The sequence below is a fragment of the Oryctolagus cuniculus genome, chromosome 9 (assembly GCF_051225735.1).
Source record: "Oryctolagus cuniculus isolate XC-2025 breed Fujian yellow rabbit chromosome 9, ASM5122573v1, whole genome shotgun sequence".
NCBI lineage: Eukaryota > Metazoa > Chordata > Mammalia > Lagomorpha > Leporidae > Oryctolagus > Oryctolagus cuniculus.
The window spans coordinates 69,497,855-69,569,943 of record NC_142875.1 but is presented as its reverse complement, the minus strand read 5'-3'; the positions used below and the strand labels follow the sequence as shown (position 1 = coordinate 69,569,943).

At 43.6% G+C, this 72,089-nt stretch overlaps 1 protein-coding gene across 2 annotated transcripts; it reads left to right on the top strand.

The window, feature by feature from the left end:
- The first annotated feature begins 47,304 nt into the window (after positions 1–47,304).
- Positions 47,305–51,287, top strand: LOC149124598 (uncharacterized). 2 transcript variants are annotated; one of them, XM_089304193.1, is made up of 2 exons: positions 47,305–47,742; positions 49,128–50,862. In XM_089304193.1, exons 1-2 carry the CDS (start codon positions 47,631–47,633, stop codon positions 49,364–49,366), a joined length of 351 nt encoding a protein of 116 aa, XP_089160319.1. In that variant the 5' UTR covers positions 47,305–47,630; the 3' UTR covers positions 49,367–50,862. The 2 variants fall into 2 exon arrangements, 1 of the variants encoding a protein (XP_089160319.1); XR_016213299.1 differs by lacking the exon at positions 47,305–47,742 and adding an exon at positions 48,625–49,006 and having other exon boundaries at positions 49,128–51,287.
- Positions 51,288–72,089: the final 20,802 nt, after the last annotated feature.

Here is a 72,089-nt window from a genome sequence, read left to right as displayed (position 1 = left end):
TTCTGCATTCATTGGGTCACAAGTGTTTTAAGCTCTTGCTCTTCTTTAAATAAACTGAAGCTGAAAATCACAGGTTACTCATGATTAGTATGGTTTATGTAACAAAGATAATATGAATAATCAATAATCTCATTTTCAAAGAAAATGCCTGATCCTACATTAAATGATTGGCTAATAGAATGTACACTGGTGTAGGTTTTATATTATTTCACTTTTCAAATTTTTTTATTTATTTACTTGAGACAGAGAAACAGAGAATAATCTAATGGTTTAGTCCCCAAATGCCTACAATGGCTAAGTTTGGGCCAGGCTGAAGCCAAGAACCAGAAACTCCATCCTTGTCTCCCACGTGGGGGGCAGGGACCCAACTACTTGAGCTATTACCACTGCCTCCCAGGGAAGGCAGGAAGTAGAAATCAAGAGTGGAGCTAGGACCCAACTCAGCCGCCAACCCAACCATTAGAATATCCATCCTAAATAATCTGATTCCCTACCTTAACCAGCTTCTTTTGATTAATGAAGCAACTATCATTCTGATAAAAGATAAAATAAGAAGGCTACTGTTAATAGCAAATAAACAGAGTTATTTAAATATATTACGGGTTTTTTTTTCCTCCCTGTATTTATAAAGGTTGATTGCCATCAAAAATGACACAATAACTCTCTGGGCCAGGAAGTTCATGTCTAATGGACTGCTTCAGAGGAAACAAGTGGCCACTGATGTCCTCCACCATGGGAAAGCAATAATGCCTAAGAGAGAAATTTGGGAAAAACTAACCAAAATGCATAAGATTGCAAGACTTGGTATTTGGATTAAGAACTCATTTTGGTGGTAGCAAGACAACAGGCTTTGCATAATTTACAAATCCTCAGGTTATACAAAGAAAAATGACCCCAAGACATGCAAATTGCAAGACATGGCCTCTCTGAGAAGAAAAGGACTTCATGCAAACTTTGAGTACATGAACAGGATGTCAGGGACACTGCAAAGGCCAGAACTGATGCTGGCAAAAAGCAGTAAGAGTAAAGATTCTGCAATAACTTTATCTATGGTGATTATGCAAATTTTTCATGGGGATTAATAAACAAAAAACTTAATAAAAATAAAAATGTGGTTCAAATAGAGTGGACAAACCTGAAAAATAAAAGGAAATGCTTCCCTTTGATTTACTTTGAGAGAAGAAACTTTTTTAAATTTTTGGAAACTACTTTGACAAATGATCAGCCCCTTTCTTAATGACTGTAACTCAATGAATGATCAGTAAGCTGGGCAATCATCTGATAAATACTTTCCACAGAATCTAGAGCAATTTCTCAGAGCCATGGCACCAGGCTAACACAGGGCACAGGTGGGGGCCAGAGCAGAAGCAACAAGGACAGGCAAAACCATTAAGACAACAATCAGTGCTTTTTTTTTTTTAATTTCTGCTTTTTTTTTTTTTTTTTTTTTTTTGGACAGGCAGAATTAGACAGTGATAGAGAGAGAGACAGAGAGAAAGGTCTTTCTTTTCCGTTGGTTCACCCTCCAAATGGCCGCCATGGCCAGCACTACGCCAATCCAAAGCCAGGAGCCAGGTGCTTCCTCCTGGTCTCCCATGCGCCCAAGCACTTGAGTCATCCTCCACTGCCCTCCTGGGCCACAGCAGAGAGCTGGACTGGAAGAGGAACAACTGGGACAAGAACCCGGGGTACCGGTGCCGCAGGTGGAGGATTAGCCTAGTGAGCTGTGGCACTGGCCAACAATCAGTGCTTTAAAAACAAAGAAAAACACTTGACCAATCGATTGAAAATGCTGAACATTCTAGAAATTCTCAGGGCCCTGTATTTGAAACATAGGCAAAGTTCTTGTTAAGCAGCATTTGAATAATGCATTCCCAGGAGAGCTATGATAACAACAGGGCAAAAACAGAAGAAAAACCTCATTATCAGTGGACTCATTATTTGATCAAATGATTTTTTAAGAATTAGCTTTGGTAAGTTGGTCATTCATCAAAAAATGTGTTAAGATTTATTTATCTGAAAGAGAGAGAGAGAGAGAGAACGAGCTAGCTCTTCTATCTGCTGGTTTGCTCCCCAAATGGCTACAAGAGCCAGGACCAGGCCACGCTGAAGCCAGGAGCCAGGAACCCCATTTGGGTCTCCAATGTGAGTGGCAGGGGCCCAAATACTTGGAACATCACCTGCTACCTCCCAGGATGGTGCACTAGCAGGAACATGGAGCAGGAATAGAGCAGCCAGGACTTGAACCAGCATTCCAACTGGCAGTCCTATAAGGGAAGTTGGTGTTACATACTGAAGCTTAGCCCACTATGCCACCAAGGACCTGGCCACCACCAAATGGTTTTTGATATATTCATGTTAGGTGAAGTAGTCATCCTCCAAGGTGGGAAGGAGGGCATTCTGCCTTGAACAAAGGAATGGTTTAACTGCAAAGTCAGTTCCATGAAGTAAGAGATCATACCTATTTAGTGTACCTGCCTTATCTCCAGCAGTTAACTCATAGCCCAACATATATTAGGAACTCAAAAAATATTTGCTTCACAAATAAATGTTGTATATTAATAATAGACTATAAGAATTCTGTATATAGGTCAGAGGCCAGATAGGTGAGAGTCTTGGGTTGTTAGGCTGTGGATGCTGAGGCCAATTCTATCTGTAAGAGAGAGATAGGCAGGGTGGACAGTGAGAGAGAGAGACAGAGAGAAAGGTCTTCCTTTGCCGTTGGTTCACCCTCCAATGGCCGCCGCGGCCGGCGTGCTGCGGCCGGCGCACCACGCTGATCCGATGGCAGGAGCCAGGTGCTTCTCCTGGTCTCCCATGGGGTGCAGGGCCCAAGCACTTGGGCCATCCTCCACTGCACTCCCTGGCCACAGCAGAGAGCTGGCCTGGAAGAGGGGCAACCGGGACAGAATCCGGCGCCCCGACCGGGACTAGAAGCCGGTGTGCCGGCGCCGCAAGGCGGAGGATTAGCCTAGTGAGCCACGGCGCCGGCCAGAATCAAAGACTTCTGAGCAGCAAAGTAATATTACTGAAACGAGGTATAGGAAGATTGATCTGCTTGAAGTTATTAGGATATTTTCAAAGTAGAGGCGAGGGGCTGGTGCCATGGCTCACTTGGTTATTCCTCCTCCTGCGGCACCGGCATCCCATATGGGCACCGGGTCTAGTCCCGGTTGCTCCTCTTCCGGTCCAGCTCTCTGCTGTGGTCCTGGAGGGCAGTGGAGGATGGCCCGAGTGCTTGGGCGCCTGCACCCACGTGGGACACCAGGAAGAAGCACCTGGCTCCTGGCTTCGGATTGGCGCAGCACCGGCCATAGCGGCCATTTGGGGAGTGAACCAACAGAAGGAGGACCTCTCTCTCTCTCTGTCTCTCTCACTGTCTATAACTCTGTCAAATAAAAAATAAAAAAAAAAAAAGTAGAGGAGAAACTACAACATAAATGTCCCTCAACAGATGAATGCAAAACCAAAATGTAGTCTATGCATACAGTGGAATATCACTTAGCCGTAAAAAGGAAGGAAATTCTGATGCATGCTACAACATGGAAGAACCTTTAAGATATTACACTCAGTAAAATAAACCATACACGAACGGACATATATCCTTCCACTTATATGAGGTACCAAGAATAACCACATTAACAGAGTCAGAAAATAGAACGGTGGTTGTCAGGGGCTGGGAAAAGGGAGAATCAGGAGTTAGTGTTTAATGCGTATAGATTTTTAGTTCATGAAAATGAAAATGTTTCAGAAATGGATGAAGGGATTCTTGCTGAGCAATGTAAATGAACTTCACAATTGTCAAAATGGCAAAATTTATGTTATGTATATTTTACCACAGTTTTAAAAACCTGGAACTCAAAGAGAGCATGGCTAGATTAGGAAATTGCATTTTTCCATATGACTGGAACAAGCGGTTTGAAGTATACAAGAGCTGAATTACAGTGGTGATCAGATAGCATGCTGTGAAGGGCCACAGCAACTCTGATGAAGAGTTTGGACTTGTTACTAATATGTGAATGATTCTAACTAAAATGGTCATACTGATTAATGAGGGAACTAGTAGGGAGAGAGGAGAACCTGGTAACAGGGGGTGGATATTTCATCCTGATCTAACCCAGGCTATTTCCTGCCTGGTCTAACCCAGGGTCTTGAAAATGAGAATGGAAATGAAGAAAAAAAATTTTATTATGGGCATCACAAAGGAGGTATAGATATATTACTTTTTGATTGATGGGATGGGGAAGAGGTTAAGAAAAATAAAACATCATGATTTTTAGCCTGGGGGACTGCAAAAATGATAGTACCATGAAGAGAGAAGGTACAGCCAACTGAATGAAGTGATTTGATGACAAAAATTATGATTTCCCTTCTTGATATAAGTTGGAGATGACAATAAAAAATCAAAATATGAAGTACAGTAAGCAACAGGAGATGTATGAGAGCTATGAACAACCTGCAACCAGCTCAATCAATGGTAGAGTGAGGATATCAACCTCATTATGCAACAGCTGTAAAATTAATTACAGTGTTCAAATAGAAAGGATCAGTATGAGTGCAGTAAACTATCTTCACTGAGAGATTGATTGCTAACACAGAAACAGCTTGTTGGAAAGGTAACAAAATAAAGAACACTATATATTAACTTTCTGTCTAAATTAAGCACTAGTCTATTCAGATGAAGCATAATGCCCTTCATATCTTATGGACAATATTCTGGAATCACACAGTTTGCAGAAATAACATTTGAGACATATTTCCTTGGATGGACAACTGGAATTAACAAAGAAAACTTCAGAATCTATACTATGAACTACTGAAGCCAGTTTTCTGAACTATTCAACCTGAGGTTGCTTAGTCCAATAACAACACACATACGTTCTAACAACATAATGTAGGAAGAACTGCAGTGGTCCATTCTTACTATCCATTTAGTCACTCAACAAACACCTACTGAGAGCTCACTAAAGATCCAGATACAGAATTAGAATGCCAGGAATCAAAGAGGAATGCCATATATTCCTCAGGAATATATAAAACCTCAGGATCCGGAGTCGGGGGAGAACAGGTGGGTAAAGCATTTACTCTGATCCAGCAGACTAATGCTCTTAAACAATCTCCTGGTATACATCTTCCAGTACAAACGCCCACGTGCCATGCCCACTTGATATGTCTGTATCAGGAGTATGGGACCTTTGTTCTGCCAAGGGCCAGATGGTATTTATAACATCATTTGCAGACCATAAAATTATCAACTTAAAAATTAGCCTGCTATAGATTTATTGAATTTCAAGTCCTGCCTGCAGGAGCTTTGGCAGGACCAGACCAGATGATTTCATAGTCCTTGTATGGCCTGCAGGCCAAATGTTCCCCACCCCTTGCCCATGTCTTTTAATATTATATTAGTTGATCATATCAAATTATTACACCCAACAGGTATATCCTTGGATACATATGTAACATGCAATTATTATGATTATTACTTTTATATGTATGGAAAGAGAGATATGAGGGGAGATAGCAAGAAAGGGAAAAAATGAGCTGTCAAGTTACCAAATAATCCCGAAGCTCCTCTCCCCTTGAGTATGTAAAAATTATTCTTTAATTGACAGTACTACCCAGCCCCTCCAGTTGGAATTTCTGCAACCTCCACTGTAGATGCTCTTCTACCTGGCATGTTACAAAGACTGACTTTTCCCATGAGCTAATTATTTCATGAATGGATCCTTTCCTCCCCCATTACCATGTCAGCCCCTCAAGGATAAGAATCAGGTCTTGTTTTTCATATGTGACTCCTCTATGAGCCTGCAGTGGGTCCTAGTAAATATTTGCTTAATCTAATTAAAACAAATTTAGTACATGCCTTGGAATCCTGTGTCAGTTACACAGTATTATTGAACATTGCCAAATTAGTAATTAAACATGCTATCCTTGCTTAGCACCAAGTGATTTATTCACTTTGTTGCTTTTTAATATCCAAAGCGCGACTTCTCTTTCTAACAGCCAGTTCCTACAACTTTGGAATTTACAGTATTTTCATATTTCCATAATGACACCTGCTGGTAGGAGAAGAATGGGTGAACTGCAGGAATTTTATTCAACTAGCTACAGCTAGACATAGTCCAATCTGAAGCAAGTAATGTTCCTGAATATACAAAGAGTAAATCTCAATGACTCCAAATACTCAAATACAATTTCAATACTATTTTCCAGCCAGAATTAAAACTTATCTCTATAATCCCTATCCAAAGCAAAATTACTAGGGGTAAGGTTAGTTATTATTAAGGGCCTTAAAATTATTAATTCACTTCTTTTAAATATTTTATTCTATTTGCAAGTTGGCATTTGAAATACAGTTATCCAAGATATTATCATTCTTTTAACCTTTTTCTGTTCTTTTATATGATTAATTACTAAATCAAAGTTTAAATGTCCCAGCGGCAATAAATGGAGCATTTGTCTCCCTGGTAACCTGCACATGGTCTTGCCCTTGGGGAGCAAACAAAGAGAAGCAACAAGGCCAGCCTCTCTGGCAATGCTGTTAGAAACATACCATAGGCTGCAAGAGGCACAGGAACAAGCCTGCCTTACAGCCTCAGTGCTCAGCACTCTACCTGACTTGTAGTAGGCACCGATGGACACTTTTAAATAAGCAAGTGTGTGTGTGCGCATGTCTGTGTGTGTCTGTTCAAATAGACTTGATGCTGGGTATACTTTGTCCAGATACTAAGATGTTAACCAGATCAGGTAGACTCCCTTTGGCAACACTTGAATGATTTTCAATAGTTTCAACAGTTTAGAAAGCCGGAAAATTAACCAACCACATTTCATTCATCCAAATAAAGTGAACTGTATGCACTCAGATTTGTTGAACAGTTAATACTTGGATGTATAACTCACTATGACACATTACACACACATATCTAACCAATAATCCTTCTCAATTAGAAATCCCTAAGGTATGCTGATGACAAAGGAACAGGGTCTCAGAACAATTCTTTCCAACTATCTGCAGGTTGGGGTCCTCTCTGCTTTCCACCCACACCCACCTGTGTCAGTTTTGTCAGGTTACAAGCATGCTAACTCCTTGACTTCCCTGGACTTCTTAAATTTCTTTTCTATCACACAAAGAAGGAACTGCTTCTAGGCAAAGTGTGTGAGGTACATTCCATATCAAATATATGCCCCTTCCTCTAAAACAGCAGGGCCAAGGACATAATTAGCATGCTTATTAATCAAGAGCTGCAATTTGCTTTCAAAAAAGAAAACCCTGTGGGCACTTTCCAAGGCTTTCTTTTTACATCCTGAGTGTGGATTATGAATCAACCCAATAAATACAAAATACTATTATGTACTAGCCCTGAAGAGTACTGAATAAAGGAGTCTTGGGTCTTGCCCTCAAAGGAAAGACTTCATAGACCAATATCATAGGCATTCACCTTGTACTCTATGAGGACTAAATCACGCACTGACAGCTGGTCAGTGTTTAGCTAGCGTAGTGTTCCAGCTCCCCTCCCCACATCACAGAGGCTGACTCTGAGTGCACATGACTAAGGTGTCCCTGTTGCAGGGAGACCCAATCAATGGCAGACCCTAGTCCCCAGATTCCTGTATTTCATGGGACCTCAGTACCTAGCCCAGGGTTTTTCTGATCAGTGCTTTTAATTGAAAGATGAAGCTTGTGTAGAAAACCTGCAATGATTCAAAATAATGTAATTCTTGGGCAATATCAAATGAACATGAGGTGCCGGCGCTATGGTGCAGCGGATTAGAGCCCTGGCCTGCAGCACTGTCACCCTATATGGGCACCAGTTTGAGAACCAGCTGTTCCATTTTCCAACCAGCTCTCTACTATGGCCTGGGAAAGCAGCAGAAGATGGCCCAAGTCCTTGGGCCCCTGCACCGGCATGGGAGACCCAGAAGTTTCTGGCTCCTGGCTTTGGATCAGCTCAGCTCTGGCCATTGCAGCCATCTGGGGAGTGAACAAGTGGATGGAAGACCTCTCTCTGTAACTCTTTCAAATAAATTAATCTTTAAAAAAATGAACATGTGTGAGTGAGTGAGCAGACACACTGAATTTGAATATTTTTAGCCCTCTACTCTACAGGGCTCATGAGAGCACTTCATGCTTTGCTTTATACCAAAATACCATTGTGACTCATTATTTCTGGAGCTTATCAAAGACAAGAATGCAATGGAAACCCTACTCCCTTCCTAATACTTATATCAAAATTCATTTTGAAAACACAAAATATTTCCTCACCTGGGTCCCTGACCTCAGACAACATTATGGACTATCAGAGAGAAGTCAAGGAAAAAAAGAGAAATAGTATTTATTCACTGCTTAACACATGCCAACCACTATGCTAGCTAAGTACTCCTTTAAGTATCATAAGAATCCTATGAAGGATTCTCATCCAAACCTTACAGCTGAGGAAACTCAAGTGCAGAGAGACTAAGAAACTAGTGGAAGGCACACAGCTTCCAAGTGGCAGAACGGAGGCTTCTCCCTCCCTTACAACATGCTGCTCCCTCACTGCACATCACACTGCTGCCGAGTATGGCCATGTGAAGTGTAGGCATGGGACAGACAGGGAAGATTCGGATCTTATGGGGTCCAGACCTTATATAAATTTTGTATTCTTCCTCAAGAAAAAAAAACACACACACAAAATTAGATACAAAAAATATTTACTGAAAATGAGTATACAAATTACAGAAAAGAAATTTAAGCTAACAAATACCACAAACATTGTCTTTCAATGTACCCTTTTGGCTTTCAATAAGGATACTGAAATAGATTCTTGTCATTCCTGAATTTTGGTATGAACAATAATTCGGGGAAAAATACAAGATTAAACTGAAATTAAGGCATACAAGAGAACAATTCAAATGTTCCTACATGGCCCTGCACTATGAACTTGGATAACTGAATTATCTGAAACTACATATTGTGACTTATTGATGAGTATGTGTGAGAGTCTTGTCATGGACCACTGATTTCCCTTGCTTGGTGGCAGTTCTGCACATCCTTTCTACTGAAACCACCAGGCTTTATCAGGACAAGATGCAACAGATACACCAAGATGAGATCCAGTAGGGGATGCAGCAAACATGCATCTTGCCACACACACCTCAGGCCTATGCCCTACAAACACAGGACCTCTGATAAAAATCTGTTCCACACTATTCCCATGGAAAAAGAGAAAATACAGATAATTAGTTTATAATTAAATACTTGGCAGTATTGATCATAGTCCAAAAAGGAGAGAATATATTTAGCGAGGCATCAGTTCTACTCACAATTTTACATCTGCTAAGGTAAGAATTTTCTATAGGCAAGCACTTCAAACCTTGTTTCCAACCTCATTTTTCTCTACTATCCCAGTATTTCCAGTCTTAGGACTTGCCGATATCTTTAGGATCTCTGGCCCTCACTTTTGCTACCCATTCACGCTGCATGAGTCATCCAGTGTGTGGTAGAAGTATTCCTGGAGGCCATTCCTCACCCAGATGGTTATGCAAGGGACTGCAACCAGCATTACAATACCCCCCCCTAAATTACATGCATCCCCAAATTCAGTTACCTCTAGCTGGATTCAAAGTGTTTATTCTCCTTTCAAATACCTGCAACAACTTGGGCTGGGCTGAAGCCAGCATCTTACAATGCAATCCAGGTTCTCCCACGTGGGTGGCAGGGACCCAAGCACTTGAACCATCACCACTGCCAGATAAGGTGCCCATTAGCAGGAAGCTGGAATTGGAAGTAGAGTCAGGACTCAAACCCAGGCACTCTGAAACGGGATGAGGGCCTCCCAAGCAGCATCTTAACTGCTACATAAAACGCCCACTGCATCCAGTGCTTTTGGTAGAACCTTCATTAGATTACCAGAGATTGGCTGCTGCTGTGGAATAGATCTTATTATAAGAAAACAGAGCGGGAAGAGAAGCAATCTAAGGGCTGAGAGGACATGTAATGAGTTTAACAAGATATCTGTGTGCATCGATGCATCAGATAAGACTTGGTTTAAAGCAGATACTGTAAGGGAAAAAGAGTAAAGGCCCAGCAATCTATCATTCCCATTTCAATTATCTTAATAAACTACAGTCAACCACTTGGCTGAGAATCTCCCACAAATGCCACCTCCACAAATCTCTCTAGGAGAGCTTCAGAGACCAATACAGCACAGTTCGATAATTAAGATCAACATTTGTGGGGACCAGTGCTGTGGTGAAGTAGGCTAAGCCTCCTCCTGTGGTGCCAGCATCCCATATGGGTGCTGGTTGGTGTCCTGGTTGCTCCTCTTCCAATCTAGCTCTCTGCATATGGCGTGGGAGAGCAGTGGGAGATGGCCTAAGCGCCTGGGCCCCTGCACTCACATGGGAGACCCAAAGGAAGCTCCTGGCTTCAGATCAGCTCAGCTCCTGCCATTGCAGCCAGTTAGAGAGTGAACCATCAGATGGAAGACCTTTCTCTCTCTGTAATTCTACCTCTAAAATAAAAAAATACATAATCTTTAAAAAAAAGTCAACATTTTCCTACTTTTTTCTCCTTGGGATAGTAGGCTCATTTCTTGCATACATGCTTCTGGTGGGCCGTTTTGTAGGAAAAATAGCAACGGTATTATCCCATGCACTTTTTAACAGCCTGATACAGACTGAAAGGTTGGTGTTCTTTCCGTCCACCCACCCTCATCAGTTCATCAAAGCTGAAATGTCTAGCTTCAAGGAAGGCAAATTGGTTTTCATCAACGACTGAAAAAAAAAAATATGATCCCTCACAAAAAGACAGTGTGAGGTCCCTTTATTCTATTGGATATTGCCTGTAGAGCTGATCCTTCAAAGGGAAATATCCATTAATTTCAGCTCCAGAGGACACATAAAATTGACCCCACAGGATTTTCAGGCTTCATTTATATGCCTTATATAAACAACTGCCTCTTTCCCCTCCTGTTGCTACCTGAATTGGGTGGGATGGGCCAGGGAGCTTGGGAACGCCTTTGTTGCAGACACAGATACTTTGTAAACAAATCCTAAAATCTTGCAGCCCAAGAAAGAATCCTTCTCTTCATGCCTAAACTTAAATGAGTGATGCAGGCTTTTCTGACAGCTGTGAGGTTGAAAACCAACCAAAAAATAAAAAGTCCTCGCCAAGCATGCTTAGGACTCTAAAATCACATCACAGGTTCTCTAGGTTCAATGCTAGTTCACAAAAGAAACCGAAAAATTTAGCTCCTGGCTACCATGTACCAGGAATTTGCATTCGTTAGTTTCATTCACGCATAAAAGTAAATACTAGCATCATTTTTATAAAACAAAGAAAATAAAATGAGGATCAGAAAAATGAAAACATTTTCCCTAAGATCTTGCAGCCATGAAGGAGCAGAAGTGGTACTGAAACAGAAGATAAGGAGGCCGGCGCTGTGGCATAGAGGGTAAAGCTGCCGCCTGCAGTGCTGGCATCCCATATGAGTGCCCGTTCTAGTCCTGGCTACTTCTCTTCTGACCCAGCTCCCTGCTATGGCCTGGGAAAGCAGTAGAAGATGGCCCAAGTGTTTGGGCCCCTGTACCCACATGAGAGACCCAGAAGAATCTCCTGGCTCCTGGCTTCAGATTGCCCCAGTTCTGGCCAGCTATTGCAGCCATTTGGGGAGTGGATGGAAGACCTTTCTCTCTGTCTCTCCCTCTCTCTCTCTCTCTGTAACTCTACCTCTCAAATAAATAAATAAAATCTTTTAAAAAAATGGGGGGCTGGGACAAAGGGAAGGAAAGGCAGAATTGATATATGACTCTCTGCCACTCCCTGACTGTGTTAACATTGACAGGAACTCATCTGAAAAACTAGAAATCAAGGTGGGCCTTTAGACTATGGACAGACCAATGCGTAGCATGAATGACTTCGGTAACTATTAGAATACATATGTGCGGGGCTGGCGCAGTGGCGCAGTAGGTTAATCCTCCACCTGTGGCATCGGCATCCCATATGGGTGCCGGTTCTAGTCCCAGCTGCTCCTCTTCCAATCCAACTCTCTGCTGTGGCCTGGGAAAGCCGTAGAAGATGGCCCAAGTGCTTGGGCCCCTGCACCCGTGTGGGAGACTAGAAGAAGCTCCTGGCTCCTGGCTTTGGATTGGCGCAGCTCTAGCTATGGGGGCCATTTGTGGAGTGAACCAATGGACGGAAGACCTTTCTCTCTGTCTCTCCCTCTCACTGTCTATAACTCTATCTTTCAAATAAATAAAATCTTAAAAAAAAAAGAATACATATGTGCACTAGGCTCTCTGTGTGGGTGGATGACCAGAAAGCAAGGGCTACGGTTGGGTAATATTCCATCATCACTGCCTTCATTCACCTCCACTTCCAAAAATAATTTTTCCATCTGTCCCCAAATTTCTTGTACAGACACTGACTTTACAAGAACAACATTGTGTAAGTGAGAAAGTAAGAGATGAGTAAGTCTTCTTCTATTCTCCCTCCCACTTTTTACAGGGTTTTGGAGTCACTAGCCACTAAATGAGGAGCAGCAGACTGAAGTTACTGAAGCCTTTTAAATAACCCCACTGCTCCTTCCTTATTCTAAACTACAAAGGCATCGGAAATATATATATTACATACTGTTTTTCCCCTTTATTTAACTGGTTCAAGGGTATATACCTCTCTCTCCCTCCTTCTCTCTCTCTCTCTCTCTCTCTCTCGCTCTCTGATTTATTTATTTATTTGAAAGCAGAGTTACAGAGAGGCAAAGGCAGAGAGCGAGGTCTTCCATCTGCTGGTTCACTCTCCAAACGGCCACAACATCTGGAGCTGGGCCAATCTAAAGCCATGTGCCAGGAGCTTCCTCCAGGTCTCCTACGCCAATGCAGGGGTCCAAGGGCTTGAGCCATCTTCTACTGCTTTCCCAGGCCATAGCAGAGAGCTGGATCAGAAGTGGAGCAGCTGGGACTAAAACCAGCGCCCATATGGGATGCCCACGTGGCAGGAGGCAACTTTACCCACTACAACACAGCGCTGGCCCCAAGAGTATAAACTGCAAGCTCCTTGAGAGTAGACACCATGTACAACGGGCTGAATTTGTAGCATAGTGGGTAAAGCCACTGCCTGTGTCTGTGGCATCCCATATGGGCACTGGCTTGAGTCTCAGCTGTTCCACTTGCAATCCAGCTCCTTGCTAATGCTCCTGGGAAAAGCAGTAGAAGATGGCCCAAGTCCTTGGAAACCTGCATCATGTGAGAAACCTGGATGAAGCTCTTGGTTCCTGGCTTCAACCTGGCCCAGCCCCAGCTGTTGCAGCCATCTGGGGAATCAACCAGTGGATGGAAGATTGGTATGTGTGTGTGTGTGTGTGTCTGTGTGTGTGTCTCCCTCTCTCTCTCTGTAATTCTGCCTTTCAAATAAAGAAATAAACCTTTAAAAAAAAAAAAAAAGAAAGAAAGAAACCAGGTACAAGCTCTCCTTCTTTCATGTGTATTCCTCACGGAGCTCAGCACAATATGGGAAGAACAGCAAGCATTCAGCAAACACTCCACGCTGTACATGTGACTCAGTGCTCTTTACTGGATTGCCGATTAGTTTTTATTTTATAATTTATCTTTACTTCCCCTCCAAAAAATCCTCCCTGAAGGACATGAGAATTTATAAACTGACATTAGAGAAGAAGCTGAGAAAGAATCACAGCTAAAATATCAGCAGCAATTTCAGTAAGTGAACGCCCTCTACTTCCTCATCTGGATAGCTGGTCTACATACCAAAAAACATCCTGACACCCCATGATGTGAGGAGTACTAACAATAGTTCAACCCGTTGCCATGTAAACACTGAGGACCTAGCCCATCAATAGAAGAGCTGGAAATACTCATCCAGTTCTAAAAATATCACTTCCTTTTCTCTTCAAAAAGCAAATTTTCCAGGTTAATACAAATATTTAAGGGGTAGTACTGAAACTCATCAGGCCGCTTGAACTTGTCGATTCATTGGCTGGATGCTCCAAGCTCTTCCCGAATTTGTGAGGACTGCACTAAGGGTTACTGCCTTTGCTGTCTTACTAAATCCTCAAAAATGTAGCAGTCTTAGGCTGTGATGACCACTCCTTCTTGGACCCATGGAAGGAATCATTGAATGAGGGAATTCTTTCCCCTGAGCCTGGACTTGGCCTCAAAACTCCTTTTGACCTCCAAGCACCCCAAGCAGCTGCAATCAAGCAAAGTTAGAGTACAGAAGCCATTTTTCCATACCTGAGATAGGCCTTCTGATCCCCTAAGAGCTACTGAGAAAGCCAGCCTCCAAAACTGGCTGTGAAGCAGGCTACTTTTGTCTTCAGTGACCCCTAAACCCTCTTTGGAGTTTCCTCATTATTTCTATCATCCTCATCCTCAACAAAGTCATCCTTCTATGACATTTATGCTAAGTCAAACTGCCAAAGTTCCGTGCTGTGTGCCCACCCCTGGCCTACGTTTCTACAGGTATTATAATATTTCCAAGCCCTTTTCTCCTCCAACACTAGGACCGTCTTTTCCTAGTGCCATAAATGATTATTTGGTCAGCCAGACAAACTCACCTAAATTAATGTGCTAATGCTGCACAGGAACATATTTGCATTTTAGGAAGTCCCTTCCGGAAACAATGTCATGAATAATACTAGTGGGGGAAATTTCAGACCTCAATGTTAATTGGCTAGAAGAGACTTGGGAGCCTGAGAGACAAAAACTGCTCCTAATCATATCTCCTAGCTTTTCTCTCAAACCTCTCTCAATAACTTTTCCAATCCGTCAATGCCCTAGGTCTTTTCCAGTAAGCCAACATAATCACCATATAAGAACATAACCTGTGAAACATCTAAAAATTCACAAGAAAAGCTAGGATAATTGAAAAATGAGGCAATTGATTCCTGTGAACCTGTAGGTACAGGCTAACTGGAAAAGTTTGCTAGAATCCCCCATAATCCTGCCTCTGCAAGCTTTAACCTGGTACCTTCCAAAAGCTAAATTAATTAGCTATCCAATACCACTCAGTATAAGTGGCTTAATGTTTTCACCAGATCTGAATAGGCCCAGAAAACAAGGAGTGGGTGGATATGAACATGTATTTCATTTATTTTGTGAGTCCTATTCTCAGTGGACTGGTTGTTTCTAAAACTACACACACAAAAAAGCTTTAACTGCATGGGTAATTTTTGTTTTGTGGTTCATTATTATTCATTTTCAATAACGCAGCTAAAAATGACTTATAGGATTACAAGAGTATAGTATAAAATTTCTAATACAATTCAACGGTCTTTAAGTAAAAACATGAACATGACCGACTGCAGTTATCCTATACAATGGAAGAAAAATGTCAAGCTCAATTATGTGAAAATGCAAGAGAACTGTTTAGACAAGCTCCTTACCAAGACTTTGCATTGCTCACACAATAGATGCTTAAGATCAAAACCATAATAACATTAAATCAGTTTTCTGATTATAAAATATGCTTTTCAACTTAGTTCCACATTAGCAATCTCTGTCCTACTACACATATTAAAATATGAAGACAACAGTGACTCCTAGGAAGCAGACCACAGAAGTCACCTGACAAGCAAAACTTATACATTCCAGGTGAAGTTAGAGAAAATTCATCATGAAAACTTACTCCTGAGGAGTGGCTTGAAAAATGCAAATCATTCCAGACACACTGCCCCATGCGAGTTGATGGGTTCTGTGCTATTAAGTGCAATCCATTTCCTTCAACACTTGTTCAACAGAGGTATTGGAAAACTATTAGATTCACATTGAGCACATGATAAATGCACAAAGAAATGCTTGAAGAAAAAATGAATTCATTAATATAAGAACTGTACTAACAATCTCCAATAAATAAAAATCACATATAGAACTAAATATCAATTTCCTCAAAAATGCCATCACTATTCTGCCTATTAATCATTCTTTCCTTGAGATAATATCTCTCTTTGAAATGTTTAGAAAGGCATTTATTTACCCCAGTAATAAAGTAAGTGTTAGTTAAGTATTTACATACCTATTCTATTTAGATACACCATATGTTTTTCCTAGTTCACAATCTCCATAAAATACAAAAATCGTATAATCCTACCAGTGTACGCACCAACAAAAATTTTAAAATCATAAACTTTGCATTTTAGTTTATCTCACATTCTGCTTCACAGACCAACCACATTTCATGATGAAAATTTTCCTCAGCTGGTGCCTCCCATCCTTTATTTTTCAAATACTATTGATTTGACCAATATCACTCTGGTTTGGAAATGCTTCCCTTCCTGTCGGTTTCTGCCATGATCTCCTCTGGATATAGTTCAATTAGATGCCTTCTCACTTTTTCACGAGTAGCCTGTTTTTGTAAAAGTTTGGAAAAACTTTGAAAAAGAACTATTAAACGTTTTCACTGTCAATAGAAAAAAAAATGGATTGCTTGAGCCAGACACGGCTCCCCGTAGAGCTAACCTTTTGATCCTGGAATCCTTTCATGCACTTAAGTCTTCACTAGAGTCAATGGGAGTGCTGTGTATGCAGGGGCAGCAGGATCAAGTTCAGTCTCTTCTTTAGTACTCCACAGCCAAGTGGGGTAGCCAGCTGAATCTGGTTTAGTTGGGGAAAAAAAAAAAGCAACAACTTTCCTGATGCTTTGAAGTTTTGGGGACACTGTAATAATATCAGGATTTCTAGGAGGTTATGTTGCATAATCCTTAATAAGTTATTCTAATGGCTTCAAAAAGTGAGTGGGATAAGAGAAACAAGCTCCAGTACTCATAGGAAGTATTTCGTAAAGTTCTATGTAGAAATGACTCAAAATGCATTTCAGGACTATGTTTAACCATAAGACTGTCCAACTGTGTGTCCAGACAGGGAAGTACCTCAAACTATTCCTGATAGATGGCTGTCTACCTCATTCTTAAAGGAAAGGAATATAAAACAGTATCTCTCAAAAAAGGCTCAGAGAATGGAGTGGGGGAAGGGAAATGGGGAGTTACTCTCTAATGGGTACAAAGTTTCAGAAGTGCATGATGAAAAGAGCCCTGGAGATGGATGGTGGGGACCACTGCACAGCCATGTGAATGTACTTAATGCCTCTTAATCGCGCACTTAAAGATGGTTAAGACCGTAAAGTCTGTTACATGTATTTTATCACAATTTTTAAAATATAAAAAAAAGCATTTTTAAAAGTCTCCAAAGGTTTACACTATTGAGAATTGAAAAAATTAGAATTCTGTTAACCGGAAGATTCCTGCACTCACTTGTCAATTTTCTCCTTTAAATGAGGACAAAATGCTCAGATGAAAACAAAGGCGCTTACTGGAGGATTCCACTGTGTGTGGATTAAATATCCCTGTGACTAATCCAACTATTGGAATGGAAACAAGGCACTCTTTCCTTTAGAATCTTTATCACCCTAACCCCACAAGTTTTTGCTGATGAGGACTTTTTTCCAGTCGAGGCCAAAGGGCTGAACAAGGTGATTCTACACTGCCAAGTGGAAAAGGAGACAAGAGAAGGGAGAAGTACAATGGTGTGACACAGAAGCCACAAAATCTCTCTACTGGAACACACTTCATTTTATTATTTTGGCCTGAACATTAAAAAATTGTAAATAACACCACTGACTCTGCCTACTGTTTTTATTACTTTTTAAAAATGTGTTCTAGAGACAGAGAGAGACATAGACACAAAGACAGAGAGACAGAAAAAGCTCTAATCTGCTGACTCACTTCTCAAATGCCCTGCAAGGGCCAGGGCTGGGCTGGGCTGGGGTCAACTGGGGCTGAAGCAAGGAGCCAGGAACTCAATACTGGTCTCCCACAAATGTGGCAGGAACCAAATTGCTTCAGCCATCACTAGTACCTCCCAGGGCCTGCACTGGCAGGAAGCTGTACTCAGAAGCAGAGATGGAAATCCAACCCAGACACCTGAGTATGTTAACTGGCATCATAAATGCTAGGCCAAATGCCCATCCCAACCTACTGGTTTGTTTTGTCAAATTTGAGAGAAAGACAAAGACAGAGAAAGATCTTCCATCCATTAATTTGCTCCCTAAATGCTTGCAACAACCAGGGCTAGACCAAGATTGAAGCCAGGAGCCCAGAACTCAATCTGAAATGATACAAAACAGAGTCTTGAAACTTTAGCAGGCAAACCATTATTGCAGTAAGAGGTAAAATAGCCAAACCTTCTTTGCTACCTCTGCTAAATGAGAATCATGACTCCACATCTTTACTCATCAATTTTTATCCTTTTTTTTTCAAAGATTTATTTATTTATTTGAAAGTCAGAGTTACACAGAGAGAGGGAGAGGCAGAGAGAGAGAGAGGTCTTCCACCCACTGGTTCACTCCCCAATTGGCCGCAATGGCTGGAGCTGCACTAATCCGAAGCCAGAAGCCAGGAGCTTCTTCTGGGTCTCCCATGCTGGTGCAGGGGCCCAAACACTTGGGCCATCTTCTACTGCCTTTCCAGGCCATTCCAGAGAGCTGGATTGAAAGTGGAGCAGCCAGGACTTGAACCGGCACCCATATGGGATGCAGGCACTGCAGGTGGCAGCTTTACCTGCTACGCCACAGTGCCGGCCCCTTCACTTATCAATTTACCAATTTAAAGAAGTATTTTTAGAGCAGGCACTTAGCACAACAGCTAAAAGTGTGCTTAGGATACCTGCATCCTATATAAAGTGCTTTATTGGAGTCCCCACCCAGATTTCAATCCAGCTTCTTCTTAATGCATACCATGAGAGGTAGCAGATGACAGCTCAAGTACTTAGGTCCTGCTGCCCTTGTGGGAGACCTGAATCGAGTTTCTGACTCCTGGCTTTGGCCTGCCCCAGCTATTGTGGACATTTGGGGGAATGAATCAATGAATAAAATCTCTTCTCTCTCTGCCTTTCAAATAAAATGAAAATAAATAATTTTTAAAATAATAATAAAGAAGCACTTTGTTCCCTGTTTAGGGCATATTTGGGGAAGGAAAAATTAAATGATTTCATTAAAATAAGACAGGTTTCTGGTGTTTCAAAAGAAGACCATTGACAAAGAATAGACAATGCATTGAAGAAACACATAATGGCAGATAGCTACAAAAAGAGATACTCAGCCTTGTTTGTAACGTAAATAATGCAAGTAAAATCAGTCCAGTAATTTTTTCTGTCAGAATGGCAAATTATAAAAGATTGGCAAAAATGAGCTTTGAGAACATATAGAAACATAACTTTGTGTTTTGTTAATGTTACAGTTTCAGTATTTGTCACTCTTCCACCAAACTCATTCAGGAGTTTCATCCCCAAAGTCTTTTGTTAATGATACTAAGAGGGTAAAAAGTTAACACAAATATGGCACTTAGAAGTGGGACTAGGGGAAATGATTATATTAGATTAGGTCATTGGAGTGGAGCCCCCATGATTGAATTCTAGTAGTTTCATAAGGACAGACAGACCACATAGGGAAAGAGGGGGAGAGAGAGAGAGAGAGAGAGAGAGAGAGAGAGAGAGAAAGAAATGCTCCCACCACAGTGTGATGCATCCAAGTTGGGTAGGGTGGCATGAGTGGCATGGGTGGGGGGCCCTCACCAAAGCCTGAGCCATGCTATTCAGACTTTGAACATTTGTAACTATAAGTCAAAATAAACCTCTAGGTTTTCTAGTAGCCTGCCTCAAGGATATCATTACATTGGTGAAAAACTAATACCTGGTTAATAATGTAAATTTGTTAAATTTATGCATAAAATCAAGTTTTCACAAATTAAGTCTTTATAAGCAGATAATTACATATGTGAATCAAGATGCTAGAGAATATTCAATGATTATTATAAACCACATCCACTAATAAAAGATTGGTTAAATAAATTATTGTTCATTCATTCAACAACTATTGGTTACATGTCTATTGACTGCCAGGCAGTATTTTATATACAATATATATAGTATATTCATGAAAATAACTATATACATTATGGGCATAAAATTGTATATATGGCATACATAAAATCTGTTATATTTAAAGAAGACATTTATATGGTATGTACTGATTAAAAAAAGGAAAAAGAGGGCCAGCGCTATGGCTCACTTGGTTAATCCTCTGCCTGCGGTGCGGGCATCCCATATGGTAGCCGGGTTCTATTCCCGGTTGCCCCTCTTCCAGTCCAGCTCTCTGCTGTGGCCCGGGAGGGCAGTGGAGGATGGCCCAAGTGCTTGGGCCCCTGCACCCGCATCAGAGACCGGCAGGAAGCACCTGGCTCCTGGCTTCAGATCGGCGTGGCGCCGTCCGTAGCAGCCATTTGGGGGGTGAACCAACAGAAGGAAGACCTTTCTCTCTGTCTCTCTCTCTCACTGTCTGTAACTCTACCTATCAAATAAATAAAGAAAAGAAAAAATTTTAAAAAAAAGGAAAAAGAAAATAATGATACAGATCTATAGTAATTAGAATGGGAAAAAAGTCACAAACAATTTGGTTATTATCTAATTTAGGCAAATATGTGTATATTTACTTATATATAGATATGTATTGACAGATATCTGTAAGGATGACCCCCAAAATGCGATCATATGACCAGTACCTATTTATGGGATTTTTATTGTTGTTGTTGTTAATCTTTATACTTCCCCACACTTCTGGAATATTTTACAGTAAAGCTATATGATTCTTAAATCTAAAATAATAGCCATATATTTATTTTGAAGGAAAAACAGATAACTCCTGATATAATTTAATCACAATATGCAGAAGAAAATACCAGACGGCCACAAAATTCCAGAAATCCAGCTGCAGTTCTAAGAAGTAAGATGCAAAAGCAGATGTTTGCCCACAAGGATGAGGTAAATCGGGATGAAGCACAACGGTTCCATAGAATTCAAGTGCACAGTGCAGCTGAATCTACTCTATTAAACTAGAAATCCAGGCCAGAAAAGTCCCCAAAGACCACAAAAGCTAAAAATTAATAACAATAAACATATCATACACAGGGCTTTTATGTAACTTGGATGTCACTAGCGTTGAAATGTTGGTCCTTTAACAGTTTAAAAATGTTGCTTTTTAACTCTATATATAATTTATTTTTCCTTTAAAAATAATTTCCCATGTACCCTCTCTATCCTTGTAATCCTCCAAGACAGTTTTCAGTCTGGGCAGGTGGGGAGTGCATATCTTGGTTTAAAGGCTAAGATACAATTGACTTCACCTGATTTATGATTAGCTTAGCCAAAATATCAAGAACATATCAACAGCACTATTGTAATCCATGGATACTTCCTTATTCTGCCATTATAAGTAGCATCAACAGGATGTGCATCATAAAGACAGAGAAACTGTAAGAGAATGATATGCCAGAATTCATGTGAGAAACTTTCCCATGAACTTGGTGGATCTTAACACAAATGTGATAAATAAGACAGAAACACATATCTACAGCAGATCTTTTACCTGCTAGGAATGAACACTCACAGATTTCACATTTTAAATGCATGAAAAATTACTTAAAGGTCAGGTTTCTATTGTGAGAAGTGTACTAAGTACTCAACTTTGAACTTTTTTTTTTAGTTTTTATGCTGCTGTTTTCTCTTACTGAGTTATTTTACAAGTTTCTGCCTTGTTCTATGTATGCATAACAAAATAGCAGCTTTCAGAAAGCCATATAAAACTTCTACTCCAGGACTTTAAGATTGAATCAAATCCCAGCAGTAAGCAAACACCTTACTTTCACAGTTTTTACGATAAAAATTGAAAACGAAACTTGAAAACATTTATCGAGTCAAACAGAACAAACAAAGCAAGCACTGTAGTCTGGTGTCTTTTATTAGGCCAACTTGAGTTCTGAATACAAAAGCTCTCTGGGCCACACAGCCATCTTAGAACAAGTGTTCATATGCACATCCATCTAACAGGACCACAAGATGCATCAGAGTCTACTTTTGCTCCTTTCAAAAACTGTTTTCATGAAGCAAGATGATCTTAGAGCATATTTTTTAAAGCTGGGAAAAGTGTTCTGTAACATATTTAAGTCTTCTGACTACAGATAGGGCACACACATACTGCCAAGCAAACCAGACTTTGTGCTGCCATTGTTAGCCAACTTCAGTTAACCGTAGACTTCAGTTAACTGTGGAGTTCAGTAACTGTGTTCTCAACACCAGAAGCACTAAGCTGCCTTTGGTTTATGACTCTTAATTTCCTATTTGTTATTTTCTACAGATGAAAAACCCAACCTCCAGAAATCTGCTGGTATTCCTAAGGATAAATCAAACTGAATATCTTGCAAGAACAAAGAAAATTTAGGAAGCCTTAAGAATAACAGACTGACTAATGCATTTTTTGGGTGATCAAGTTAATACGAATAGATCTGGTTATCCCTGTTGTGGAAAGAAAAGGTAATGGTTCAGGTTTCTGGGCTTTATATCAATAGTTCAAAGTTAGACAGGGGGGTGGGAGATTGAGTACAAGTCCCTCCTTGCCTGCCAAAGCACGTCCTCACTGTAGTTCCTTCGTTAAGAATCTTTGTGAATGGAACATTAAAGGAAATGATGGAAAGAGAACGAATACACCATGTTCATTAGTCTGACCCTGCACAGGAAAAGGTTACTTTCATTTTCTTTACTGACATTTTTATAGAATGATGTCAAAAGTAAACTTTAAAACACAGTTTTATTCTCAAACCTTCTCAAAAGAGAAAAATCTCTAGGCTAAAAACTGCAGTAGTATAATCTTTCATCTTAACTGTTTAGGAACAAAGGATTTTCATTTGGCTTAGTGTGTGTGTTTATACACACATTTTTTTTTTTTTTTTGACAGGCAGAGTGGACAGTGAGAGAGAGAAACAGAGAGAAAGGTCTTCCTTTGCCGTTGGTTCACCCTCCAATGGCCGCCGCGGCCGGCGCACCGCGCTGATGCGATGGCAGGAGCCAGGAGCCAGGTGCTTTTCCTGGTCTCCCATGGGGTGCAGGGCCCAAGCACCTGGGCCATCCTTCACTGCACTCCCTGGCCACAGCAGAGAGCTGGCCTGGAAGAGGGGCAACCGGGACAGAATCCGGCGCCCCAACCGGGACTAGAACCCGGTGTGCCGGCGCCACTAGGCGGAGGATTAACCTAGTGAGCCGCGGCGCCGGCCTTATACACGCATATTTTCTATGATCAATGATTAGCCTGAATCAATCCCTTTTTGTGGTTTTATTGAAATAATCAGTTTAAGACCATCAAGAATATTTTATAAGCTGCTGTTCAAACTTCTACTACTTAAAACTGAACAAATAATTTAAAAATTCTGCACATTAAAATAGATAATTAGTGAAAAGTCAATCTATGGAATGAGAGAAAATATTTGTACCCCTGATAAGGGGTTAATATCCATAATATATAAGGAACTTGTACAATGCAATACCAGAAAAAAAAAATAAAAAGCCTTGACTAAAAGATGGACAAAGGGAGCCCAGCACTGTGGCTCAGCAAAGTAAGCCACCACCTGTGACAACGGCATTCCATATCAGAGCACTGGTTTGAGTCCTGGCTGCTTCACTTCCGATCCAGCTCCCCACTAATGTGACTGGGAAGACACCATAAGATGGTCCAACTATTTGAGTATTTGTCACCCATGTGGGATACCCCAATGGAGTTCCTGGCTTTGACCTGGCCCAGGCCCAGCTGTTGTGGCCATTTGGGGAGTATATCAGCAGATGAAAGATATCTCTCTCACTCTCTCTCTCTTTCTCTCTCTCTCTTTGTCTTTCAAATAAATTGAATGAAATATATTTTTTAAATGGTCAAAGTACTTGAATAGACATTTCCAAAAAAGATATACGATGACCAATAGGATATGAAAAGATGCTCAACATCACTAACCATAAGAGAAATACAAATGAAAACCACAATGAGATAGTGCCTCACAGCCATTAGGATGATCACTATTAAGAACAGGAAATAACAAGTGTTAGCAATGACAGGGAAAAATTAGAACCCTTGTACACTACTGATGGGAATTTAAAACAGGTGCAGCCACTATGGAAAACTACTTGAAGTTTCCTCAAAAAATTAAAAAATATAATTACTATGTGATTCAGCAATCCCACTAATAAGTATATGTACAAAGGAAATAAAAATCAGTAGGTCAAAGAGACATCTGCACTCCCACAAGGATTACAGCACTATTCACGTTATCCTGGAGGTCAAAGCAACCTAATGACTGACAGATGAATAGATAAAGAAAATGTGGTATAAACATACAACAGAACATCACTCAGCTTTATAAGAGAAAAAAATTTTGGGGGCCAGCATTGTGGCATAACAGGTTAAGCCGCAGCCTGTAATGCTGGCACCCCAGCCAATTCGGGTCCCAGCTGCTCCACTTCTGATCCAGCTGCCTGATAATGTACCTGGGGAAGCAGCAGAAGATGGCCCAAGTCCTTGTCCCCTGTACCCAGGTAGGAGACCCGGTTGAAGCTCCTGGCTATTGGCCTCTGCCTGGCCCAGCCCTAGCCATTGTGGCCATTTGGGGAGTGAACAAGCAGATGGAAGATCTCTCTATTTCTCCCCCTCTCTCTCTGTAACTCTGCCTTTCAAATAAATAAAATAAGTCTTAGAAAAGAAAAAGAAAAAAATCCTGTCACATGCAACCACATGGATGAACCCTAAGGGCATTTTACTTAGTAAATGAGTCACTCACCAAAAGGGTATATACAGTAGGCAAAATCATAGAAACAGAGAGGAGAAAAGCAGTTGCCAAGGACTGAGAGGAGGGTGAAAAGAAAATTAGTGTTTAATGAAAACAGTTTCAGTTTTGCATAATGAAAAACTCCCAAAAATCTGTTGCATGATAACCTGGATACACTTAACACTACTGAACTATAAACTTAAAAATGGTTAATGTGGTAAATTTAATATTGTGTTTTCATAATAAAAACGTCTATACTCAAAAAAACTGAGAAAATACTGTCAAAATCTCTTAAGTTAGGTTGAAATGACAAAGTGGGCTTTAGAAAGCAAACAAAAGTTTAAATCAGTAAAACGTATTGTCCTAACATATTATTTAACAAAAATAACACACTGAGTTATTTTTGCTAACATAATGACACTTAAATTCTTGTGGTAGTATTTACAAAAATATATTTATTACTATTGTAGCAACACAATTTTGGGATTATTAAGACTGGAAAACTTTATCCATTATGTTAAATGAAATGACCTTTCCAAGATTGCATCCCACAATCTAGACAAAAATCTAAAATCCCACAAATCTGATTAGTTAACTAATAAGAACTAAATGGAACGCTTCTTTCATTTTTCAGAGACCTACACACACTTCTAAATCTAAAAAGCTTAAAAGAAGGAGCAGTTTTCATGGCAACATAGAAGGTATTCTACTGAGGAAAAAGGTTTGAGGCCTTAATATAAAGGGAAAAAAATTACAAGGGCCCTTCGCACTTCAAACACCTCACCCTTATTCACTTAGAGTTCTTTGGAGGAGGACATCTTGGTCTGCTTTGTGTATCCAAAACAAAATACCAGAGACTGGGTAAATTATAAAGAAAACAACCCTAGTTCCCATAGTCTTAGAGGCTAGAAGTCCAAGGACATGGGACTAGCACTTGGTGAGGGCCTTCATGCTGTGTCATCCTGTGGCAGAAGGTAGTAAGACGGGAGAGAGAGGGATAGACAGAGAGAGAGAGAGAGAGAGCTGAATTTGCTTTTATAAAAATCCACTCTTGTTATATTACTCCAGTGGTGACTTAGTCACCTCTTATTGAACCCTGCCTGCCAAAACTGTTGCATATGGGATTAAGTTTCCAATACCCAAATTTGAAAGGACACATTCCAACCACAACAGAGGGTCTCTCTGTATGTTTGAGTCTGTGACAAAGTTGAGTTTTTTGGTGTTTTTTTTTTTTCTTTCAAACTTTTATTTAATGAATAAAATTTCCAAAGTACAGCTTATGGATTACAATGGCTTCCCCCCCATAACGTCCCTCCCACCCGCAACCCTCCCCTTTCCCACTCCCTCTCCCCTTCCATTCACATCAAGATTCATTTTCAATTCTCTTTATATACAGAAGATCAGTTTAGCATACATTAAGTAAAGATTTCAACAGTTTGCTCCCACACAGAAACATAAAGTGAAAAATACTGTTTGAGTACTAGTTATAGCATTAAATCTCAATGTACAGCACACTAAGGACAAAGATCCTACATGAGGAGTAAGTGCACAGTGACTCCTGTTGTTGCCTTAACAAATTGACACTCTTGTTTATGGCATCAGTAATCACCCTAGGCTCTTGTCATGAGCTGCCAAGGCTATGGAAGCCCCCTGAGTTCACTGACTCTGATCATATTTAGACAAGGCCATGGTCAAAGTGGAAGTTCTCTCCTCCCTTCAGAGAAAGGTACCTCCTTCTTTGATGGCCTGTTCTTTCCACTGGGATCTCACTCACAGAGATCTTTCATTTAGGTTTTTTTTTTTTTTTTCCCCCAGAGTGTCTTGGCTTTCCATGCCTGAAATACTCTCATGGGCTTTTCAGCCAGATCTGCATGCCTTAAGGGCTGATTCTGAGGCCAGAGTGCTGTTTAGGACATCTGCCATTCTATGAGTCTGCTGTGTATCTCACTTCCCATGTTGGATCATTCTCTCCCTTTTTTATTCTATCAGCTAGTATTTGCAGACACTATTTTTGTTTATGTGATCCCTTTGGTTCTTAGTCCTATCAGTATGATCAATTGTGAACAGAAATTGATCACTGGGACTAGTGAGATGGCATTGGTACACGCCACCTTGATGGGATTGAATTGGAATCCCCTGGTATGTTTCTAACTCTACCGTTTGAGGTAAGTCAGCTTGAGCATGTCCCGAATTGCACATCTCTTCCCTCTCTTATTCCCACTCTTACATTTAACAGCGATCACTTTTCAGTTAAGTTTCAACACTTAAGAACAACTGTGTATTGATTACAGTATTCAACCAAAAGTATTAAGTAGAACAAACAAAAAAAATACTAAGAGGGATAACATATCAAGTGTCGACAGTCAGGGTGAGGGCTGATCAAGTCACTGTTTCTCATAGTGTTCATTTCACTTTAACAGGTTTCCTTTTTGGTGCTCAGTTAGTTGTCACCTATCAAGGAGAACAAGTGGTATTTGTCCCTTTGGGATTGGCTTATTACACTCAGCATAATGTTTTCCAAATTCCTAACAGGGATCACTTTTCAGTTAAAATTTAAACACCTAAGAATAATTGTGTGTTACTTACAGAGTTCAACCAATGGTACTAGAACAAAAAAAATACTAAAATGGATAAAGTATTACATTGTACATCAACCGTCAGGACAAGAGCTGATCAAGTCACTGTTTCTCATAGTGTCCATTTCATTTCAACAGGCAGAGTGGACAGTGAGAGAGAGACAGAGAGAAAGGTATTCCTTTTTTTCCGTTGGTTCATCCCCCAATGGCTGCTCCAGAGGCGCGCTGCAGCCGGCGCACCGCGTTGATCCGAAGCCAGGAGCCAGGTGCTTCTCCTGGTCTCCCATGGGGTGCAGGGCCCAAGCACTTGGGCCATCCTCCACTGCCCTCCCAGGCCACAGCAGAGAGCTGGACTGGAAGAAGAGTGACCGGGACAGAATCCGGCACCCCAACCGGAACTAGAACCCCGGGGGGCCGGCGCCACAGACAGAGGATTAGCCTATTAGGCCACAGCACCACAAAGTTGAGTTGTATACTTGCTTCCTTCCATCACTACTTTCCAAGAAAAGAAATATCAAGAAAATTAAGCCTCAAATTGTTGAACTCTTTACTTAGTATAGTCTTGGTCTTCTGTGTATAAAGTTATTTGAAAATAGATCTTAATGGGAAATGGGACCAGGAATGGGAGAGGGAGGAGGAGGAGAGGGGGTAGGGTGGGTATGGTGGGAAGAATCACTATATTCCTAAAGCTGTACTTATGAAATGCATGAAGTTTGTATTTTTTTAAATAAAAAGTTTATTTGGGAAAAGGGGGGGGGAAGGAAGGAAGGAAGGAAGGAAGGAAGGAAGGAAGGAAGGAGAAAGAAAGGAAGGAAGGAAGGAAGGAAGGAAGGAAGGAAGGAAGGAAGGAAGGAAAGAGAGAGAGAGAGAAAGAAAGAAAGAAAGAAAGAAAGAAAGAAAGAAAGAAAGAAAGAAAGAAAGAAAGAAAGAAAGAAAGAAAGAAAGGTAGGTCACAAACATAGAAAAATAAAAAAAAAAGAAAATCAAGTTTATAGAGAAGTGAGCACTGGCTCAGCCTCTGATGAAACAGTCAAGGGCATGAACTAGCCTGGCACTTCTCTATACTTTGTAGGCTGAGGTCCAGTTGGCTTCATCTAGTCTCAGAGGACCAGTAAAGGGCTTCCACAGGTCACCTAGTTGACTCTCCAATGCCTTCAACAACACTCCGTCTATCTAAACCATGTCTCCCACACCAGTTTTTGTCTTATTTCCAAGTATCTCCAGAAAAAGAGATTCCACAGTAATCCCTTCTAATGTTTAATAAACCCCACAATTGAAAAATTCTTCTCTATGTCCAAACTAGCTCCCCCCTGCTGAAGTTAAAAAATCATTTCCTTTTGTTCTCTTCCCAGCAAGGAGAACAGCTGGTCACCAGTCTCCATTCCATAAGCCCTCATAGACTTGAAAACTTTCATTAAGCCACACACTATTTCTCTTTTCCAAGCTAGATAATCCTAGCACCTTTAACTTTTCTTCCTAAATCCTATTTTTCCAACCTTCTGATCAATTTTGTTCTTCCCTGTGTATTCTTTCCTTGTTCTAATTTGTGTAATGGCCCTAAACTACTGAAAGTGAAATCTGAGCTGTTAAGGCATTAATCGAGACTGGAGAAGGAATCTGAGGACGGTTGGGCAGGGTTTAGGGGTGGCAAAATGGGATTAGAGAGAAAAAACTCGAGAAAGATACCTTGAAACTTAATTTGTCTTGGGAATGGAAATCTTAATAGTCACCCTGAATCTTCCCCAATTTCTTGCACAGTCATCTTATTTTCAAGAATGTCATGGGATAATCTTGCACTCAGCTGCAAGTTTTGTGAACCTTAGTCTTGCATAACATTTGGAAAACATGCATCCAAGGCACCCTTCAATACAAGTTTGGACTGCAGTAAAAGTGCAGTAATCCTGGCTGACTCAGAAGAATGCAAATCTCCAGTAACTTGTCAGCTAATAAATGCTGAATACAAACATGAAAGTCAAACACCAAGACACATGGTTTGACCCTATCCCAATCTTCCATCAAAACACAGAGTATGGTAGGCGCCGCTGCTCACTAGGCTAATCCTCCACCTGTGATGCCGGCACCCCGGGTTCTAGTCCCGGTTGGGGTGCTGGATTCTGTCCTGGTTGCTCCTCTTCCAGTCCAGCTCTCTGCTGTGGCCCGGGAGGGCAATGGAGGATGGCCCAAGTGCTTGGGCCCTGCACCCGCATGGGAGACCAGGAGGAAGCACCTGGCTCCTGGCTTCGGATCAGCGCAGCACGCGAGCCGTAACAGCCATTTGGGGGGTGAACCAACGGAAGGAAGACCTTTCTGTCTCTCTCTCTCTCACTGTCTAACTCTGCCTGTCAAAAAGAAAAAAAAAAAGAGCATAATGATGCCTGTCATGAACCTCTCTTGTCCTGAGAGAAGTTGACACACATTGCAGTTTTGACCTAAATCCTAGACAACATAAAGTTCTAAAAAGTCAAGATGTTTAAAAGCACTTTATATGCCTATGTCTCAAAGAAATGTGCCACAACATAATGCACTAAGGGTTATCTTTACAAATGTTTTTTCCCAAATTGTATTACATAATAATTCAAAAGTAAACGCATAAAGATGTACATAGTTAAACTTTGTACTTTATTATGCCAGGAGATAGAAAAAAAGGGAGGGAAGAAGGAAGGAAGGAAGGAAGGAAGAAAGGAAGGAAGGAAGGAAGGAAGGAAGGAAGGAAGGAAGGAAGGAAGGAAGGAAGGAAGGAAGGAAGGAAGGAAGGAAGGAAGGAAAGGAGGGAGGGAGGGAGGGAGGGAGGGAGAGACGAGACGGAGGGAGGTAGACAGAAGGAAGCGCAGGTGGGAGGGATGATTTGCACAAAATTGAAGGTGAAACCTCCCCTACTTTGTGGTCTCAGTACGTTTAAACAAACACTGATTAGATACATCTTGGCAAGATACCATTTGTACTATGCTCACTTGTGTTTTACAAGTCCCCGTTTCTCAAATACAACAATTCTATCTGAGGTATAAATATTTTCCCAAATATATGTGGTTCAGTTTGTATTTCTCAAATGTAGGCTAAATTCTATTCTCAAGGACCAAGACAGGTACCTTTAACAGTTGTATGTGTGTTGTCCCTGCATGCATTTGTGAGTTGCATGTGTATCTGGAATGTGTTTTCCACACAATTTACCATCTAACTGTGGACAAGTTAGTCTTAGCCACTGATTGAAAAGTTATTGAACCACTTATCAAAAGCAAATTGCTGCCATCTGTAATAAATGGCTGAAAGAATCAGTAGCATAATAAAATTCAGGAATCAAGATCAGTTAAGAGAGTGATGCTTTTATTACCCAAATTGTTTCCAACATCCATGTACTCAAAGAAAGTAGAGGCAACAATGATTGCACAGATGGGTCCCTACCTTCCAAAGCAGAGGCAAAGGTGAAGGTCTTCACGGAGCCATTGCATTGTTACATATGATCTAGGGATGCCAGATGCAGGGCCAGGGGTGGCGGCGGGGGTAGGGGTGCTCCTTTCACCTGTCTTCTAGCCTGATTCCTCTGACTCCTACCTCTGTTAACTTAAGTGGCTAACAAAGGACTTACTTGACACTTAGTCATGTTCAATAAATATTTGCTGAATAAATGAAGACAAAAGATCACAGATTCTGAATCATATTACATTAGGAACAATGTTTTTATACAATTGAAGAAATTCAAAGAGAAATAAAAGCTTGTCTGTACAGCATAAACTGAACACAGTGGCCAGATGTTCTTTTTATCCAGTTGAATTGTGATCACCAAAATAATGAAGATATAGAGTGCCAGACCCCTACACTGAACTGCTCAGATACACTGCTGTTTATTAAGTGCATATACTGTCATAACCTGCCCAGAGTAATTCAGGATATTAATTAGCACAGGGCCAGGGGTCAAAAACAAGCATCCTAGCTTAGGGTTGTATCTGCTACCCATTGTACCTTGTTCTCAATTCCTTCGTGATTGGATATTGCTGCATTCCATTGTCAGAAACTGAACCCCTACAGCGAAGTGTTACATTAAAATGGTGTTGGCTGTATTTCAAAATATTTCCTATTTGTGAGCTTTCTCTCGTAGGGGAAAAAAAAAACCATAACAATAACTGCAATATCTCAAGAGTCAGTAAATCTAAAAATCAGGAAAACCTCCAGCTGAATGTAACATATGACTTTTCTTCCCTAATGGAATGAATGATTCACACTAATGGTGGTTTACTACTAATGGTCACAATTCATTAACATCAAAGTACTAGAGTTTGCTGTTTAATGCAGATAAAATGTGGTTGCCTTTACTGTTAAATGCTTAATAAAAGGCCTTGAATCTTGGTCATTTTAATTTTTTTAATTAATTTATTTATTTGAAAGGCAGAGTTCAGAGTCACAAGCAGCAGGAAAGAGAGATCTTCCATCCACTGGTTCACTTCCCAAACGGCCTCAATGCCAGGGCTGGACCAGACAGAAGCCAGGAGCAAGGAGTTTCATGTGGGTCTCCCACATGGGTGCAGGGGCCTAAGTCCTCGGGCCATCTACCACTGCTTTCCCAAGCACATTATCAGGGAGCTGGATCGGAAGTAGAGCAGTCGGGTCTCAAACCAGTGCCCACATTGGATGTGGGCACTGCAAGCAGCAGCTTTACCCACTAAGCCAGAGTCAGCCCCACCTTGGTCATTTTAAACAACACTATTTCAATTGTCCTTGACATTGAATATCCATTCAGCAATGAAGCAATGACCCTTCCCCTGGCATAAAGTGTCCTGATCTTGAATGCTCTTTTCCCTCTCACCATGAAGGATTTTCAGAAGCTCAATCAAACCAGATTCCATTTATTAGAATGTAAACAACAATACACTTTAACAGGTTATCATTTACACCGGAAAGCAAAACTAAGTCAGCCAGTTTCCAAATTTAAAAAGATTACCTATATTATTAATTTATGTATGAGTCACACTAAATAAAAGTAGAAATATAATATAGTGGTGCTTATAATTCCCTAGGGTTCTTTATAAAGTATTACCAAAGGAATCAATGATCAAAGCATCAGAGAATGTGAATTACTTTTTCCCCTATGCTATGAAAAGAATGCCTTGGATTAAAGTTGAGGTTAAAATTGGTGCCACAATGATTTTTAAAAACTGCCTTAAATTTTGAGAAGTTCAGAGTTGGAAAAAGGTAGGAAGTTTCTCTCATAGACAGCTTGTAGTAATATCAACTAGAATGATCTTTCTCCTTTTTTAAGTTTTATTTTGTTTATTTGAGAAGGAGAGAGAGAGAGAGAGAGAGAAAATCTTATGCTGGTTCACTCCCCAAATTTCCCTAACGGCTGGGGCTGGACAGGCCAAAACAAGAACCCAGGAATACCATTCAGGTCTCCCACACAGGTGGTAGAAACCTAATTACTTAAGCCATTACCAACGTCTACCAGAGTCTGGATTGGCAGGAAGTTGGAGTCAGAAGCCAGAGACAGGTATTCAACCCAAGTACTCCTGAAACCAAACCTCCATAATATAAAAGCTGGACCCACCCTGTTGTCTGCCTCCCTTAGCTGAAGGTGTCCTTAACTTTCCTTTATCAAAAGTAATTAACTGGCCAGCGCCGCGGCTCAATAGGCTAATCCTCCACCTGTGCTCTGGCACCCCGGGTTCTAGTCCCAATCGGGGCCCCCGGATTCTGTCCCGGTTGCCCCTCTTCCAGTCCAGCTCTCTGCTATGGCCCGGGAAGGCAGTGGAGGATGGCCCAAGTCCTTGGGCCCTGCACCCGCATGGGAGACCAGGAGAAGCACCTGGCTCCTGGTTTTGGATCAGCGCGGTGCGCTGGCCGCAGCAGCCATTTGGGGGTGAACCAACGGCAAAGGAAGACCTTTCTCTCTGTCGCTCTCTCTCTCTCACTGTCCACTCTGCCTGTCAAAAAATAAAATAGGGCCGGCGCCGCGGTTCACTAGGCTAATCCTCCGCCTAGTGGCGCCGGCACACTGGGTTCTAGTCCCAGTCGGGGCGCCGGATTCTGTCCCGGTTGCCCCTCTTCCAGGCCAGCTCTCTGCTGTGGCCAGGGAGTACAGTGGAGGATGGCCCAGGTGCTTGGGCCCTGCACTCCATGGGAGACCAGGAAAAGCACCTGGCTCCTGGCTCCTGCCATCGGATCAGCGCGGTGCGCCGGCCACAGCGCGCCGGCCGCGGCGGCCATTGGAGGGTGAACCAACGGCAAAGGAAGACCTTTCTCTCTGTCTCTCTCTCTCACTGTCCACTCTGCCTGTCAAAAAATAAAAAAATAAATAAAATAAAATAAAACCAAATAAAAACTAAAGTAATTAACTGATTTAAGGGGGTGATCCAGCTGGCCTTAGATCAGTCTAATCACCAGATTCAAGGGGTCACTTGCATTAATTCAAAATAGATCTTAATTAAAAACAAGACTGGGAATAGGAGAAGGAGGAGGAACAAGGGTGGGAGTGTGGGTGGGAGGGTGATAGGGTGGGAAGAATCACTATGTTTCTTAAGTTGTATTTATGAAATGCATGAAGTTTATATTCCTTAAATAAAAGGTTTCTTTGTGGGGTCCAAGGAGTCATTTGCTTCTCCAATAGATAAGAACCTTGATGGCCAGTGTTATCCTGGGGTGATTTGTGTAGGGAAATCCCAGGTCTGGTCAGAATGTAATTGCCACCTTCATGTAGCCCCCAGACCAACTGGAGCCCACCTGGCCATTATAAATTCCCTAAGGTGAATGGCATCACCCACCAATCAAAGGAAGATCACAAGTTCCACTGACCAACCAGGAACTTGGAAACGAGCAAAACACACACCTCTCACCCCCAATTTCAATGTATATGAACCTTCACCCCTAACTTCTCAGGGAGCCCAGGAATTAAGCAATAGCTGCCCAGCTGTTTGCTCTGTGCTTTGCAATAAATACCTACTTTCTTCCACTCCGATCTCAGTAATTGGCTTTCTGCAGTTCAGACAAGCAAACCCAGTTTGGGGATTCTACCACAATGCCTCCAACCATTTTGGAGATGTGGACATCTTAAGTGGCATCTTAACTGCTAGGCTAAATGCCTGCCCCAGGATGGCCTGTCTGTAAGGAAAAGTAATATGTACCAAAAGCCATATGCATGTAACATTTGATTCAAGACTTTATTTCCTAGAGAAATAATCAGAGATTCACCCGAAGATTTGGATACAAGATAATTATGCCACACATTTAAAAGCAAAGTAAAATATTTTTAATCACCCACAACATCCAGCAATTGGAGATGGGTAAAATAAAAACAGGGATCGACAAACAGAACCACGTGCCGTCATCCCATCACCTCCATTACAGCAAAGCAGCTGTAGCTGCATATACTGACCGGAACCTTTCCCCTCGTGATGCTGCATGAAAAATCAGAGTATGGAATGGAATGACCTTGTGTGAGTCAAACATTCTCACATATGGATTCACACACACATTTATATACTTAAATACATTGTTTTAAGGACTGTGAGAACATAACCAAAGCTATACATGGGGTGACCTACAGGGAATGTGACTAAAAAAGGGTGAGTTGGCAGGGTGTGGTGTGAAAGAGAAAATTCAATCTTCTGCTCTATAAAACTAGTTATTGTTTCAATCTCTACATCCAGCAAATATTTGTTTTCTGATTCAGAAAAGTAAAAAGGCTTTATAAAAACATGTTTCAGAATAAGGACATAGGAAGCAACTCACAATGTTTTTTCAAGTGAAAAGAAAAGTACAAAATATTGCAAAAATATAAGCCCAATTTTGTAAAAATAAATCAAATACGGCACAGACTATAAGAGAAATATAGAGAACCGAAAGGAATTGGAAATATATCAAAATATTACTGATTAGGTTCCAAGTGGTGAAATTAAAGACAATTTTTTCTGTTTTCCTAATTTTATAAATTTTCTGAAGCGAACAGATTACTAGGATAACACATAAAATATTAAATCGTGTTAGTAGACTTCTTTTTTTAACATGGAGCGAACAGAGACAGAGTTCCCATCCATTGCTTCACTTCCCAAATGTCCACAACAGCCAGAGCTGGGCCAAGGCTAGACCAAGACCCAGGACCCAGAAACACATTCGAGGTCTTCTTTGTGGATGTCAAGCACCCAATTACTGCCTACTGCCTCCATGGATCTCCACTGGTGGGAAGCTGGAGTCCAGAGCTGGAGCCAGGATTCAACCACAGGCACACTATGGAACACAGGCATCTTAACTGCTAGGTTAAACGCCTGCCCCATAAATTTTTTAAAATTTTAGGTTCAATGAGTTAGTGGTATTTGCTTTTCTAATGTTGCTAGGACTTAAACTTTCCACAACTGACATTCATTTTTTTTTAAGATTTATTTACTTACTTTAAAGAGTTACAGAGAGACAGAAGGAAAGAGGGAGAGAGAAAGAGAAATCTTCCTCTACTGGCTCACTCCTCAAACCTTCCACAACTCACATTCACTTAAAAAAAAAATTATTTATTTGTTTGTTTGTTTGAAAGAGAAAGAAGGAGAGGTCTTCCATCAGCAGGTTCACTCCCTAAATGGATGCAATAGCCCCAGGGCTGGGCCAAGCTAAAGCCAGGATCCAGGAGTTTCTACCAGGACTCTCACATGGATGCAGGGGACCAAGGACTAGGGCCAGCCTCTGCTGCTTTCCCAGGCACGCTAGCAGGGAGGTGAATTGGAAGTGGAGCAGCCAGAACTCCAACCAACAGCACCTGATGCTGACGCTGCAGGCCTTGGCTTTAACCTGCTGTGCCACAGCGCTGGTCCCCACTTTTAAATGCTACTGAAGCTCTCTATAGATGAGTAATGCAATTATCTCACTATGATGTGCATGTTCTGATAAATATTTAAAATGTTCAATGAAGGGAGAGGCCTTATGTAGCAGGCTGACACAGCTGACAACTGAGGTTCAAAAAGTTAACATGATTTTCCAGAAGCACATTTTTTTTTTCATTTAATGGAAGAGCTGAGAATTGATTCTAACTCCCAGTCCAGTGTTTTTCCATGACATGATGCTGCTATGTTTTGGATGAGAATCACTGAAACCACAACCATGGCTCACTAGGCTAATCCTCCGCCTGCGGCGCCGGCACCCCAGATTGTAGTCCCGGTCGGGGCGCCAGATTCTGTCCCGGTTGCTCCTCTTCCAGGCCAACTCTCTGCTGTGGCCCGGGAGTGCAGTGGAGGATGGCCCAAGTGTTTGGGCCTTGCACCCACATGGGAGACCAGGATCCGGAAGCACCCGGCTCCTGGCTTTAGATCGGCACAGTGCACCGGCCATAGCAGCCATTTGGGGGGTGAACCAACGGAAGGAAGACCTTTCTCTCTGTTTCTCTCTCTCTCACTGTCTAACTCTGCCTGTCAAAAAAAAAAAAAAAAGATATATACAGCAAAATGACAAACGGATAGAAGTTGGTACACAGCTTCATGGAGAACTATTAAATCCAGCAAAGTACCAGAATCTACTCAGAAAATGCCATTGGCTTTTTTGAGGATCTTATCTACAAAAATGGACCAAGAAGGATAGTTCAAGAAATTTTATTTTTAATAGTAACGCAATTCACAGCTTAAATGAAAACATCTGTTTTAATTTTCCTTACTGATTAGGATAGCTAGAGATTCTGAGACATCTAGCATAACTGTAATTTATTTGATATGCAAATAAAGTTCTTGGCATGAGTGTAAATCTTATATTTTCAATTGTGCTCCTTGCAGCTAATTATTTTTTATTTCCCCTCCTGGGTCCAAAAAAAAAAGCTGGAGGTATAGTTGTTCATTAAAATGCATCCTTCCCACAAAATGCCCACAGGCACAATTCCCCAAAAAACGCAGAAAAAAAACTAGGCCTTAATTAATTAGCACTCAGATCACTGGGATAACTGCCAGATATGCTTTTTTTTCCACCTTTCCCCAAAGATTCAAATCTAAACCCAAAGAAGAAAGGCCAAATGGTAGGGGGGAGGGGACCTCCATGGCTTAGCAGCAAGAGAAATCAATTTCTACTGCAGCTATGAAGCAGACCCATGTATTAAGCACCTGGTACTATGCTAAATTATATTCAAAGACTTCCAGAATCAGAGGAGAAATTTGGGGTTGTTCTCAATGGAATCAGACCCCAAAAACCATTCACACTTTGTGGTTCTCACCAAACATCTCATACACACACACACACACACACAAACACACACGTGGCAAAACCAAAACATCCATAGCTCTCGTCCTTCTCATTAATCAGGTAAATTTGATATAACAGGTTATTAGACACATTCCCCCTTGCTAATGAAAAGCTTGCCTTGGCTCCGTGTATCAAAATGAACTGGTGGGACTGGCTGCACTATTGAAAGGGGCCTGGTGTCACCTTCCTTTCACAGGGTACCCTGTCTTAGTCAGGTACCATGCACACAATCACTGACTGACGCAGGCTCCCAGAGTGTGGCTGTGTGTTCATTCATACCAGGCAACACGGCATTTCAGAAAATGAGGGCCTGACAGGCTCCTCCCCATCAGTTTTTCTTTCATCAGACCTAGATATAGTCATTAATCCTGTCTGAACTACAGAGAGACACCAGAGAGAACACAAGTAATGAAGCACACATATATGCCTTTTCACCTTCAAGTATCATAGTCTTGCCTCACAATACTCCTAAATTTGAGAAGCAGACATAATCCAGACTACACTTCCATTTATTTAAACAAGCAGATATCATGTCAATGCATAAAAAGAAACAACCTACAAATCAAATCACCTATTCTTTAACTTTTAAAATGAATAAATAAATAAGCTCACCAGCTCATGTTGCCAGATTTGTTTAGTATTTTCTGCAGCCTACCTTTATGATATGAGTGCAAATGAATAGCATTCAGAATGATAACATGATTATATCCAAATAGACAACTGTCAGGTTCTACTACTAAATTTTTATTATGCTCAGTCCCTATGTAATAAGTCATTGAGGTTCATGGTAGTAACTGATATTCTAAAATGCCTACTAAATACATCAAGTAGATTAAATTACATCTAATATAGTAATAACAATGTATCTCATTTTTTTCAGATTTTACAAAGTATAGAAATCAAGCTGGTTCTTCTTATCCTGGCTTCTGGAATGTTCTGACCATTGCCTTAGCACCACCTTCTTCCACTACATGTAGATATTTCTACCAATTGACACATTGAAGGGTGAGTGAGAAAAAGGAGAAAGGGAAGTCTTATGACTTCTGAAGTTGAAAAGAGAAATTAAGTGCCGAAAAGGAGAAAGAGGATGACAGTTTTGCTTAACTCAAGTATTGAGTAAATATTGTTGCTTAATTATTTTTTTAAAGAAACATCAATGGCTATTTTTAGCCATTTATTTCTCAATTTATAAGAGTGAGATTATAATGTAATCAAATTTGTTCCACATACAAAAATCACTTCGTCCCCCACACCTCACAAAATCCGGGCCCCTATATCATAGTTTTCATGATATGGCCTTATCCTGTGACCTTAAATAACAAAGCACCTAAATGAGAGGTTGAGCTAGGAAAAACACAAAGCTGGAAATTCATCATCCTTGGAAAAAATAAGTAAAATATATATTAAGGAAATGGGTAATTCGGGGAACCAGAGTTATAAAATAAATTCCCAGATGTTTGTGCTGCTGCCTAATGTTTTAAAAAAGAAACAGCTTTTCATTACTTCATGAATCCTCCCTCATTGTGAAGACAATTTCAAAGCCTCCAGCACTCAAGAGAAAGCAGGTTCTCAGAGTTGTCAGGGTCTCGTTGCATCTCGGGTACCATGAATGTTCCAGCAATGCACGAAAAGAGCTCAGACCTGTAAGCATGTCTGGTTTTGACCTCCCCAGCCCGGAGTCTATGTTAATGTATTTTGGATTAAGATGGATATATGAAGCTCAGATATTATGTCATTTCACATTTCTCTACTCAATATTTCAAAACAATGAAAACAGTCATGTTAACATTAACAACACAGAGAGGACAGCCACAAATCCCCATGCCTTCCCCCTGGCCACTACATACCTTCAACAGGAAGCTTTAACTACTTCTGGCAGTGCCAATGAATGTGGTTAAAAATCAAGCAGAAAATGGCTGAATGTGCACGCTCAGCTACACTGTCTAAAACTGAAAGAAAAAAAAAAGCTCAAACAATTTTCACCCAATTTGGCTTGCTTTTCTTGCCTGCAAACTGCAATACTGCCAAGCTACAAGTTAAAGATTCTGACAATTTTGTGAGTGAAGGAAAAAAAGAAAGTCAGCATACTTCCCTTAAATGGGTATTGTGTATGTGTGTATAAGTGTGTGTATTTACACTTGATTAATTCAACAACATATGGGATACTTGTTAAAAATTTCCAGACACATACACACACACTCACACTTTGTGTTAGATCATGAAAAGAAAATGTCAAACCCAAGTTGAACTCAGTAGAACTATAGCTATAAATGCTAATATCCATAGTCATTCATACAACACTTCTCATTATCGTGCAATTTAGGCAGAAACTACATACCACCCTTCTAGATCTTGATTCTAACATGACTCATGTCACAAATGTGGTCAAGTGACTAGTTTCAGCCTCCATAAAACTAAATCTAACTTGTAGAAAAGGTCCCCAGAGCTAATTAACAAAGACAGCCTCCATTTGGAAGTGGTGTAGGTCATGGTGTTAGAGGTTCAGGATAATGTCTCATTTAGGCCGCAGGATAAGGCTCTGAACCCAAGAAGGAAATATTACAACAGCAGTCACCAAGCCTTACTCAGACTTTGCTTTTAAAGAAAAGCAAATTACTGAGATAAATTTTTAAATATATATTCTGGAAAACAGCTACCCGAGGCCTTTAATAGTCTCTTTGTTCCCAAAGCTAAAAAAGTGGTGTGCTTAGTGTCAAATAACTAATACTGATCATAAATAGCCAGAATGCATTGCTGATAAAAAGGGAAGCTTTGGAGTGAGGAACAAGGTTGTAAACCCATTGCCTATTGGTATCCACCTTGATAGATCATTTCAGAGAGTAATATGGCCATATGTGCCAAAAGCCTTAAAAAGTACACATGCCATAAGTACTGATCAGACACACACTCAAAGACTAATGGATACCTAATGTAGCACTATGCATAAGAAAAAAAAAGGAATCAATGTATTCAATAATAAGCAATTTATTAGACAAAATATGGTATAATCTTCCAGAGCTTAAAATACAGAAATTTAAAAAATCACCTTACAGAACAAATGCAACAACATAGGAAATATTCATGTATGTATCATTTGTGCTAAAAGTAAGTTAAAATACATTGGTATGCTATATACATTTATACCACATTATTAAGATATTAAGATATGAATGGGGGGCCACTGCCTGCAATGCCAGCATCCAATATGGGTGCCAGTTCAAGTTCTAGCTGTTCCACAACTGATCCAACTCCCTGCTAATGAGCCTGGGAAAGCAGCAGAAGATGGCAAGTTATTAGGCCCCTGCCACACCTGGGAGACCTGGATGGAGTTCCAGATTCCTGGCTTCCACCTGGACCAGCCCGGACCATGTGGCCATTTGGGGAGTGAACCAGCAAATGGAAGATATATATCTCTCCCCCACACACACACACACACTCTCCTCCTCTTTCTCTGTAACTCTTGCAAATAAATAATTTTTTAAAAATGATAGGAATGGAATGATAGACACCAATAACAGCATTATCTCTGGGTAATGACAGGAAAAGTAAATTTTATCCCTTCTTTGTGCCTTCCTGTATTTATCAAATTTTCTACAATGAAAACATACTACTCTTATAATCAGGTATACAATGCATTTTATTTTTAAAATTAGCCCTGTGTGAATCTCACAAGAAAATGGTTTCCTTTCTTCCTTTTTGTTCTATTCTATCACTTGTAACCCAAAATACAGGCTGAATTGCACCAGCTTTCCTGACTTCACCTGAGTTCTTTTCCTAATTAAGTAAATGGAAGCAGTGCTACAGGAAATTTTGTTGTAAGAGCCAAATGCCTTATAAATTCATATTCAAGAAAGACAAGTAAGACCATGAGTGGGAGTGGCCAGAAGAATTTACTGATGAGCATGAACCATTAAGTGAATTTTTGACCTTGGTCTTCACTGGCAAAAAGTGTTATCAAGCTTTCTATTCCTCATTTTGAAGCAGAAATTATGGCATTTCACTCAATCAAATATTTACTGTATACCCTCTTACATGGCTACAAGGAAGGCAAGTCTGGTCCTTGGCATCACACCCCCACAGTCGGTGGCTGTCTTGCTGTTGTTTAGGACACTTACTTCTTCAACCATCCTCTTCTTCAGCCGCAGCAGTTCTCTTTCATCCATGGACTGTTAAAATTTCATTGGAGGGGTCGATGTTGTGGTGCAGAGTGCTGCTTTGAGTCTCAACCACTTGGCTTCCAACCTTGCTCCCCGCTAATGGACCTGGGAAGGCAGAAAAGGATGGCCCAAGTACTAGTGCCTCTGCTGCCCATGTGGGAGAGCAGGATGGAGTTCTTCGTATAGTCACATCCTTGCCAACCCGGTCAGGGCTGCTGGGGTTATTTTCCTTTCGGCCACCTGACTAATAAACTAGTCTGGCTCTTTTTGCCACATGCCGCCTCACTTGAACAACTGGGGAACTTCTTCAAAATGCAAAGTCCAGGCCCCACCTTCAGAAAATTCTACTTCTTAAGGAGTGAAGTGGGTTTGGTCTTTTTAACAAGCTACCTGGTGTCTTCCAAGCTTGAGACAAAGGAGACAAAGCTTTAGGAGACAAAGTTTCTACCCTGATCTGCAGTGGCTCATAATGTTATTAGATCTGCAGGAAACTCAGGTATCTGTTACAGTGCATTTTTGTACTCCACCCTCTATTTCTCTTTTACCCACTAAACCTGGAGCCCCTTTTTGGATAAGTAACTTGCCCTAATCTCTATATTCACTGGCTTAGGGTAATTCTACTCTGTCCAATAAATGCTAGTGCTAAACTTATTAATAAAATACAGGGCAATAATAACAATTCATCAAAATCTGATTCCACTGGATTAGATTTCTTTTCTCATCAATAGACTGCTGTAATAAACCCATTATTAGGGTTCCCATGCTTTCCCTCCTGTACGATTAAATTAAGCTAAACAAAAGCAGCTATTTTTATAGTGCTTTTGGGTTTTAAGTGTGCTCCAGGAGGTGAACAAAGTATGAATAGCTATCTAAACTGTTTTAGTTTATAAAACAGGCCAAGGAAGGATAAACTGACAAACAAGTAATCATAATTTTTACTGTTTTCATGGTCAACGATGCAGTAAGCACAGTGAAAAGAACAGTCTTATCACTGGGTTGGAGTTGCAGCTCTGCCACTTAGTAGCTATGTGATCTAGAACAAGCTAGTTAATGTTCCTGAACCTCACTTCTGTAACTGTATGCAGGCATAGACTGCAGGCTTGTCTGACGGATGAAATGAGTCTAGGTGAGGGTTTGGCACTCGGCAGGAGTTGAGCAAGCCTTGTTTCCCTTCCTTCCTGACATACTTTCCCTTGCAGCAAGGGCTCCGTTTGTCTTGATCAATGTGATATCCTCAGCACTCAGCAGAGTCCCTGACAGGCAGTACAGGCTTAACAGATTTTTACTGAACTGATTGATAACTAATGCAATCCTAGGATTTAAAAAAAAAAAAAAAAACTTTTCCTTTTACCTATGAAATTTTATCCATTTATAAAAGTATATTACCATAATCTCTCACTCAATCATAAACCTTAGATGGTCTATGTGCTAATTAGTCACAACCCAGGGAAAATGACTTGGAAACTACAAGTTAGAAAATCGGGGGGGGGGGGGGGGGCGACGCCTCAGCTAAATAGGCTAATCCTCCGCCTGTGGCTCCAGCACACCAGGTTCTAGTCCCGGTCGGAGCGCCAGATTCTGTCCCGGTCGCTCCTCTTCCAGTCCAGCTCTCTGCTGTGGCCCAGGAGTGCAGTGGAGGATGGCCCAAGTCCTTGGGCCCTGCACCCGCATGGGAGACCAGGAGAAGCTCCTGGCTTCGGATCAGCGCGGTGCAGCGCAGGCCGCAACGGCCGCTGGGGGGTGAACCAACAGAAAAGGAAGACCTTTCTCTCTCTCTCTCTCTCTCTCTCTCTCTCTCACTGTCCACTCTGCCTGTCAAATAAATAAATAAATAAATAAATAAAATTAAGGGGGAATTTCCTTTTCTGTGTGAAAGTAGGCACACATGTTTCTCTGTACAATATAGCAAAACTAAAGAGATAATAAGCTATCTCTTTTTTCTGAATTTTTTCTGGCAAACAATGGTAAATACAAATCAATTGTCTAGTGTAAACTCAATTTTTATAAAACATTCCTGGTGAGGCCACATGTACATGTGGCATAGCAGGTAAAACCACCATCTGCAGCGCCAGCATCCCATGAGGGCACTGGCTAGAGTTCCAGCTGCTCCCTGGCCCAGCCGCGACCATTGTGGCCATCTGGGGAGTGAACCAGCAGATGGACGATCTCTCTCTGTCTTCCCCTCTCTGTAGTTCTACTTTTCTAATACATAAATAAATCTTTTTTTAAAATTCCTGGTGATCTTAATTTTTATATTGATAATCCTAACATATAATGGTTGGGGTACTATGAATTCATTCAATTCTATTTTTCCCAGAGTATAAATTTTTCAAATGTGAGTTCTTTGAATGAGATTTTCCTTTTAAAGATCATCATCCTGTGGTTTGGGAAGGGACTCCGTGAGGAAAGTGGGGTGGGGGGAATAGCACTGAAGTCAGCCAGCTCTGCTACTTAGCCCCAAGTACCCATGTTCTCCCAGACTGCCCTATTCTCTAATCTAGGAATAGAAACAAAAGCACCTCCTTCTTGGAGTAATGGTGAGGTTTAAGAGACAATGGATATGAAGTGCCTAGGAAACAGCACGCACTCAGTGAACCGTTGCTTCCTCTTGTCCCTAACAATAATGCTACAAAGGGATTCAGGAGCTCCAGTTAAAGGTACTATATCTAAATAGTTTCATAATCAATCACTATGATATCAAACTAACTCTCTTTCAGTCTAGTGAGTTATAAGACCTTTCTTTCATCTCTCCAGCAGGGAATTTCCAGTTTAAGCAGTCCTGAGCCCCCCAAAATTATGAAGGCTTCAACTTTTCCAGACAGGATCCTGAATATTATATGGATAAGGGCTGTGTCAATCCATGGAAGACAATCCTTTCCCATGGATGTTCTCCCAGACTGCCCTGTAGGACCTCCCTCCAAGCTACTCTGAACTAAACACCCCACTTCCACAACCTGGCTTTCCGGGACCTCTGTCAGAGGTCTTTTTGCTGTCCCCTGTCTTCTGCATTCCAGGAATGGTGGGTGCCTAGTATTTATTTCTCTGTATCTTCTGCTAAACTCGGAGAGGACAGGAAGGTGTCTTGCTCACTACCTAAGATTTAATCTCAAATACAAATTCTCTAACTACAATATTTTCACATTTTCTGCTAGCCAGTCTCTTGAAATCAGGTTTTAGCTGAGTGTGTGTTGTAAGTCAGAAGTATTGTTTGTATAGAAAGTACAAGGGAGCTGACACTGCTGGCATCCTATATGGGCATGGGTTCGAGTCCCAGCTGCTCCACTTGCCATCCAGCTCTCTGCTATGGCCTGGGAAAGCAGTGGAGGATGGCCCAAGTGCCTGGGCTCCTGATCTAACCAGGAAGACCTGGAAGAAGCTCCTGGTTTCTGGCTTTGGATTGGCCCAGCTCCAGTTGTAGGCTATTTGGGGAGTGAACCAGTGGTTGGAAAGCCTTGCTTTCTCTCTCCCTTTTTCTCTGCCTCCCTCTCTCTTTCTCTATAACTCTGCCTTTCAAATAAAATAATAAATAAACAAATAAAAATTGAAAGTACAAGGATAGATGTGGGTCCTGACAAGGAAACACCAGCTTCCTTCATAAGATAAAAGTGACTCTGTCAATCTTCACACACCAGAAGGGAAACCTAGAGGCCAAGAGATCCAGCGCAGCACCACAGCCCGCTGAGCTTCTGTCATGGTCCTCACTGGGAAGGCCAGGGTGCGCTGCTCACCCTCGACACCTGTCTTGGGCCCTGGCCTTTCTCCTCAGCGACCCTCCGCCCTCCATGTTCCACGGAAATGGAAATGTTTGTTTTTCCCCCTCCCTGCAGAAATACACTGGAGTATAAGTTGTTCGAGGAGAAGCACCGTTTTTGTTCACTGTCCCATTCCTATGCGTGATATACAATAGCCTCTCAATAAGTGTCTGTCAGCTGAATGACTTCCTTTTGGCAAGACTATCAAAAACACTTCACTACAGAGTAAACAGAAAGCAAATGGAAAAGAAGCTCAAAATACAAGTTCAGCCAGGAAAACACAGATTTCCGATCCTTGCTTGATCTCAGGGAGTTCTGGCTTTGTGCCATCTTACCTTAAGACAGCCAGAGCCATCCTGCCTTCTCAGCCCAGGCAACACAACTCCCCAGCCTTTTCCACCGGGAGGGAGCCATCCTGAATCCCTCCAGCCCACCCCATCACACACTTAGGCCGAGGGCCTATCTCCTATTCCTGTTCGTGCCTCTCTGCAGGCCCAGATAGGCCTCTGTAGCCCAGAGAGGCCTCTCCTCTGACACTCTGCCTGCCTCCAAGACCATGTCCCCAGTACAGCACCTCTCCTGGCAGGCACGGAGTGTAGGGGATACACAACGCCCCAAGAATGAAGCACATCCATGAGCAGGGAGGTGAACATCCTTGGATGGGATGAATCCTTCACAGGCCTCTAATCACCTCCTGTCTGGTTGTGGCCCACTCACTTCATGGAGAGAAGACAGACCAAATTCACTTCTGATAAAAGTACTTACAGGAGCCTAAGAAGGCCCGGGGCCTTGAGTTAGCTGATGGCAGATTTGGGAAACCTGGTAATTCTTCTGGGTCAAAGAACCCTGAGTCGGAACTAACTCCTGCCCAGGGGCTCCGGGGGCCTGAAAATACCCGCTGGGAGCTCTGCACACGGAGGTCGGTGCCTGAGGCTTCCCTGCCCTGTTTTGCCGCCCTCCCGGAGGAGGCTCTCTCAGAGGGGTAGGCCGCCCGACTGGGGACCTGGGTGTCCTGCACCCGGAGGGCCGAAATCCCTCCACGACCTTGGCTGGGAGCGAGCCACACGGCTTCTGAGACCCACACCCCGAGTGCTAGCGACGACTGGGTGAGACCTGCCAGATCTCTGCAAGAACAGAGGTCCCTCCCGTAGCCGACCCCTTCGCAGACTTGCCTGCGCTACGAAGCTCCAGAAGCGGTTTCCCCTGCGCGCCCCCTCGCTCCTGGCCGAGCTGCCCAAACACCTCCGGCTTTGTGCTGCGCAGGAGCGCTTGTGGGCTCCGCTGGGCCGTCACTCCTCCGTGCCCCTGGATCGGCCGCGATATCGTCCCCGCTGCCGGATGCCGCCGGGTTCCAGGCCCGGCGGGCACTCCAAGTGGTCCTAAGCACCGCGACCTGCCGGACCCCTCGAGATCCAGATGTGAGCGCGCTTGGAGTTACTCCCGGGCTGCAGGAGTGGGGGAGAGGCAGGCGGCTCCCTTCAAGTCTCAGTTTGCAAAGATAACATGCCCTGGTCGCACCCATAGCAGGACCCCATGGAAAGCGAGCGACGGTTCCACAGGCCCTCAGGCGTGGCGTCCAGTTTGCGCAAAGCACAGGAACCCACCATTTCTGCGCTCGGAGGGGAACTTGGCGGGGCGCAGCCTTGGACCGGACTTGGCATTTTGTTTTTTCCAGTTCTGACCGGGATGAGCGGCTCTGAACTCACTGTGACCTCGGCGCCGCGCTCTCACCTCCGCGAGAGCCGGAACCCGGCGCGCGCCTCAGGAGCATTCACACTTGCACCCGGGGCTTGCAGACCTCCGAGGTGCAGGGCGGGGAGATACTTGTAGACGTCCGGTGCATTTTTCTAGAACGAGCTAAATGGATGGGAAAAGAGGAAAAGTCCCGGTCCCCAGGCCACGACTGCTCCCCTCGGGCTGCCCACAGATTTCCTCAGGGTGCTTGTGTGAGGAGATAGCGTTGCCCCGAGGCGTCGTCCCGCAAGGCGTGTGGAGCTGAGGGTGCAGCGTGCGCCAGGGGCGCGCTGTGCCCGCCCGCTGGCCGCGGCGGAACCTAGGACTAATCAGGTGCGGCTGTTCTCCCGCACACCAGGCTGTGCGGCGGAGCCCCTGTCTGAGACCTGTCGCGCACGCCGAGGTCACCTAAAAGGCCAGCCTCGTCATTTGGTAGGAGAAAGAGAGAAAACGCTGCGTGAAACCCTTTCTTAAAAAATTATTATTTAACCGTGTGAGGCGGGAAAGCCTGTACGTGGCGGGAAATTCTCTTCTATTTAAAGAGCTGTGCAAAGTTGCCAGGAAACTCACTACGTGTCTGTTTACTCCCCGCGAATGGGCCCCAAGGAAAATAAGCCAGGACCAGGTGACCGCGCGGGCTCTGCGAAGCCGCAGAAGGCGACGCGACTCTCCAGCGACCTTGCCCTCAGGGCGGGGGAACAGGCAGGTGGGTGTTGTGCATGCGTGGGTACCACACACTTTCTCCATTTTCTCATTTCATTTTTTAAAAGACCACAAATGCGCACAAGTGTCTCTCAAAAATGGATAGCTGAACAACTTCAAGAGAAAATTTGCGCAATGAAAGATTGGAGGTCGCGATAGATCCGTCTGTGGGCGAAGGCGGCTCTAACAGAAACGCTTGAACTGAGCAGGAGCCCACAAATTTCGTTTTTACTGTAGAAATCGGTAAACGAAATCAAATGGTAATAGTTAGCTATTACAGCCACTGAAAAATTCGAATTAATTTAATGTGTTTCGGATTTAGATGCATGTAAGCACCATACGTTTTATTTTGTCTAGCTATTTCCATTAAGTTTTAATAAGCTATTAAAGTTCTCTGGATAAATTTTGTGAGGATTTTTTTGTAAGTGAGTGGAGATTACATGAACCAGAAGCGAAGTTTGAACATAATTTCCTCAGCCACTGGGAAGGCTGCCTCTCCTGCCAAAACTCTGAAGATTGCAGAAAAGAAAAAGGAGAAAGGAAGACTAAACAACTCATGGAGCACCTACTATGTGCGGACCTTCTGGCAGAACTAGCCTTCCTCATTTTATTTCACATTAATAATTGTCCATCAATAAGAGCACTTTAAAAAAAAGAGTGAAACCCCTTCTTCTGCATCCAGAACTCAGATGTGCAGCTTCCATAATTTTATTTTACTCACAAGAATTTCTTTTTTAGTATTTCCTTCTTTAAAGTGACGCAGTTGGCAGCTAGTGGGGAGATTCACGCTTGATGACATTAAAACCTGGTTTGTTTAACTGATCACGCCGGTTAGTGTCATAACCTTTGTGTGTGGGGGGGGGGGTGAGCAAAGATGAGTCGGCACACGCTGAATTTCTCCGAACTCTTCAAGTCCCTGTAAAACCAAATCCCTCGCACTGTTTGCGAGGAGAGGGAACTTGTAACTGAGAGGAAAGCACCGTCACTTAAGTCGACGTGCAAAAAAGAGAACTTGCAAAGTAAAATTTTTCCGTCGCTGTGAATCAAAGGAACCGAAAGCAGGACCCGTTTTGTGAGGGCTATGCAAACACTGCGGTTTATATTGACCGTTGATAAAGACTGAGCTGGACGAGAGGGCTATATATGTTACAATGGATGCGCTGGAGTGGAATTCTCAAGAGGGGAGAAACAGAGGGAGAGAGAGATGACAACCAGAGGAAGTGGGGAAAGGAGAAGAGGAGAGTACAGCCAGGAACTGCAGCAGGCAGGTAAATCATCAGATATTCGGTTCCTGCAACTGATGAAAAAAACAATCTCCCTATAGTCCAGGGGAAATGGTTTTCTGACGTAAGCCTGGTGGTGATTCTATTTGTCCTGTTCATTTTCCAGACTATCAAAAAAGTTATTTCGAGCTTCAGCCAAATGTTTTGACTGGGATTCCGAAAACCGGACGAAGTGTTTCCTGCTGTAACGCCCGGTTGGCGGCGGGGCCCAGCGCCGAGCGCGCCCGGAGTCGCGCGCCGCTCGCCCGGGGCTGCTCGGACCCGAGGGTGCTCCCGGCGGCCCTGGAAGAGGCGAGCGCCGGAGGTCGGCCGGCGGGGACTGCTAGGGTTCCACGTGGGGCCTGACTTCGCCTTCCTCAGGAAGAACACGCCTTCGGTTTTGTTCTGGAATGGGAAATGGGCGCAGCTCTGTGCGTGGCTCTCAAGATTCGCGGGCGCTTGACAAACTTGGAAGCTCTGGAGGCTCTAAACTGAGATTCCTTGTTCCCCGCGTCCCTTTCTATCTACTTCGCCAGTGCAAAAGGGCCGCTGGCCAAGGGGTGCTGTGTTAGATGATTCTTTTTTCCACGTCGACCGGAGAAGGGCCGCCGCCCGTTCCGAAGGCGACTCGCCGACCTCAGCACCCCGGCTCCGCTCCGCGCGGCGCACCGCCCGCCCCTGCACGCCCGCCCAGCCGCGCTCGGCGCGAGAGCCTGAGGGGGAGTATCTGCTCCTCCCGCCGGAGCGCGGTGCCAGGGCGCTCTCCTGACATAACCCTGTCCAGGGGGGGCCCGAGACGTGCAATCGCCAGTGCTGGGCTTCCCGGCGTCCGGCCCCGTCGTCCTTGCCGCCAGCGTCTTCCTTGGAAACAGCCCCCAACAGCAGAAACTCTCAATTCACACCTCGCCGCGCTCCTCGCTTTTCCGGCCCTTTCTGGGACCCCACCCCCCAACCCTGCTCCTCTGGCCCGTCGGGGCCCGGAACACTGGCACCACTCCCCACACCCACACTGCTGCGCCATTTTAACTCTTTAAAGGCTGCCGCCGCCGCCGCCGCCGCGGGGTCAGAAAACAGAGACGGTCCATCTTCCCCACCATGCCCCCGCCTGGGGCAGCGTGCGGGGGAATTGTGAAATACCTCGGGGGTGGGCGAGGGTGTGGAGGACACGGAACCTCCGGACTCTGTCAACTCTGGCAAAGTCTCGGGAACACTTGTGCTCCCCCCCCCCCCCCCGGGACAGTTCCCTTCGCCTCGCAGCGAGCGCTGGGTGTCCCGAGTTTCTTGGCACCGACCGCAAAGAGCCTCTCCCTTTCCCTAGCCCCTTTAAGGACATCTGATCTGTAGCCTCTAACTTTCTCCTCCGGTCGGAAAGCTTTGTCAGCCGCGGCGAGCGACCCCAGGCGAGGCCGGGAAGGGAGCGCACTGGTGTGTTAACCCAAAGCCTGGCGCCCAGAGGTCGCCTGAGGCCCTATGGGTCGAGGCCCCGAGCGCTGTTTGCAGGAGGGAACCCCAACGGACCCGCGCGGGGCGTGTAGCCGCGGCTGAAACAGGCGTTCCCCTTTACAGATCATATTCCTCATAAAATCTAAAGCCAGATGCATCGCTTGGGCTTGTGCCCATTTCACCGCGAAAGGCACAGATTTGTTTCCAAACTGGACTCCAAACCGAGAGTTCTGGTGCGGGTTCCAGCGGTGTGCGCAAGGCTGGGGCTTTCGATGGCTCTGGGGAGTTCCCCGGTGGATACAGCTTTCACACACTCGAGTCTGAAGTTAACCCAGGCAAAGCATCATTTGTGAACGGGTAGAATTTTTTTAAAGAGCAGAATAAAGACAACTACTTCGAAAGCCGCGTATGCACTTTTTAAGGGGGGAGGTGTGTGTGTGTGGACCTCCTAAATATATATGCAAGATAATCCAATGGAACTTGTTTCAGAAAAATATGTTACAGGGGAAAAAAAAAACTTGCCAGACAGTGAGAAAAGTGACCACAAATGAAACCAAAGGGTGAGCACGGGGAAAGCGGGTATTTTTGCAGTGAGGTTTGATGAGTATTGAAAGAAAGAAAGAAACAAAGAAAGAAAGAAGAGAGAGAGAGAGAGAGAGAGAGAGAGAGAGAGAAGCCTCTGAAAGGAAGCGCTCAAGTGTCTGTGTCACCTGCAGCTTGCCGCTCATCGGTGAACAAAGAAATGTAGGTGCGATGGGATGCCTTTTTCACAGTTCGGACTTTCTGGTATTTGCGGTTGTGGTACAGCGGGGATCAATAAAAACCAACAAAGCTGGTCGGGGATTGACTCCTGCTGGTTACCGGCAAAACATTAGCAAGAAGCCAACACTGCCTTCCCTAGGTTTGCCGAAGCGAACTCCATTCTGCACATTTTTAAAATAACAGCCTTTTAAAAAGTCCTGTTGATGAACTGAACAATAGGGGATGCAGGGACTCAGCCGTGCAAACAAGCACACAATTCCAAATCTTAGAATAGCGAGCGGGCGCAGGGCAAAGCGCCCCTGAGCGAGGTGCCCCAGCTGCGCGCCGCGCCCTGGTCAGGTGCCGGCGACGTGCACAGAGCCCACAGCTCCCAGAAAAAAAAAAGCCGAGATCAACAGATTTTTTTTAATGTGTTAAATCCCACAAATATTATTACAATAGTGGTGTTGTTATATAGAATGGAGTGTTTATCAAGGTAAGATGGAGCTTTTCGGGCGTTGGGCCACAGAAATGTGGCTGAGTGAGAGAGCGCAAGGTTCGCAGGCCAATCTGCCAGTGTTGGTTCGCAGGGAGAAGGGAGAACGAGGACACAGTTTAGCTGACCATGCTAGGAGCGGCTGCCATCTCCAAGGAGCGGTTGGGCTGTGTGAGGGAGGTACCTTCACCTTGTAACTTAAGATATCTGAGGCCAGCAAGGCTGCCCACGCGGGCCGCGCCTCCTGCAACTCCGTGCACGGCTACCTTTGTCCCCACGGTGGCTCCCGTGAGGGAAGAGGGCGCGCGCGGAGAAAGTCACCAAAGTTCCCTTAAAGTCTTTAGACCGCGTAGAGCTATGGATTTTGCGGGATAGCTGGGTGCTTATGCAACTACAGAGGAGCAACAGTTCTGTGGGCCTCGAGTCCCGGGAGGCCTCTGAGCGCCCTCGTCTCGCCGCCGCTCGCTCAGGCCTCTCCTGGGGAACCACCGCCAGGGGCCAACTCTCACCCCCGCGCCACACTTCCGTGCCTTCCGCACTGTTCCAATCAGTCTCGAATTTCAACTCCTGGCCCGGGCCAAACTCTTGCTGCGGGACTGGTATATTGTCATTCGCGTTTGCTTTTCCCAGGGGAAGGAGGAGCCACGGGGCTCCTGGCAGCTCCTGGGCGCCCTCCGGGGACGGCCCAATCCAGTGTCTGCGCAGCTCCGGCCCCCACCCTTGCCTCCTTGCGACCCCATACCTTGGCCTCCCACGGCCGCCGCGCTCTGGAAAGCCGCTACGACTGATGAGCCCCGGGTGCTTTCGTTTTGGTTTCGCTCCCTCCTCGCCGCAGCTGGGAAGGCTGCGCAGGAACCAAGTTGGGGGCGAAAAGCGCGTGTTCTGACAGAGCAGCGGCGACAGCGTGACTTGGCCTGAAGCTAGGGCAGGGGAACGGAGGCCGAGGCCGAGGCCTGGGCATCTCTCCCCCTTGAAAAGGGCCCGGAGGCCCTGCCTTACTTTCCTCAAGCAAAGAAAAGTGGTTTGTAGGCACACTGATTCCACAGAAGTGGCGCGGAAACGAATTCGCCTTCTTAGGAGGAGTGCGTCTTTCAAACACAGACGGCAGGGCGAAGCAGATGGGCTTACGGAGGGGTGGCTGGGGCCTTTCGCTAAATTGGAAGGAAAGTGGGGGAGAAAGAGGCTGCTCCAACACCAGGCTCTGAGCACCGTCAGGTGTGGGGGACCGAAGCGCCGTGCGGTTTGTTGCGGGTCGACCCAGCTCCGGGCTTTGGAAATCCGGCAGCCGCTGCCCAGGTCCGTTCGACTTCATCTCTCACCACACATTGCTTGCTTGATGAACTCCTCACCATAGGTCTCTCCCTTAAAAAGGGTAGGGATGGGGGGCCGGGGGCGGGGTGGGGGGCGACAAACCTGGAAAGGTTTCACCAAATACCAGAGGTAAACTGCCGCCCTGTCCAGTCCGTGCGAAAACGCCCTCAGGTTTGGACGAGCCCAGTGCTCGGCCCGGGGAGCCCGGTCCGGGGTGCGCGGGCCCTCGCAGAGTCCCCCGGCCTGCACTTGGCCCGACTGTGGGTGAGTGCGCGGAAAGTTTCCCTAAACCACTTGAAAGAATAACAGAACACTTCCAGACTGTTTACCAGTGTCCAGCTGCCCAGAAAGGTCCGACGCGTTTCCTGCCCTCGTTCCAGTTCTGCCCCGCGTTTTCTCCACCAGTGATCTGGTGGGCTACGTTATTTTATTGCAACTCCACAAAGTCAAAATGCGATCTGGAACAGTTAGGGAAAGGACCGGAAGCTGCGAAGGTTAATTACACACAGACTGGCTAACTTGCACTTGGTATGGGAAGGCCTTCCTCTCGTGTTTACCGCCCTCCTTGTTTACATCGAGCTCAGGAATCGGGCTTTAGGCCGGCAGGGAGCTCAGTTTCATTTTGGGGTATGGCGGGCCCTATCGCTTCGTCACCAGGTTTTGAAGGAAAGTTCGAACGTTTTTGTCACAGATTTAACTTTCAGTAACACCTCACGCACTATATTCCTCCCCCACACTCCGCCCCACCGCGGCTGGGGTCTGCAAATTCTTTGGTCCCCGGCCCTTGGAGGAATTCGCGCAACGCCTTGCTGCACCTGCGGAGGAAGCAGAGCGTCTCCAGCGCTTGGGACGCCCGCACCGCGCTTCCCGCGCGCCGCCCGCCGGCTAGGGACCCGCTGCGAGCCACCCCCGAAGCCCCCATGTCTGCGCCCTCCGCCAGCCTTGCGGGCGGGAGCGGGCTAGCACCTTAACGCCTGCGCGAGCTGCCTCGCGAAGGGCATAGGGATTTGTCAGGTCCCAGGCTCCCGAGGCGAGGCCCGGACGCGCGCGCACATCGCGAGCAGGGCGGTGGCGCTCCTGGGGCTGAAGGGGAGAAGGGAGATGGAAACTCGGGACGCTCGGGAGCGCTCCCAACCGGAGATCCCCGCCGGGTGGCGAGGGAGTAGGTGCCCACGCTGTGCGTGACGCCTGGGCCGCGGCCCGAGCCCACGAGCTGGGCGCGCAGCTGGGCGAGGCCTCCGCTCGGAGCTTGGCGGGCGGCGCGGAGCCCCGGGGAGCTGGTTTTCCCGGGCGGGCACGTGACGGGGTTGGCAGCGCTCGGGCCCAAGCTAGGAGGAGGGGGAAGCGGCGAGCAGGAGGCCGGGGGCGGGCGGCTGGCGCGCTGTGTACTTAGGTCGTGTGCTGGGGCTTTTCTCTCCCAGGAGCCGGTGGGGGGAGGAGGAGGGGCCGCCGCTCCGCCTTCTCCTTTTCGCAATGTTGACGCAATCTATAAATAGTGGAACAAAAGGACCAACTTCCTCGGAGCTTTGCTGAAACTGCACAAAAAATCGAGCTGGGGGGTTCCCTAGTCCCCAGCGATGGGGCGGGGAGCGCGGCGCCGGGGGAGGGGGCGGGCGCGGCGGCGGAGCGGGCCCTGCCGAGCGGGGACACCTGGCTGAGGCGCAGCTGCCGCCGCGTCGCTCCGCGCGAGCCCAGGGCTCCGGTCCCTGCGCGGGCTCGAGAGCTCGCGCCGACCGGGGGTCTTCCTCCTGCGCCGTTGACAGGTCAGTCTGTGCCGCCCCTTTCCACACTGGGTTTGTTTTTTTTTTCCCTCCCCCCAAGCCTCCACTTTTAGAAGCGAACTGAGGGATAAAATAGAATGAGGCGCAGTAGCGACAGCCACCAAACTGCAGCCCCCAGGAGCCCGCGGCGGGGGTGGCCGAGGGGGCTTTAGGAGGCGGTCCGCCCCTAGCCCCTCGTCGGGACGCCGCTGCCCGCGCCGCGGCCGAAGGCGAGGCCAGGCAGGACTGGCGCGCGCCGCCCAGGCGGCAGGGAGCGCGGCGGCGCGAGCTGCCGGGCGGGGCTCGGAGGGGGGCCCCCCGGCGGCCTCTCCCGCCGGGACCGACCCCCGGCGGCGACGTGTCAGGGCCGGGAGGCCGCCGTGCACGCCTCGCTCACTCCCGAGCTCGGACCTGACCTCTTCGCCTCGTCCTCCGCGGCCGTGGGAGGACTGAGCAGAGACGCGCGGTTGCTGCACGACACCGCGCCCCCCGGCTCCGGAGCCCACGCAACCCCGCACGCCGGGGCTGGGGGCAGGGTGGGACCCGGGGCACGCCGGGCTCCCGGAGCCCAGGACCCGAGCGCGAGCGCCCGCCGCGCAGCCGTGGCGGTTACACTGGGCGCGGGGGAGGGGGCGGAGCTGGCGCTGTTGACAGCGGCGCTGAAGCCGGGAGGGCGAAAGTTGGGGAGAGGGGGCGGGGGAGAGGTGGGAGTCGCGCCTGGGGGAGGGAGCGCGCGCGCGGGATTCGGCGGGGCGTGGGGGCCTGGTCACGTGACGGGCAGACGCCCCCGCTACAGGCTGGCTGCAGGGGTGACGTCACCACCCTTGGCTGCAGGGGGTGGCACTTCCGCTCCCTCCCCCATTGCCGCTGCCCTCGCCCCCTAGTACTGGTGGCGGCCACTGCTTGGCGGTGTGGGAGAAGGGAGAGGGGCTTCTCCCTTGCTGCTCCGGCCCCCGACCGCTTATGCAGCTTCCCTGAGTCCCGGGCCAGTGCCCTAAGCGAGAGCTGCGGCCGCCCTTTCACGGCGCTCCCCATTGTGTCAGCGGGCGGCGCTGGGCGGAGGCTGGTGCGGCCCCCCGCGGCTCCCCGCTCGGAAGGGGGCGGGGCGGGCCCGGGCGGCCGAGGCCAAGTGCGGCCGCCGGCCTGGCCGCGCGTCCCGAGAGCGCCGTCGGCGCGCGCGAGCTCCGACGTTGCGGACTTGCGGCGGGGCGCGGCGGCCTCGCCCGCGAGCCTGGGCGCCGCGGGGCTGGGGAGCCGCGCCGCGGCGCCGGCTCCGGCCTGGCGGGTGTGTGGTCGGAGTCGCTCGCCGCTCCTAGGGACGCGATTCCAGCAGTCGTTAGGAGCTATTTGGAGAAACTAGGGGTTTTGGTGACTCAGCGCGGTGAGCGCTATTTATAGGTAGATGCGTTAAGAGTGGGGAGAGACTTCGCCCGGCTCCGTGCGCCCCGGGGATGGCACAGAGCTCTGTTAGGAGGCAACAATTAAAGACTTAATTTTGGAAAGGAAAAAAGATGCGACTGTTAGAACCTAAAACCTGTGCTGTAAGGTGTAGCAGGTCTCAACGAGCAGACTGGTTAAATACAGCTTATCTTAAAAAGTTGGGACGTTTTCCGGAGTAGATGGAGAATTTTGGGACACATAGTGACCAGAGACTTTTTTTTTTTTTTTGGATGGTGGTGTGTAAACCAGAAGTAGTAATTCAGGTAAAATATTCGGCAGTCTTAATAGACTGCAGACTCTCAGACCTGTGTTGTTTATTAGTTACAAGATTTGTTAAGTATATGACACCATGGCTAGGTCCGAAATAAAGGAAAGCTGGATGATGTTGGAAGTTCCTACACAAATGTTCTGTTACAAGACGGTGTGTGTGGCATTTATCTCTCATCAGAAATCTGGGGATTATAAATTACGTGTTTACCACCCAGTTTCTCCCTCCCAAGAAATCATTACATTACTGCCCTGCGGGTCTTCAACGGTGTTTAAGTGCTTGACAAACACTGATTAGCCGTTGCTTGTTTTGGCTTTATGGCTTTCATTCTTTTCTCCTCTCCCCCTCCCCCTCCCTCCTATCCCCGGTGTGGAAATCCTGGAGCGGTTGTGTGGTTGGCTGCACAGAGGCAAGAGTTCACACTCATCTGGCTCAGCCTGTGCAGCTTTCCGTAGGTAGGGTCACCTGAGATGTTTCCTTTTGAAAGAAAGAAGGTGGTTCCTGGATGGTGGCGGTGAGGCCAGTTATGAAGAAGGGAAAGGGCATCAAAGCTGAGCAAACGAAGTGTATGCCGGTCTGCAGTCAACAACAGCGGCCAGTTCAGTTCGGGTGCCCCGTGCGGTGCTGGACAGATGGCCGGATCATGCATATCATGCTGAGGAATTTGGATTTTCGCCTGAGACCTACACTTTTTTTTTAGACTTTTGGGGGACACATAGCCCTTTGAGGGGGAGAAAAGTAATGGGCTCTCTTTCCATAAAAAATGTGCTTACAGATATATATTAACGCATACTATTTCAGGGAGAGTTACTCTGCTTTCAGAATAAATTCCTAGGAAAGGATTTTTTAGTGAAAATGATGTGGTCAGGTGTGCAGCTTGCAAAGAGTCCATTCATTGGTCGGAGTCCTGGGAGACTTGAAGATGGGATGTAAGACAGCCTGTGACCTAAGTGAAAATCAGCTTGCACCAGTGCTGAATACCCCCTGGGGGCAGTAGGGTTAGGGAGAAAAGTAATGAGAGAATCAGTGGAATGGGGAAGCTGGCCTGGGAGAGCCAGGACAAGGGGCATACAGGCTTCTGGTGTAGAGTGAGGACTAGAGGAGGAGTGATCCTCAGGTCCAGGAGGAGGAACTCTGTTTTGTTCCTGCAGAATCTGAGGTATCAGACAGCTATCCCAGGAGGGTTACAAGTCCAGTAGTAGCCAGTCAAGGAAGTGTCTGAGACAGACCAGGCAGAAAGTAAAGAGATCTGAGACGGGAACCCCGGGGACACCCACGGTTAGGGAAAGAGGAGGCACAGGAGGATTCTTAAATGATAGTGATGTAAAGACAGGGAAATGTCTTTAGCAAATACTTCTGCTGAGTCGATTCTGCTCCCCCGATAGTGAGTGGAGACCTGTTGCTACTCTGGTCCCTTGATGAGACTGCAAAAACTGTGCTGTTACAGTGAAAAGGAAAGCATAACTACCCTTCCAAAGATTTGAATTCCGAAGGGCAATGAGGGCAGGAGAGGATTCAGCATTGTTGCCCCTTATGAAACTACTGAAAACAGGGAAGAAGAAAAGGAGAAAAGGAAGAAAGCAACTTTATTTTTCCCCTACTGAAGCCCCTAAGCCTTCAAGGAAAACAGAGGATAGAGTGGGTCCCTGAGAGATGTTTTTTGCTCCTATGGCACTTCAAAACCACACTTAACCTCCAACAGTGAGTCCTGGGAGGTGCAAAAGTGGCAGTCTGGCTCAGGAAATGAGGAATAGTGAAGGGAAAGGGTGATCTCTGGCTTCCTCCAGCTCCTTCCTACCAGTTAAAGGCAACCCAGAGAGAGAGAGAGATTTGTCCAAAGCAGGGACTCAAATACATAACAACACCCCAAAATTTATTAGTGTAAAACAACCACATTACTTTGCTCATGAATATGCAATGTGGACAGGGCTCAGTAGGGAGCCCTGCTCCTTTCTAATCCACTTGGCGTCAGCTGGAGCAGCTCAAAGGCTGGGGGCTGGCATCATCTGAAGGCTTGTCCACTTGGCTTGTCTAGCGATTAATACTGACTGATGGCTGGGACCTTAGCTGAGGCTATCAGCCAGAACAACCCGCCTTTCTGTGAGGCCTGGGATTCCTCAAGGGTCCCAAGACTGACAGCCAGGTGGAAGCCTTATCACTTTTGAAGACCTAGGCTTAGAAGTCACGCAGCATCATATCACATTCTATTTATTAAAACCAAATTACTAAGGCAATATATATATTCTAGGGAAGGGAATCAGAATCAAGCTTTTAATATGAGAAGCATCAAAGAATCTGCAATATGTTTATAATCACCACATACAGTTTAATAGATTTATAAATAATACAGTGTACATTAAAAGCGTTTAAATGTATGAAGCTAAGTAAATATCCTCTTTTGATATTAGAAATTAACATAGGGGCTGGCCTTGACTTAAAGGGTTAAGCCACCGCCTGCAGCACTGGCATCCCATGTGGGAAACTGTTAGTGTCCCAGCTGCTCCACTTCACATCTAGCTCTTTGCTAATGCACCTGGGAAAGCAGTGGATGATAGAAGATTTTATTTACTGATTTGAGAGAGTTAGAGACAGAGAGAGGGAGAGACAGAGGGAAAGGTCTTACATCCACTGATTCACTCCCCAAATGGTCGCAATGGCTGGAGGTGGGTGCAGGGGCCCAAGCACCCACGTGGGAGACCAGGAAAAGGCTCCTGGCTTCTGATCGGCCCAGCTCCAGCCATTGTGGCTACTTGGGGAGTGAACCAGCAGAAGGAAGACCTCTGTCTCTCCCCGTCTCAGTAACTGTGCCTCACAAATAAATAAATCTTTTTTTTTAAGAAAAAAGAAATTAACATAAAACTCCAAACATTTAAATGTCTAGCAAAGCTAATTCTGAGCCAATCTGAGTAGGCAGTTTGTCTCATCATGTCCCCACCTTCTTCCTTCTCATGCGCATTCATTCCCTGCAGCTTGGACCTCCTTGTATAGGTCCACCTCTCTCCTGAGCTAGGTGGGGCCCACACAGAGTGGCAGTGATCAATTCCCAAAGCTCTTCTCCCCCCTCCTTGAATTGTCTAGGACTTTGGACTCACAAGGCTTTAGTGGCATAATATCCGCCCTTCTCAAAGTCAAAAAGGAAAATGTTACAGACATTATTCCAATAAGTAACTTTATACATAATAAAATTACATTTCTAAAAAATGACTATATGCTTTTAGCAGTCAGAATATTGATTTTACTCATATTTCAGATTTATTCATCAAAGTCATTCTAAAGGGACAGTTAAGATTTTAGGTATTTTATAACAATTTGCATGTTTCCCTTGAAAGTAGTATAACACACAATTATTATAATTAAAAAACTCATGCTTCTCCCACTTTTATAATGCATATGTGTATTATTTTTTTAAAAAACCAACACACATAGTTATTTGGTTAGTAAAAGTGCTCAACAGCTATCCCTCTGAGGACTGAAAATACTAATTTCCACAATCAAAAAAAAGGTTAAATAATCTTTTTTTATAACCTAGTATCTTTTGAAATTCTCATTAACCTGATATTTATACACCTTTAATGTTCTCTTAAGAAAACAAAATATGCTTCCTTTATGATGGAGATAGTACTTAGGCCATTTTAATAATTCATATGTTCCTAAAGGTTGTCTAATACCTCTATACATCTTGGTAATTTTGCAAAATTCTTTATATTTATGTTGAGTCAAAAGCACACTCTAAATTCAAACCAGAACACAGGCTTTTAAGTACATGCAAACAAAGAACAAATATAAGTTTATGAACCCTTTGTGTTTTTGTGTGTATTACTTAATGATTTTTGGAGTAGCATCTAAAAAATAAAATGAAGAAAGTCTGTCTTAATTTTTAAAGTTTCTTACTCAGCAATGATAAAACAAAATGGACACAGCATTCCCATTAAAATAACCAACTTTGTTATCAGGCCCCAAACTGTTCTCAGTTCTCTGTGACTTCATAGCTACCATGGAGGCAGCCCAAAGGAGCTTAAGTAAACACTTTTAGATTACGTAATGCAGTTCTGAAGGAGGAACAACTGGAGCCACACTGTGCCACAGAGCTTTACAGATGCTGTTTCTCTGTTTGCCAGCGCGCTCATTATCCCATCTATAGAATGACTCCAGGGCAGTGATAGCGTGGAAGGAAGCTGGAAGTGGGCCAGTCTGTCTCTAGACACCTCAAATGAAGGCTAGGTTGAGGAAATTATTTGTGTTAGTTACCTAGAGAATTTGTTTAAATTTCACAAACTAAGAATTTAGTAGCATTTTAGAAAATGCTGTCGTGAAACTAGCACACTGGTAAATGAATTCAAGAAAGAAAACATGACCTTGCTAACAGTAATGCTGTTTACTAATACATTAAGAACTAAATACAGTTTTTTTATTGTTTCACAAAAAAATCAGATCCTTCTTTGTGTATTTTTTTTACTTTTCCGTCTTCAAATGCAATATATTTTAAAGTAAATATTGATAAAGAAAATATAAAAATATATATATTTCTTCAAAATCTGTGCAAGGCCTTGTGTGAAGCATAATAGAAAGGCAAAGAATTGTAAGTCCCTGAGGTAGTAAAGCTGTTAATATGAAAATATGAGCAAAACTTCATGGGTGGAATTTAGTGGAAGAAAAACTGAAGGTCCTGCTGAACTTTTTGGAAATGTTTCCTTGCAACAATTTCCTAAAATCCCCGAGGTTTTAAAAATTAAGACTTTGGAGACTTTTTAATCTATATGTTTCAAATTCAAAAATGGCAACAGACTCTTATGAAACATGTGTTTTTACTGGTTATGTCATTACTTTTACAAAGTCAAGCTTAATGTTTCTGTGTGGTGCCCTTCATTTGGTGGGGTCATTCAGTTGTGGTCTGTATGCACACATGGTTATTTGCTTGTGCTTGTGACATGACTTGGCTCTCCATACCAAGTTACTAATTTTGATTCTTCAGTTAGTCTGCTCTTCACTATTTTTCTTCCTGTATGGACCCATGGATACTATATTTGCCTTTTTCCTTAATCCCAGAAAGGCACTTGTTTAGATATAATAGTTGTGGGTCATGCTGAGTGTGTTTTAAAAACTCATTTTTTCCTTTGTTTTTAGGCTTGAGTGTTACTTAGAGGAACTGCAATGCTAGCATGATTTCCTCCCTCTAGTTAAGACTTAGTTTTTCTGTTTAAAGACCTGAAAAGTTTTCCTTTCATTCTTTGTCAATAGCTTACCTGGGATACGCTTCAATATTGAAAATTTTTTTAGAGGTTTTATTTATTTATTGAGAGGTCGAGTTACAGACAGAGAGAGGGTGAAACAGAAAGGTCTTCCATACCCTGGTTCACTCCCCAGATGGCCGCAAGGCCCAGAGCTGTGCTGATCCAAAGCCAAAGCTTGGGAGCTTCCTCCAGGTCTCCCACACAGGTGTAGGGGCCCAAAGACTTGGACCATCTTCTACTGCTTTTCCAGGCCATAGCAGAAAGCTGGATCGGAAGTGGAGCAGCTGGGATTCAAACTGGCACCCATATGGGATGGCGGCACTGTAGGCAGCGGCTTTACCTGCTATGCCATGGCACCGGCCTCCTTGAATATTATATGTTCATTTTATTCTATAGATCCTATTTTTTCATTATTTGGTAGGAATCTCTTTTCTTACAACTTTAAGTGCTTTTTATGTACTCAGGGCAATAAGTAAGCCTATGTTATATCATCTTTACTTCACTTTATTATCTTCTTTGCAATTACTTTGCTCTTTCCTTCTGTATTCACTGAAAATTTAGCTAGTTTTGTAATTTAATAAATTCATTTATTAACGGAATTCACTAACTACTATATATACCAGGCCTCACTGGTGAAAAGGATCAAATTCCTACTTTCAAGTATCTTACATTTTAGTGGAGAATAGGGGAGGAAGAAATAAACTTCTGGCAGAATGTCAGCAGTGAAAATACTAGGAAGAAACCTGGGTAATGAAATGGGGTGGAGAGAGGAAGGGATTGTGCATTTTAGATAGAGGCCTGCATGAAGTGAGGCAGTATGCTAGGTAAAGACCTAGGTAATAGATAGAAGAACACATGTAAAGGCCTTAAGGTGGGGACAATGTGTTCAAGACCAAGTGACTAGAGCCAGATGAGAAAGGAGGAAAGGGTAGGAGATGAGTCTGGAGAAGTGGGTAGGCTGGAGCATAAAAGGAGTAGCAAACCCTAGTGAAGACTCTGAATTTTAAGTGTGATGAGGAGCAGACAGATAGTTTACACTTTAAAAACAATTTATTTATTTACTTGAAAGGCAGAGTTACAGAGAGGCAGAAGCAGAGAGAGAGAGAAAGAGAAAGAGGTCTTCCATCTGCTGGTTCACTCCCCAAATGGCCACAATGGCCGGTGCTGCACCAATATAAAGCCAGGAGCCAGGAGCTTCTTCCAGGTCTCCCATGCAGGTGCAGGGGCCCAAGGACCTGAGCCATATTCTACTGCTTTCCTAGGCCATATCAAAGCGCAGGATGGGAAGTGGAGCAGCTAGGACTCGAACCAGCACCCATATGGGATGCTGGCACTGCAGCTTTACCCACTACACCACAGTGCTGTCCCCAACAGTTTATGCTTTAAAGGAGCCTCTCTGGCTGCTGCTGAGTATTTCAAGAGAGATCACTGAGTATAAGGAATTGGACAAACAGGTATGACAGGACCAAATTAGCAACAAGGGTACAGGAAGGTGACAGGATAACTTTAACTCAGAAGCTAGGAGGGACTGGGCAGAGCTGGAACCCCCACCCCAGAGGAGGAGCTGCTGCCCACTTGCTGCTGGTAACCCAGCAGCCTTTGTGTGGTCTGGTTCCTGGAGAATTGGGGCAACATTGACAGGTGCAGAAGGCTCACAAGAAGGAACATGTTCTTTTTCCCTCTTGTTGATTCTTAGGTTCCCTCTAACTTCCCTTACTGATGGAACACAACAGGAATTCAGGTAATAGAATAGCAATATAATTGGTAGTCACAGCGCCAGCACCACAAAATATGGAAATAATGAGAGGTAACAGCTTAATAATGCACAAAGCAGAATCAAGGATGATTTTTAGGGTTTTGCCCTTAGCAACTACAAGAAAGTTATGCAGTTACCAACATGGGGTACAACTTAGGGAAAAGTAAGTTGTAGAGGAGAACAAATTCAATGGATTTGTTTTAAATGTGCTAACTTTGAGATCATTATTATACCTAATGGGAGTTGCTACAAAAGTAGGTGGGTATAAGTTAGGGAACGCAGTAGAGTCATCAGGAATAGAAAGCAAAATTAATCTTGAGAGCACAGACAATATTTAAAGCCAAGAGACTGGATGAACTAATCTATGGGGAAATGAATGTGGACGGACAAGAAAACAGAGTGAGGTATATGCCTGGGGCTCCCAAATATTTGGGAAGAAGAAAATGATCTGGCAGAAGGTAGATGTTGATTTCAAAAAGAGCAATCTACCTGGAGCTGTGGACATAATCTTAATTGCAATGGATTGAAGAGAGAACATCAGGTAAGGAAGTGGAGACTGCAAGTACAGGCGGTCTTCAAAGAGCTTTGGTATAAAGGGGCTCTTATCAACTCTGTCAACAGGAGGGGAATGTGGAGTGTATGGTGACCCAGAATAGAAAGGGGAGGGGGCATAACTCGGGAATATGATCTTTGAAAACACAAGGCACATTAGCAGGGAGCTGGATTTAAGTGGAGCAACTGGGACTTGAACCTGTGTCTATATGGGATGCCAGCATTGCAGGCGGCAGCCTAACCTGTTATGCCACAACATTGGCCCCTGAGTAATTTTTTTATAGAAATCTTTTATTTAATAAATATAAATTTCATAAGTACAACTTTTGGATTATAGCAGTTCTTGCCCCAAACCATCCCATCTCCTACTCCCTCTCCCATCCCATTCTTCATTAAGATTCATTTTTATTTATCTTTATATACAGAAGATCAACTCTATACTATGTAAAGATTTCAACAGTTTGCACCCACACAGACACACAAAGTATAAAGTACTGTTTGAAGACTAGTTTTACTGTTAATTCTCATAGTACAATACATTAAGGACAGAGTTGCAAGATGGGGAGCAAGTGCACAGTGACTCCTGTTGTTGATTTAATAATTGACACTCTTTTATTTCTGACTTCAGTAATCACCCAAGGCAGAGTAATGTTTTTAAATGGACTCCACTTCATATACATTTTAGGTCATGCTACATGCAGAAATATAACAGATAAGAAGTCATACTAATATTATATATTGTTGTCATAGCCACCATTTACTGGATGCCTATGAGCTGGGCACTATTATGTTAGGCACTACATATAACCCTATAAGGTAGGTGTCATTATTAGTTATTTCCATAAAACTTTTTTTTAAAATAAAGGGTTTTTTTTAAGATTTATTTTTTATTTATTTGAAAGAGTTACAGACAGTGGTGGAGACAGAGAGAGAGGTTTTCCATCTGCTGGTTCACTTCCCAAATGGCCGAAACAGCAGAGCTGGGCCAATCCAAACCCAGGAGCCAGGAGCTTTTTCCAGATTTTCCATGTAGGTGCAGGAGCCCAAGGACTTGAGCCATCTTCTGTTGCTTTACCAGGCACATTAGCAGGGAGCTGGATCAGAAGTGGAGCAGCCGGGACTTGAACTGGCGCCCATATGGGACAACAGCACTGCGCCAGAGCACAGACCCTTCACAAAACTTTTTAACTGATGATGTAAGATCTCAGAATCTTTTGTGAAGTTTATAGCTGGCCATCAAAAAACAAGGTACGAACAAGTGTTTCTCTTCTGTATTTGTCAAAAATTACCACTGGAAAAAAAAACTGTTCTTTTTGAAGTATAAAATAATAGTTTGCAAAAGTGATCATGCGAACTTAGGGGACAGTTTTGTGGCATCATACTACATCATTAACCTCTTGGTGAAAGAACTGGTAACAGGTACAGATTCCACGAACTTGGTAAATTAATTGAGGTATAGTGATATACTGAAAGCCTGCTATGTCAGCATACTTAGTAAACTGTATGAAACCATCATAATTTTATGTTATAGGATACACATCAGTGTTTTCTAAAGTTCCTTTATTTGGACTTAAATAATATCAAACTTTCCTCTTGGTCAACAATGTTTGTGTACATATGTGCACATATAGATACAGGTATACAAGCAAATTTATTCTCATGTGATGTACTGAAAACGAACCACTGGGACACTAGATATCTATGACAAGTACAGTGGTTCCCACTCTCCACACTTTGGTTTCTGTAGTTTCAGTTGCTCACAGTCAATCGAGGTCAGTAAAGCACAATAAGATATTTTGGGAGAGACCATGCTCTCACAAATTTTCATGCAATATATTGTACTTTATTATCAGCTACTGTTGTTAATCTCTTACTATGCCTAATTTATAAATTTAACTTTTCCATAGGTACATATGTATAGAAAAAAAACAGCATATACAGCAATACAATCCATAGCTTCAGGCATTCATGAGGCCTTAGAATATATCTCCTACAAAAAAGGAGGGGGCACTGTAATAGATTTCTTTTTCTGATTATAGAAAGTAGTACATGTTAAGTGAAGAATATTTAAAAATATGTTTCAATTAAAAAAAAACACAACTGAGGGCAAGCATTTGGTGCAGTGGTTAAGACACTGCTTGTAATACACTCACCCCATATCCGAGTGCCTGGTTTGGGTCCAGGTTCCTCCACTTCTGACCCAGCTTTCTTCTAATGCACATCCTGGGAAACAGCAGATGATGGCTTAAGTACTTGGGTCCCTGCCGCCTATGCAGGAGACCCAGTTGGAGTTTGGACTCCTGACTTCAGCCTGGCCTAGCCCTGGCTATTGCCAGTATTTGAGGGAGCAAACCAACAGATGGAAGTTCTGTTTGTTTCTGCCTTTCAAATGAAATGAAAATAAATATTTACATTTTTTTTAAATTCAAAAGGAAAAGAATAACCACTAATTCCTTCAGAGACAGTTACTACTTATGATTGTCATATTTCCGTGCAGTTAAGCTGATGAAACAAACTACTTGCTTGTGTACACTGCCTTTTTTGCATAATAATACCATAAATGCTTCCTCAAGTTTAAAACTTCAAAAAAAATTCAGGGGCTGTATATAATGTGCCTTGTATGGAGTACTACTTCCATTAAGTGGTTATTAATTTTCTTACTTTCTTACAGAGAATATTGTTGTCAGCTTTTTTATGAGTAAATCTGTTTTAGAATTTCATATTACTTCCTTAATTAGAACAAGGCCAACATTTTCTTTTTGATTTTTGTTTGTGAGGCAGAGGAGAAACCAAAACAGACCCCATCCACTGGGTCACTCCCCAAGTGCCCAGAAGGGTGGGGCTGGGCCAGGGATGGAGCCAGGAGCCAGGAATGTAACCCAAGCTTCCCATGCAAATGGCAGGAACCCAAATACTTGCACCATCACCACTGCCTCCCAAAGTGCATTAGCCAGGAGCTGGAGCTGGGAATTAAATCCAAGTGCTCTGATGTGGATTCAGGGTTTTTTTTTTTTATATTTTACTATATTCTTAAACTCTTAATGAGAGAGCTGCTAACTGATAGGTTCAAGGAAGTTGGTAAATTAATTGAAACATACCTTCTCTAACCATCTCTTTCATCAGCTAACATACTGAAAGCTTGCTATGTCAGAATACTTAAATAAATTGTATTAAATCATTATAATTAACCAACACCTATCCTAGATCAACATTTTTAAAGTTCATCATCTGGTACATGTATATTAAATCTCTTTGAACGGACCATCAAAGAAGGAGGTACCTTTCTCTGAAGGGAGGAGAGAACTTCCACTTTGACTATGGCCTTGTCTAAATAAGATTGGAACTCAAAAGGCTTCCATACTTCCATAGCCTTAGCAACTCATGACAAGAGCCTAGGGTGATTACTGACACTATAAATAAGAGTGTCAGTTGTTAAGTCAACAATAGGAGTCACTGTGCACTTAGTCCCCATGTAGGCTCTCTGTCCTTTATGTGTTGTACTATGTGAATTAACGGTATAATTAGTACTCAAACAGTACTTTATACTTTGTGTTTCTGTGTGGGTGCAAACAGTTGAAATCTTTACTCAATATATACAAAATTAATCTTCTATATATAAAGATAATTGAAAATGAATCTTGATGTGAATGGGATGGGAGAGGGAGCGGGGGATGGGCGGGTTGTGGGTAGGAGGGAGGTTTTGGAGGAGGAGAAAGCCGCTATAATCCAAAAGTTGTGCTTTGGAAATTTATATTTATTAAATAAAAGTTAAAAAAAAAACTGTCTTTGAATTTTCTGCATTCTTTACATTGAAAATAAATCCAAGGAAAACTATATGGACTACCTTTTAAAATTGAAATTAGTATCTAAGTTTAGACTCAGGGTTTTTATTTTGGTTTTTAATATTTAAAGCTTTTTAAGATTTTATTATTATTATTTGAAAATCAGAGTTACAGAGAGAGAAGGAGAGAGAAGGAGAGAGAGAGAGAGAGAGAGATATCTTCTGTCACTGGTTCATACCGCAAGGTGGGTTTAACAGCCGGGGCTGGGCCAAGCCCAAGCTAGGAGCCAGGTGCTTCTTCAGGTCTCCCGTGTGGGTGACAGGGGCATAAGCACTTGAGCCATCCTCTCTTGCTTTTCTCAGGCTGTCAGCAGAGAGCTAGATCTGAAATGGAACAGGCAGGAACTGGTGCTCATATAGGATGTCAGCATCACAGGCAGCAGCTTCAGCTTCATCCACTGGGCCACAATGATGGCGGCCCCAATATTTAAACCTTTATGGCAAACAAATTCTACTGTTTTGGTCAGGTTCAAATTAACATTTGATTTGAGGGTGTAGGTTTTTTTTAACTTTTATTTAATAAATATAAATTTCCAAAGTACAACTTTTGGATTATAGAGGCTTTTTCCCTCCATAAACTCCCTCCCACTTGCAACCATCCCATCTCCTGCTCCCTCTCCCATTCCATGCACATCAAGATTCATTTTCAATTATCTTTATATACAGAAGATCAATTTAGTATATATTAAGTAAAGATTTCAACTGTTTGCACCCACACAGAAACACAAAGTATAAAGTACTGTTTGAGTACTAATTATACCGTTAATTCACATAGTACAACACATAAAGGACAGAGAGCCTACATGGGGACTAAGTGCACAGTGACTCCTATTGTTGACTTAACAATTGACACTCTTATTTATGGTGTCAGTAATCACCCTAGGCTCTTGTCATGAGCTGCCAAGGCTATGGAAGCCTCTTGAGTTAGCCAACTCCAATCTTATTTAGACAAGGCCATAGTCAAAGTGGAAGTTCTCTCCTCCCTTCAGAGAAAGGTACCTCCTTTTTTTTTAACTTTTATTTAATAAATATAGATTTCCAAAGTACAGCTTATGGATTACATTGGCTTCCCCCCCATGACTTCCCTCCCACCCACAACCCTCCCCTTTCCCACTCCCTCTCCCCTTCCATTCACATCAAGATTCATTTTCAATTCTCTTCATATACAGAAGATCAGTTTAGCATACATTAAGTAAAGATTTCAACAGTTTGCTGCCACACAGAAACATAAAGTGAAAAATACTGCTTGAGTACTAGTTATAGCATTAAATCTCAATGTACAGCACATTAAGGACAGAGATCCTACATGAGGAGTAAGTGCACAGTGACTCCTGTTGTTGACTTTACAAATTGACACTCCTGTTTATGGCATCAGTAATCTCCCTATGCTCCAGTCATGAGTTTCCAAGGCTATGGAAGCCTTTTGAGTTCACTGACTCTTATCTTATTTAGACAAGGTCATAGTCAAAGTGGAAGTTCTCTCCTCCCTTCAGAGAAAGGGAAAGGTACCTCCTTCTTTGATGGCCTATTCTTTCCACTGGGATCTCACTCGCAGAGATCTTTCATTTAGGTTTGGTTTTTGTTTGTTTGTTTGTTTGTTTTTGCCACAGTGTCTTGGCTTTCCATGCCTGAAATACTCTCATGGACTTTTTAGCCAGATCCAAATGCTTTAAGGGCTGATTCTGAGGCCAGAGTGCTATTTAGGACATCTGCCATTCTATGAGTCTGCTGTGTATCCCACTTCCCATGTTGGATTGTTCTCTCCTTCTTAATTCTATCAGTTAGTATTAGCAGACACTAGTCTTGTATATGTGATCCCGTTGACTCTTAATCCTATCATTATGATCAATTATGAACTGAAACTGTTGACTTTGACTAGTGAGATGGCACTGGTACATGCCACCTTGATGGGATTGAATTGGAATCCCCTGGCACATTTCTAACTCTACCATTAAGGGTAAGTCTGATTGAGCATGTGCCGAACTGTACATCTCCTTCCTCTCTTATTCCCACTCTTATATTTAACGGGGATCACTTTTCAGTTAAATTTAAACACCAAAGAATAATTGTGTGTTAATTAAAGAGTTCAACCAATGGTATTAAGTAGAACAAAAAAAAAATACTAAAAGGGATAAAGTATTAAGTTGTTCATCAACAGTCAGGACAAGGGCTGATCAAGTCACTGTTTCTCATAGTGTCCATTTCACTTCAACGGGTTTCCTTTTGGATGCTCGGTTAGTTGTCACCGATCAGGGAGAACATATGATATTTGTCCCTTTGGGACTGGCTTATTTCACTCAGCATGATGTTTTCCAGATTCCTCCATTTTGTTGCAAATGACTGGATTTCATTTGAAGCAAACACCATGAACACCTTGTATTCCTAGCTCTCCTCAGAAAATTATTCCTTTAATGTTTTCTGTTCAATTTAAAGAATCTATAAACATGTAAAAATAGTTGGAATATAAATTTAACTATGTCTTCAGTTATTCTTTGAAAACTATATTTTTTATTTATTTATTTAATTTTTTGATAGGTTAGTTATAGACAGTGAGAGAGAGAGAGACAGAGAGAAAGGTCTTCCTCCCCTTGGTTCACCCCTCAAATGGCCACGATGGCCGGAACTACACTGATCCGCAGCCAGGAGCCAGGCGCTTCCTCCTGGTCTCCCATGCGGGTGCAGGGGCCCAAGCACTTGGGCCATCCTCTACTGCTCTCCCAGGCCACAGAAGAGAGTTGGACTGGAAGAGGAGCAACTGGGACTAGAACCTGGCGCCCATATGGGATGCCGGTGCTGCAGGCGGAGGATTAACTAAGTGAGCTGCAGTGCCAGCCCCAGAAAACTATATTTAATAAGTACCAACTAATCACCATTTTGTAACCTGAACTACCAATGCATTCATTTAACATGTTCAAAGTTACAGGTTGTAGTGAAGCTGAAGATGTGAACATCAAGGACAGCTTCTAGGCTTTTCCAACCATACATGCCCTTTCAGAAAATATGAAAATGCATGCCTTTCTCCAGATGTCTCACTGCCATTAAGGCCTCAATATAAAATGGGGGTCTAGGGAAGTATTCTATTACAGTGCCTTTCTCAGTATTTTTGGTACAGTTTTCATTTACACAAATAGTATGTGTGTATACAGATTTTATGTAACCAAATTATATTTCATTTTCTTTCAGAGTAATATTTTGGAATTTTAAACAAAAAACATTAACTAGAGAAATGTCAAAAACCACAGAAAAGTACTGCCATCTGTAATTCCACCAACCATAGAAAAACCAATATTAATATTTCTCTATTTCCTTTCTACATTTAAACTACATAGTCACTGTGGGCTGGCGTTTGGCACAGCAGTTAAAATGTCCCTTGGGACATCCATGTCCATACTGGAGTGCCGGGGTTTGGGTCCAAGCTCCACTCCTGATTTCAGCTTCCTAATAATATAATCCCTGGGAGACAGCTGGTGATGATTCAAGTACTTGGGTCCCTGCCACCCACATGGGAGCCCTGGATTGAGTTCTCAGCTCCTGGCTTCACCCTGGTCCAGCCAGCCCTGCCTTTCAGGAATAAACCATTGGCTGGGAGATCTCTGTCTTTGTGTGTGTCTGTCTTTTTTTTGCCTTTCAGATAAATAATATTTAAAAAAATATAGTCACTAATTACTATCTATAGTTTTATATACTATTTTTGTCACTCTGTAATAGACAATGGTAATTTTCTCACATTACTGAATATTTTTGAAAACATTTAATATTTGTATAGCATTCCAGCATTTGGATATACCACATTTATTTATCCATCCCTTCATTTTAAATATTTAAATTTTTGTTCCCCAGTTTCTGCAAATATATAAGGATATTTTAGAATCCATATATTCTACTAGTAGTCAAAGTACTACTGTTGGCTGTCTCTTCTGCCTTGTTGCTTCTGTGAGGGGTAAAAGTTACTGTGATTTCTTCTCATCTACTTCAGCTTCTATATAGCTTTCTTCCAACATAAAATCTGCACTATGGGCAATGTTATAGAGCCTGTTTTTTTTTTTGTTTTTGTTTTTGTTTTTTTTTTCTAAAACAGTATCATCTCTGAGTGAGGTGCATATTTCTGCAGCTCTCCTGCCGCAAAAGAATGCAAATGAAAACCAATTCCATGTCTGCATAAGGTCTGGATAATGCATATATTAGCTTTAACCAAAGTTGAAAGCCATGAGATTAAAACCCCACCAGCAGCAAAGAGGCATTCCTATAAT

Bases quoted from the DNA above. Each gene is read 5' to 3' on its own strand.
- LOC149124598 (XM_089304193.1), top strand. From the start codon at position 47,631: ATGGGCCCCAAGGAAAATAAGCCAGGACCAGGTGACCGCGCGGGCTCT. The intron at 47,743-49,127 runs GTGGGTGTTGTG...TTCATTTTCCAG, and splicing joins CAGGGCGGGGGAACAGGCAG to ACTATCAAAAAAGTTATTTC.